The 72,089-nt window shown below is 37.6% G+C and overlaps 1 protein-coding gene across 1 annotated transcript; it reads left to right on the top strand.

Moving 5' to 3' along the window:
* The first annotated feature begins 13,639 nt into the window (after positions 1-13,639).
* Positions 13,640-34,959, top strand: ets2 (v-ets avian erythroblastosis virus E26 oncogene homolog 2). The gene is made up of 10 exons (XM_039744470.1): positions 13,640-13,826; positions 16,637-16,705; positions 22,127-22,244; positions 24,717-24,836; positions 27,933-28,133; positions 28,246-28,326; positions 30,434-30,640; positions 31,379-31,642; positions 31,777-31,895; positions 33,621-34,959. Exons 2-10 carry the CDS (start codon positions 16,643-16,645, stop codon positions 33,834-33,836), a joined length of 1,389 nt encoding a protein of 462 aa, XP_039600404.1. The 5' UTR covers positions 13,640-13,826; positions 16,637-16,642; the 3' UTR covers positions 33,837-34,959.
* Positions 34,960-72,089: the final 37,130 nt, after the last annotated feature.

A 72,089-nucleotide genomic window follows, 5' to 3' on the forward strand; every position in this document is an offset into this window, starting at 1 on the left:
AGATCCTGCCGTAAGTGGAGGAATTCAATATTATTCTCGGGGTCTTGTTCACGAGTGAGGGAAGAATGGAGCATGAGATCGACAGGCGGATCGGTGCAGCGTCCGCAGTGATGCGGCTCTGCATCGGTCTGTCGTGGTGAAAAAGGAGCTGAGCCGTAAGGCAAAGCTCTCAATTTACCAGTCGATCTATGTTCCTACCCTCACCTATGGTCATGAGCTATGGGTTGTGACCGAAAGAACGAGATCGCTAATACAAGCGGCTGAAATGAGTTTCCTCCACAGGGTGTCTGGGCTTTCCCTTAAAGATAGGGTGAGAAGCTCAGTCATCCGGGAGGGGCTTAGAGTAGAGCCACTGCTCCTCCACATTGAGAGGAGTCAGATGAGGTGATTTGGGCATCTGATCAGGATGCCTCCCTAGTGAGGTATTCCGGGCACGTCTAACCAGTAGGAGGCCCCGGGGAAGACCCATAACGTGCTGGTGGGAAGAAGTGGCTGGGGAGAGGGAAGTCTGGGTATCTCTGCTCAAGCTGCTGCCCGCGACCTGACCACGGATAAGCAGAAGAGGATGGATGGATGTTTGACTGGTGATATGTGGAATGATGTATTTGGTTTCTGACAAACATGATGTTAAGCCTAATATCCAAAATGTTCCACTTATGTCTCATCTGTCCATAGAACATTCACCCAAATAAGCTTAGGAAATCATCCAGGCTCTACCTGGCAAATGAGAGGCAAACATTTACTGTATCTTCTCCATGCTGAACAGTGGTTTCTGTCTTGCAACTCTCCAATGAAAGTCATTTTATTCAGTGTCTTTGTGATTGTGGACTCATGAACACTAACCTTTGCTGAGGCAAGAAGAGCCTGCAGGTTTGGAGATGTTTTTTAGCGATGCATTGTGAATTACTGGATGTTTATGGCAGGGTGGCCACTCCCTGGAAGATTTACTAACTGTTCTAAGTGTTTTTTATTTGGAGATTATGGTTCTTCTTGTAGTTAAGAGCTGTAACATCGTTTTAGGAATGGTATTGAATCTCTTTTCAGAATGATAGATCTCAGCAATTTAAATATTAACCAATTATTTACAAAAATGAGACTAACACATGATTTAGTAGCCCCAGAGGTCCCTTCTTTCTTCTTAGACCTTGTGCTTGACCTCCATCTCCATCATTTTCTGTAGTTTGTCTCTTGATGTTTATAATTGAAGGGGGCATTGTTTCACAGATTTAAAATGACAAGCTAAATTACCTCATATGCGTGTACACACCCAATCTAAAGCTATATGTACATGTGTAATTAGAGCAAATAATTACATAGATTCTATATAACTGAAGATATAAAGCAGCAGCAGTAACAACTCCATCATCCAGCTTACTCAATTTACTCAGAAAGGATTAGTCTACAAACAGTTTTGGTGTTTAACTAATATGTGATTGAATCCATGTGCATCTACCGATGAATCTCAAGCAATAGGAAGAAAATTTAACACACTTCTGTATTAGTATAAAGTAGCAACCTCCTTAGTGATATTTAAGAACAGGATATGAGTGTCCCTACAGTAAGAATAGAAATCAAAAAAATACAAAGAAACAACACAACTGAATTTAACAGCATGCTTACAATGTTAAGACATTTTGAAACACCATGTTTTATTTCTGAAAAGCAGTTAAAGCAAATAAATTGACACAAACTGGAAGCAATATGAGATAACATTCTCAAACCCATCCAATTCAGACTTGAGCAGGAGCCCATCTCAAAATCACTAGTTAGGGTATCTCTTCAATGTGGGCCCAATCACTCACACACTCACACTTACACAGGGCTAATCTGGAACCACCAACTTAATGCACAACCTTCTAGATGTGGGAGAAGAACTGTAGTACTCAGAGGAAAACCAGTGGAGACACTAGAAAAATATACACCCTCCATACTTCCAATGACAAGGAACAGGATTTGAACCCAGCTGGTGAACCGGAATCCAGCAGCTGTGCAGAGATGGTTTCTTGGACAATGCAGTTCATGAAACACTTGTCTTCCCTAAAATCTTCCTATACCAACCAGAGAGAGCCCAGGCAAGATTACAGGAAAAGGACCAAGTGGCCACATCAACTTCTCCAGAAGTTCAAATACAACACCTTCAAAAGTAAGAGAAGGCCTAGACAAAAGGCAAAGGTTTTCCAAGTGAGACAACAATGGCAGCGAGTGAAAGTGTTGCCATCTCCATTTGGGTCAGGACACTTTCATTGTCACTACATGGAAGATATTCTGACAGAGGTTGAGGAACATAAAGTTTGTTAGGACATATCTACAGTATTTATTCTGAGAATTGCCTGCCAGACAGAGGAAGCAATTTTCACATTTGGATGAACATCCAAACCTAACTGGGAGCTTTCCTCTCCAATAATGACCTCTGTCAAGGCCAAAAGTGTAAAGAAGCACCAATAAATATGTTATTATTTAAGTTTGCATCTTCACATCAGTGCTCAATTTTGGACGATTCTCTTTGATCAGTCTCTAGCATTTAATTCCATTGTAGCATCTTCTGCCTGCTGTGCTATTGACATCTCCATGACCTTTCAGTATAGAAAAGGGGTTCAGAAAATGGATAGGGGAGCTATATTAAACAATGTTTCAGAAATCACTGCAGAACTGAATCATTTTCAGAAGAAGCCCTACTGCTTTAAAAATGATACAAAATATAACATGTACTTTTGAGTATGGCATTTTATATATTCATCCAGATAGGAAAATTATTTGCAAATTATTTTCTTTAAATATTAAAATAAAACAAGTATAAATATATTAAGAGTATCCCCTATTTTATTTACCGTAACAGCTAAAGGTTTTGTAATCAATGAAATAAAGAAAATATTTTCTCAATCTATGCAGCTTTGGTTATTTTATTTATGAGTCTTTGTCTTGTTAATTTGAAAACTGCTTTTAAAGGGTCAGCTTTTAATCCACATTGAAAATTAAGTATAAGTATACATGTAAAACCATTACAAGTTGTGCATAAAACCAATAGAGTGCATACATACTGAACATAACACCAATGCCACATTCAAGAAAATCTAAAAGTGTATGCAAACAAACCAATAATTTATATGAAAACCAAAAGAATGTATGCAAAAACCAATAATATACACTTTCAAACAAACTTATTTTATACACAAACCAACAGCATTCAAACACAAACCAGTCTGGTTCATGTACAAAGAAATATATGCGCATACAACCCTATACAGCACATACTGTATACAGTATAAGAAACCAGTAATACATGTGCACAATTCATTATGTAATTTGAAGGAAAATAAAATGCTAACCAATAATAACTGCACATAGGCCAAATGAATGAACATAATAAAAAAAACATATAGTTTAGGATTGAATTAGCAAGATGTACAAAAATGGTGACAGTGATGTTTCTTGCTTAGACTGAATTGGACGTTGGTGAGTCCAATCAAATGAGATTTATTCTAAGCATCTTTCTTAAGGGAGAAAGCAAAAGCATATTCAAAAGCTAAAGCTAGACACAGTTACACAAGTTTCTTTTGGGATTTTACCAAAACCAAAATGCTAACCAAAAAATCCATAGTTGAGAACCATAAACCAAAAAGATCTTCCTATAATACAATGCTATCTTCTTAATTTGATTTAGTCCCTTGCAAGCCTTCCCTAAGATGTTCCCTCAATGTTTAGATGAGTTCCAGTGAATATTTGTCATCTTCCAGCATGACTATCATGATCACAGGGGTCATGTGGACTTGCTTCAACCACCTAACAACCAGACACACCAAATGGCGGCACCCACAAAATCCAAGGACACAAAATGTCACAGCGTAACAAATTTACAAAATTGAGGTGCTACCATGACAATAACAAAATATATTGAAAGAGTAGTACCAAATAATAATGTTAAAAATGTTAACTTAAAAAACAAATTCCTAACATTACTAATATTGTAATGGAATGTATCAATAGTCTTATGATTGTAACAGTTTACTCCACCTTTCTGAAAGACCTTCTGTGGAAGAAAAAAGTGCAGTGTCAAAGATGAAGACCCTTTCTAAAGAGCTTGTGTTCTGGTTACATGGATATCTAACAGAGACCGTCTCTATGGATTAGCCAGGACAGTCTTCCTCAAGCAACCTGATGTTGATAATCATCAAATAAAGGACATGCTTTAGATGGCTTGGGAAAGACACACGATAATTTTAAATTAGTGAAAATAGCCGTTGTGCCACAGTATCAATAGAAATGTCTGGCTTTATCAAATAAACAACTTGTTGTTTATGCCTGCGCTGGAAGATTGATTGAATGTACTGGTGTGACTGGATGTGTCTCATCCTGTGAGTAACCCAGTCTGCTTTGGCAGTTAGCTTTAAAACTGTTTTCCATTTGTTCCTGGATCTTTGTGAATAGCATGGTGATATGCACAACCAAAACTCCCTATATACAGTAGGCAAGCCTCATCAAGGGACTACTGTCATATGTGCCCGCTCCCAGATCATTTGAGAGATATAATCCTCCCAGCGGGTCCTGGGTCTTCGAGGGGGTTTCCTCCCAGCTGGCCATGCCTGAAAATACATCTGCAGGGAGGCATCTGTATCAGCCACCTGAACCACCTCAATTGGCTCCTCTTGATGCAGACAGCCAGTGCTCTACTCCAAGCCTCTCATGGATAATGGTGCTTTTCACCCTATCTCTAAAGAAAAGCACAACCATTCTGTGAAGAAAGCACATTTTGGCCGCTGGTACTCACAAAGTCATGCTTTCGTTATTATCCAAAGCTCATGATCATAGGTGAATAAGGGGATGTAGATTGACTTGTAAATCGAGAGTTGTGCCTTCTAACTCAGCTCATTCTTTACCACTATAGATCAGTATAGCAAATGCATAACTGTACTCAATGCCCTGATCTGTCTGTCAATCTCATCAACCCTTTTCCCAGCAGTGATACAGTTCCAAGGCCACTGAACTTGACACCCTCTATTCCCTATCCATGGAAATCATGAACAGTATAGAAGACAAACCATAGCCTTGGCAGAGTCCCACACCTAATGAGAATGGTGCTGATGTTTTTCTGAGTATGCGGACACAACTCTCACTGCAATTACACAGAGACCGAATAGCCCTTATTAGGGGCCCTGGAGCCCTGTATTATTCAAGTACTCCCCACAGAATTCCTCAAGGAACCTGGTCATATACCTTCTCTAAGTCCACAAAACACATGTAGACAGATTGGACATATTCCTGTACACCCTCCAGGATCCGCATGATGGTAAAGAGCTTCATGAGTGGGTAGAGTCTCATTTCCAGTACTCTGGCATAAGCTTTCCCAGGAAGTCTGAGGACTATGATCCGCTGATAGTTATAGCTTACCCTCAGGTCCACCTTTTTAAAATGGGAACCAGCACCATGGTCTGCCACTCCAGGTGTACTGCTCCCGATGACTACATAACATTGAAAAGGCATGACAGTCCAACAATGTCCAGAGCCTCCAGCATTTCTGGGCAGATCTCATCCACCCTGGGGCCTTGCCACTGCAGAGTTGGTTAACTACCTCAGTGATCTTACTCAGGTAAATGGGCATTCATCTCCCATCAGTTTCTGGCTCTGCCTCCTCCACAGAGGGTGTGTCTGTTTGGTTCAGTAGCTCCTCAAAGTGTTCCTTCCACTGCCAGGGTACATACTCAGTCCCAGTCAGCTCCTATCCACTCTTGCTGAAAACAGCCTAGGTGAAGCCCTGCCTTCCCTTTCTGAGTCACCTGTTGGTTTTTCAGAACCTCTTTGAGCCTGATTGATAGTTCCTTTCCATGGTCACACCAAACTTCCCACAACAACCTGGTTTTTGCTTCCCTGACCGCCAAGGCCGAAACCTATTTGGTTTGTTGGTACACCTCTTCTGCTTCAGCAGTTTTCTGTGCTAACCATACATAGAAGGCTACCTTTTCAGCCTGATGACATCCCTCACCTCCAGTGTCCACCATTAGGTCCTTGGGTTGCCACCTTGAGAAACACCTATGACCTTCTGGCCACAGCTCTTAGCAGCCATTTCCACAATGGAGGCTTTGAACAAGCCTCCCCTGGAATGCAGGAAAGGCTTTTTCAGAGATGTCATTTTATTGTACTAATGTATTATGTGTTTGATTGTCTCAATGTGGGCAGTCACTGTTAGAATCCTGTTCTCCTCATAACCAACTAACAAATACATCAAATAATCGGGCTACTGTTCAACCCAAGCAAAATATATTACCAGGCTAATCCCAAAAGTATTAAAATCACATCTTTGCTTAAAATTTGACAAGAAAAGCAAAGAAGATTTCTTGCCACATATGCAGTTTTCTCCATTTGATACAATCTTGGCATTTTAATCTTAAAAGCAGATGGAAACTCGGGTTTTTAATCTTAAAAGCAGATGTTTTCCTTTTAGGTTATCATAATGAAAGGACAAGACTCTAACCTGTGTTGGCTTATTTTTATGCAGGATGATTTCCAGCCATAACTGTTTAATAAACCCAATATTAAAAATAAGTGCTTCCAAAATGATAAACAAGAATTTATACCTGGAACAGATTCATTTTACCAAGAAAACTATAGTGAGGTATTAATGTGAGTTAAATTGATGAGCAAATCTTAATTGGCTCTATATGAGTAAATGTAAGAGTGTGCTTGAGTGAGCTCTACAATGAACTGCTGCCCTGCAAATGCTGTAGTTATTTACTGACTTTTTAAGTCTTCTCTACTCTAGTTACTCGCTTTCTTGCACATGATAGGGATGGGAATAATTCAGGTAACCCCTGACTACATCTGCATTACACAAGCTTATACAAATTGATAAATGTTTGACAAACTGAATGCAAGATAGAAAAAATGAATTGGAAAGTTTTTACAATAATACATCAAGAGAAATCAGGTAAGATGTGAAAAACGCTTTTATCAAATGCAACATTGTATAAAATAGATCTATTTCAAATTGTAAATATTTTAACTAATTTCCATGGATTGCTGAATCAGTAATTTGATAGCGAACAAAACACATATAATTGAAATCAAAACCATGTCAAGTATACACCACAGGCAAACTACAAGTGTTAGAATTCCAGGGAACACATGAAGTGGTACAGACTGCCCCTTTAAATTCACCAGTAGTGATAAAGCAGTAGTGATAAACAAGAGCGGCGTTTGGGGGTGGCAAGTGGGGCGACTGCTCCAGGCCCTGCACCTAAGGGGGCCCTGCTTTTGAGGTCTGCATGTCCTGTTCAAGCGGATTTGTCAAGTTATATTCTACAGTTATATTTTGATAAAGTCCATGTGTTATCTTGTAAAAATTTAGCTGAATACTGTAATGAGAAAATCCAGTGTATGTTAACATTATTTTTATTAAATTTGCACACAAGTTCATATAGTCCACACATACCAGTAATAGCGTTTGATGTAACTGGCCCCACGTGGTGTTGGTCAGGCTTGGCCCCGCACACCCCTAAGGCCGCCTCTGGTGATAAAGCCCTGAAAGACTTCTGATTGGTGGAATCTGAAGGACCAACCACCATCTGAACGGATATAAAGCAGGAAGTAAAACAATAAAGCCAACATGTGATTGATACAATTAGGAATTCTTGTGGGAAGGAGTCTATGGTATCCAAGAACTGTGCATTAACTTCTTTAAGAAATGAGTGATCTGCATCAGGAATGGAGCAGACAGTGTATTTAGTAATGTGAAGCAGGCCATAGAAACTCTGTTGGCCATGGTAAGTGAGCGTGTGTGTTCTGGTATAGTCTTATAAACAGCACCACATAGGCCTCATGGGCCGTTATAGTGCCAGTCACTGTTTTGTAGGAGTTTAACAGACTACATTTTACTCTCTTATTTATTTTGAAAGGATATTGCTTGCTTGTGGTACAACAGGAGGAGCGGAACTGGGGTGGCTGCTTATCTTTAGCTTTCTGCGCCTACTCTTTCTTTCTAGTCATTATTAATATAATTAATGTGCAAAAAGGGAACTGATAAGATAAAATTAAATGAAAAGATTAGCATTATCATGTCTAGAGAGAATGTAGAATGGTCATGTGTCAACCTAAACTTATGTTAAATAAAACTTTTTTGGCTCTCAAACATTTTTTTCCAACTATCTGATTTTTTTGTCCACAAGGAATAAACATAATTCCTCCTTTCATCATCATAGTAAAACACTAAGCATTTTGTATTGACTATCTGCTCAGAAATATGTACAACCAACACTAGGATCAATGTTGAATGGCTGAAATATACTTGATACTACCTTACAAGGTGTTTGTAGATTGTACCACGTTAAAGGGCTTTAGAGATGTTCAAAGTTGTTAAAACAAACAGGAATGCATGTTTAAAGAAATCTGCAGAAAATGTCTAAGCAGCCAGCAAGCGATCTGCTTTTATTTTGAATGAGCAGGGTTTTACTTTAAATTTGTCTTGCTGATATTAACACTGTGGCCCATTAAACAAATCCATATGTTCTGGCAAACAAGACTGTTTTTTATACAAATTTTCTTTTACTTCTTTTAATGTAATTTAGAATATCTCAATTATACAGTAAATACAAATATGTAATTCTCTGTAATGGAATCTAAGATGTGTTTATTCTGAATCTATACACAGAGAAGCCATCAAGGTTTAGGGACTACATATTATATGATTTTTAAGTAGCAATTAGCTTTCAACAACTTAATAATACATATCAATCTATTTGTAAGTATACAAATAGTAAATGTTCATTTTACAATTTTAATACTCCATTTATTTTCTGGTTTGCATTGAGTTATACTTTGTCTAGTACTAATGCAACCAAGTAAAACCATCAGATATACTGACATAAAACACATGTAAAGGAATCCATCAGGGTATTTCTGTAGACGAATTCATACTGTTTGCTTTCACTTATATTTTCATTTTGATGCACACATAAATTATAATACTAGCAGGTAGGAATATTGTATGTTATTGTAAAAACCTATTAACAATGTATCTAAATGTTATTCATTAAATTGTACAGTTCATCTATTTTATTTTAAATGTACTTGCACCAGTTCTGTAAGGGATGGTTTTAGTCTTTAGAAAATGGATGGATAATAATTATGATGTGATCTCTGGCTGAGTATTTGAATTTTATTATCTGTTTGTTCTTTCCTTAAATTGAGAACATTGGCTGGTATTTTTCTGTACATATAAAATGTGCTGCACCATCTAGAGTTGCTGTCAGAATAGACACCAGCACCATGGTACCCTGCAATGGATAAGTGGATTAGAAAACAAATGGACAGATAGGTAGCTAAAGTGTATGGTACTCTCCAGGTCAACAATGCACCTCCAGAATTATTTTCATTGTAGTATTATGTATCATTTTTTTTTTTTAATTAAAGATGTCTCTTTAATGTTAGGAGTATATACTTTCTGAGAAGGTTGGCATCCTTCAACATCTGCAGTAAGATGCTGCAGATGTTCTACCAGACGGTTGTGGCGAGTGCCCTCTTCTCAGCGGTGGTGTGCTGGGGTGGCAGCATAAAGATGAAAGACGCCTCACGCCTGGACAAACTTGTTAAGAAGGCAGGCTCCATTGTAGGATTAAAGTTGGACAGTTTAACATCTGTGGCAGAGCGACGGTCACTAAGCAAACTCCTGACAATCATGAAGAATCCACTGCATCCACTTAACAGTGTCATCTCCAGACAGAGGAGTAGCTTCAGTGACAGACTTTTGTCACTGTCCTGCTCCACTGACAGACTGAGGAGATCGTTCCTCCCCCACACTATGCGACTCTTCAATTCCACCCGGGGGAGTAAATGTGAACATTAATTTTATTTTAATTCTTTTCATTTTTATTACTATTTAATTTAATATTGTTTCTTTGTATCAGTATACTGCTGCTGGATTATGTAAATTTCCCCTTGGGATTAATAAAGTATCTATCTATCTATCTATCTATCTATCTATCTATCTATCTATCTATCTATCTATCTATCTATCTATCTATCTATCTATCTATCTATCTATCTATTAATAAGAGACAGATGTTTAGAACAGCTTGTAATAAAGCTGCTCTACCCCAGTTCCTTCTATAGCACATCAGCCCTCTAAAACACACTTTTTTTTTTAAACCCAGTCTGTTTCATTTGAATGTTAAACTTATGTGTATTAACACATTTATCAAGCAGACATGGACGTCACAGTCATGTAGTGATAGTATTGCTGCCTTGCAACAAGAAGATGGGGCTGTTTGCATGTTCTCTTCCTGTGTCTGCATGGGTTTTCTCCCACAGTCTTAATACCTGCAGGACAAATGGACTGGTGATGCTAAATTGGCCCAGGCGTTTGTGTGTTGTATGTGAGTGTTTACCCTGCAATGGACTGGTGCCCTGTCCAGTGATAGATCCTGCCTTGTTCCCTTATGCTTGCTGGGATAGTCTCCAGTTTCCCTGTGACCCAGTTTTGGAAATGAGTGAATGAAATCAAAATGACACATTTTTCTTTACTTTTATCATAAAGTAAAGCTGTGCAATGGCTAACAGCCCATATGTCAAAAATCTGAGGTTTAATTCCCAGCCCAGTCATTATCTCAGTGGCATCCCTGTGCCTGCGTGGACTTTTCTCCCCAAAGACATACCGGTTGAGCTAACTCCTAACTCTAAAATGGCCCTGTGTGGTGTGTTCGTGATTAAATCTTAAGATAGGCTGGCATCTCATCCAGGGTTGACTGCTGCTCAGAAAAGATTATCAGCATGTTACTCTGAACTATACAAAGCATTAGTGGATTAGGCAAAGTGAATGGCTGTACATATGTTTTGGCACTCTGATTGTACTTTGTGTGTGCCATGTTTAATGTTGCTGGGGAGTATGCACTGGTACAGCGATTTGCCACATCCAGTGCAGACATAAGGTCCAGTCCCCCACCAAGGAAATGACCATCTATCTGCTGCAGCCAGGTGTTATGTGGGCAGCCTCTTGGACTGGGTCAGCCACTCAGGTCCTCAAAGAGCCAGATCACCCTTGGGGAACTACGCCATAACTGACACTCCCTTACAATGCAGACAATGTGTCTCATTTGACACAAAGTCAAACCAGCAGTATCCAAGGATTCTCCAAAAAGACACAGAACTGAAGGAGTCCAGTCTTTATCTCCAGTCACTGGATAGCAGCCATGTCTTGCAAATCAGTAATCACCAGGACTCTTAATACTTGGACCTTCATCATTTGGAACAGATATCAAGAGCGCCACACACCCCTTTCCAGCAACCTCATGAATGCCCATGCTTGCCCAATCCATCTACTGACTTCATAGGAAGAGTCACAAGAAACACGAATGTCACTGCTGAGATAAGTAAACCTCTCGACGAGGTTGACACTCTCTCTGCAGACAGACAAACTGCTGATGGCTGCGCCCAAGAAGTCATTAAAGGCCTGGATCTTGTCCTTTATTGAAGCTTTAAAATCTTTGTGCTAAATAAGTATCTGTTGGATTTTCCCACAATGTTTTATTATGTCATAGAATCTGTGGTTTATAGATCTGTGTAATATCTCCCATGGCCAGGTATGGGGTGCCAACCAGGTTGTCCTGTTTTTGTCCACCAACAGAAAAGGCAAACAGAGCTCCTTCAAGCCTTTCTGGCGGCTGAACCGGAAGTCGCAGGGTCAGTTGACCTCACTGGGAGGCATCTTGGTACTTTGGAAAAAGAAGGAGTTGACAGTGTTAGTGATAGCGCCCCTCTCGTTCTGGAGGGCTATTACATACGTTGACTGAGCCCGTCAGGAAGTCCTCTGACACCATGTGTGACACTCCCTCTTTTAATCTCCATTTTTCTCAAATTGATATTTGCCTGGTAGAGTCCCTGCAGGGAGCGCCCATGAGTATGTTATTTCAGTTTCACTGATAAAATTGTGTAGGAACTTGTACTTTTAATAATGGCCTGCTTAATATATAAGCCTGGTCAATAAATAATACTTGTATAGTTTCAAATTGTGTGCAGTACCTGGTAAGGCACAACAAATTCTAGCATGCAGTCTTGAGGCTGGCTTAGGTTCAAGAAGACATTTATGGTATTTGACTTTTATTTATACAACCATTTATTTTTTATCAGGATATTGTCTTCATTTATATGTTTTACAAAATACTCTACTGATTTATGCTACTAATGTACCAAGCATAATATATTTTTAAAAATTGTCTTCACAGAAAAGTTATTAAAGTTATAAATATCTAATAGCACCATTTAGATGGATTTTTTATTCAACCTCAGTGATACTGTCCTGATTACAGAATGGTCCAAATACCTTTTACATGATTGTCACTTCTCTTGCCAAATGCTTGATTACCCAATGAGTCACTACAGAGTACTCTATAGCCTTTTGAACAAAGAACAGCCATTGTTTGCTTGGCCTCTTTAACCTGTGGGACTGTCTGCCCGTCTGTCTTTTTATCTACCTGCCTATTCATCAGAACCAAATGCCTTCAAGGGTCATATTTTGTCATGAACGTGATCACCCAATCAGAGCCTGAGTAAGTGAATATTCAGGTTCCCCTCAGCAGACTGGAATTTGTGCCACTCCTTGCTAATTATGACGTCAGTTTTTAACACCCTTATTTCTTTAAGAGTTCAAAAGTGGTGTGATGTGAAAAGTACTTTACAAGCTATTCTGCACATTTTCATTTAGGTACAACTTACAACGGCTCAGTAGTTAGAGTTTTTGCCTCACAACCCCAAAATCTTGAGTCCAAATCCAAACTTTGTATCTCACTTATATTTTTCATATTCTTATCTATTTGTTTTTCTCTTTGGCATTTTGTAAAGCATTTCTTACTTCTTGTAATGCTACATTCATTATATGGAAATACTGCTGTAAAAGTAAATGTTTTTGGTCACTCTGTGTGTGGCTTTTGCATGTTCTCCTTGTCTTCATGTAAGTGGATTTTTCACCAGTTCCCAACCCACATGTTAGACAGTCACCTTATGTCCGTAAGCTGGACAAAAAGCAGTTCTGCTAATGTACAGTTCAATAAGTATTCTATCTATCTATCTATCTATCTATCTATCTATCTATCTATCTATCTATCTATCTATCTATCTATCTATCTATCTAATACGGTATTATAATATGGTATGTCTCCAGGAGACACTTCTGTTGTAAGCCTCGATGAAGTGCTCATATCACAAACGTATTAATAGGGATTCTGTCTGGAATGTGTCATCCTGAAATATTTCACTTGGGAGTGATGGCATATTCAGACTACGATGTTTCAGAGGTGAACAGATTAGGAGGAGTTGTTCTGAGGCGCGAATCCAATGACCCTGGCTGTGTACGTGCGAGCGTGTATTTTAAATGGGTTTGTAAATAAAATCCTCAGGTCCATTTAGACATTATTTATAGTGTGTGACGTTTTTTCCAGTTTGTCGGATGAGTCACCACGTATCTGTAAACTGGTAAGCCATAGCCCATGCAGTTAACACTGGATGTGCTGTAAGGAAGAGTCCTGCTGACGAAACACCTACGGTACAGGCGCTTACTAGTGGCGAATAATTAACTGAAGCCCCACCCTGGCGCGATGTGTGCAGCTACTACGACAGAAGTGGGAGGACCGAAGCCTTAGGAAAGGTAAAAAAAACAAAAAAAAAACAAAACCAAACCACAACAGTGTGTGTCAGTAGTGAAGCGAAAACCTAAGTGTGGATTTCTAATTTGTTGGAGTGTTACAGTCAAGATCTGCGCCTCTCTCTAATCGGGACGTTTTATCTCGTCTTTTCTGGCTTGGGATTTATTGAGTAGCTCGGAAGTACAACTTTCATTCATTCATCAGGTAGGCAAGTTTCACATTTAAAAAAATATAGGTCGTCTGTGTTACTTTATTACAATATTAAACCGTTCGTTGATTTGTTGTGTTGGGGTAGAAAGCAATTGTTACAGATTGCGTGTTTCGCTTTATGTAGTAACCGCGTGATACTAATGAAAAAGTGAATGATAGTTTTCGGTTGTCTTGAATTTTTAGATGTTCGTATTTCCATCCAGATAATTGCAGTTTTTTAATTTGTATAAGCGATTTCTTGGCGATGTCGGGTATCTTGAAAGTTTCCGTATGTATTAGTCCACATATGCACAGTTTTCCCTTTACTTGTATATAGGTGGTTTTCATGTATTTAGAGCTTTCAATTTAAATATAGAAAATTTATAAGGAGTACCATTTATTTTGCATATTTGTCGCACCTGAACTGTTTCAGTTATATCGCAATCAAAAAAAAAAAAACATTACAATCGGTAGCGGCATTTGACAATCCTGCACTAATGTCTTTAATCCTTTTCCGTGAGCTCTTTCTGGTGTCTCGGCTCATTCTGTAAATCCTATCAGATAGCAAGCTTTGTTGAGTAGCAGAAAAGGATAATGTAATTTAGCCGACAACGTGCGTCTAACTTACTGTTGTCCAAATGCTCTGCGTTATACCTCAGTGTACTTTGCTTAATGTTTTCTCATTCCAGCGAATGATTGGTAAAAATCAATTTGTATGTGACCTTCCCCGTCGATATTGACAGTTGGCAATCAATGAAATTATTATCATTGCTTTTAGGAAACTAGCACTTAGCCGTGGTTGGCGCCCGACCATCCCCGATACTGCCAGCCTCCGGCCCTAATGACCCTGAACTGGGTGGATGGATGGAATGGTGGGGTTGCTTGGTCTTTTCAATCATAGTTTTAAAGTCCACCATTATATCGCGCTTAACAAAGCTCAAGGTTAAAAGAAGAAATGTAGTTGAGAAAATAAAGAGACCGAGAGCAGAGCTTATAAATGCCCAAACATTAACTGAGATTATAAATAGATATATGTCAATATGTTAAATTGTCGAAAGCTCTTGACAGATAAAAACAATGTCTCAGACATATTTGCATTACAAAATACTTCTACAGAGCACTACAGTATTACAGAAATAATTGCAAGCGGTGCTTTGATTTTAATTTTACCCTCCATTAGTAATACATTCCATATACTGTACTCCTATTGTTTGCTCCAATTTATTTTTATCCTGTCGCTAATGCTTTCAAAGCGTTTTAATTCCCCATGATTCCAGGATTTGGAAAATAAATGGATGGTGAAAAGTTGATGAATTTACATTGTATTTCAAATACAGTATTTGCTGTCTGTTTTAAAGTCCATCCTTTTCCTAAATCCATTCAGGGGAGCTGGAGCCTGTTTTGGCAGTATCATGTGCAAAGCAGGAGCCAACTTTAGACATTACGTATTGCTATTTCCAGTTTATGGTTAAGTACAATGTGACACTCAAAGACACTTTTTTAAAAATCATTAATTCTTTAGAATGACTTGTGGAGTCGGATGTTAATATAGTAGTAAAGTTGCCTGTGTGATAGGACTGTACTTTAGTTCACATTTAACACTTCATAGTCAGTGTGTTATATGTAATATGGTAGCTTTGTATTAAAATGGTTTTCAGCATAAATTTTAAGGTCAATCAGAAGAAAGCAAATAGTATGCTATGACTCTGTATAATTTTGTTTTAATAATAAAATATTTTTAATAAACATGCTTTATGGTATATCAGTGGTGATGGTCTGTGATAAAAGTACAGCATACTGTTCCATTAATTATGAGGTGTATTTTTAAGTCCAAGCATAAATTGTGGCTTATTGATGTCGTTTCTTTGAGAAATCTTACTTTTTAAAATATTGCATTCTTGTTTACTTTATTAAAGATGTGTGTTCTGTTTAGTTTAGATCACCTTTAATAGCATTGTGAGCCAAAATGAGTTGAGCTCTACATTTTAAACCAAACACTCACTAGCTGACACTCCCTGAAAGCATTTTGTTTTCTCAAGATATGTCCTCCGAAATACACCATCACATCACATCACATCACGTTTTTCCTTTATAATTTGTTACCAGATCAATTAGTGGTAGATTTTTGAATGGAAAAAGAGAGACTGTTGTTCTATACTAAAGAGAAGAGTGTGGGCCACATAAATTGTTATCTTTCCTTAATGTTCATTGTACTTTGAAGTAAGAGTCTGTTGAATTAGAGGTGTGTTTAAAGTGTCTACAAAGCCAGATATACGTTTAATCTTGGGTATGTACACTTTGACTTACTGTAAGTGAGGGAATATTCAATCTAGTAAAATACCCACAGATAACCATATAGCAGAACCACAGGCAGTGTTGATATGAGGTGAATGTTTTGGAAGGGAACATTCTAAAATGTGTCCCTTACTCATTGACTGGTCCCTTAATTTCTATACACACATATAATTTAATTTCAGGTTATGTCGCTATTTAGTTACACATATGTGTGGTATTGTATTTATCAGCATTTTCTAGACATTATATTTGTAAATCTACACTTACACTCTGAACTTGACATCAGAAATGAACGTGACACAGGAATAACTTGTACTGAATTTTTTTTATCACGTTTAGGAAACACACCGGTAAGCCGTTCACTCTAAAGGACAGTGCCTTATTAAAATAATTGTGAGAAAGCAAGTTTTTTATTTGGTTTAAAACTCGTAATACTGAATACGATAAATGGATGATGACATTACAGATTAAAACACGTGCACATTTCCTTCTTTTTTGTAATTTACTGTTTTTTTTTGTTTTTTACATAGATTAAGATGTCTGACTTTCAAATGGATCAAGTTGCCCCCTTGTCCAGTAGCTGCCGCGGAAGTCTGAAGGTAAGTTTCATTGTGTCAGAGGGAACATTTTGTTAAATAAAAAAGAACAAGTGTTGTTGGAAACCCTTCTTGGGCATTTCGAGCTGTACAGTTGCTAGCACTGTTCCTGCATGTTTCACATGGCCTGGGTTTAACTCCTAGGCCTTGTCACTATCTGGGTGGATGAACTTTGTCTGAGATCATTTCCCAAATAGTTCTTGTTAAGTGAACTGTATAGGAAGCTAACTGGGTGTAAATGAGTGTTTGTGAGCTCTGCCACAGATCAACGTTCAGAACAGACTTAGTTTCTGTTGTATGCCATATTGCCTTTCTCTTAAATATTAGAAACGTTGGGGTAATGATTACTCAAGGACCACTGTGGCGGGGGGCGGGGGTCGAAGTCTGGAACAAAAAAATTGTTTTCGAGAGGAAGGGACCCACAGAGACTGCTTATATATAGGGCCCAGAGTTCTGTGCTACAAGCCGGACTATTAAAATGTAGTTTTCAAAGGGCAGGTTTCAACCCCACTTGTAGTTTTCAGATAATGTTCTATACTACTAGGGTGTTGTACCGTGTTAGCCATTATGAATGTAGAGAAAAGCCAAGCAAAATGACACCTTTTATTGGCTAACTAAAAAGATTACAATATGCAAGCTTTTGAGGCAACTCAGGCCCCTTCTTTAGGCAAGATGTAATCCTCAATTACATCAAATACAATTACATCTTGCCTGAAGAAGGGGCCGGAGTTGCCTCGAAAGCTTAGATAATGTTCTATTAAATTGTGCTGCTGTTGTATTTGCAGTATTAAACATCAACAAACCTAATGCGTGTCTTCAGAGAACATTGTCAACAGAAGATATAATTGACACACCTTATGAATGTACCTTTCAAAAGCTTTAGAATAAGTGTGATCTTTTTGCCATGATTTACTGATTAAATTTGACCATACTGCCTATTAAACCTGGACTCCTAAAAACCTTCAGTGCTCAGCGGACCTTTAGTTTTAATATTTATCCAAAAGAGAACAAAATATACTTTCAAAATAAAAACATAAATAACTCTAGTCTCTGTTCCCCTTTCAAAGCCTGTTCCTTTAAAAATAAAAAGGAAAGAGCAAGCAGCTGTAATTACCACCCAGACTACACAGAATGATGAACAATGAAAAAGACCTTGAAGTGGGTTTCCAAGAGGGATTTTTCCATTGTTATAAAAGGAAACAGTGGGTGGAGGTTTAAGAGCTGGAAATGAATTAAAGATGGAGGGGGTAGTGACTTGTGTGTTTAAAATGTGAAACTTGCTCTTCTTTGAAGCAAAAGCAAATATCTGGAATAGGTTAAGACCAAACAAATTGCTACAAGTTATATAATGTGACTGTATATATAAAATCACATACACAGTATATAATAAATCCATACATGTGTATAAAATATATAATGATAAAAAGGAGCAATCAGATTTACATATTTACTTGTTTTTTCTCCTTTAGGATGCATTTCATGCAATTTTTATATGATCTGTTTCTTACAAAATAAAAAATAACAAGCCATAAAGCAATTACATATATTTTTGAATTAGAAAAAACACATTGAACTTTCCATATTGATTTAATGCCTAGGATTGTAATTATCTGTTATACAAATTACACTGTATCCTGGTACTTGAGTGAATAACGATGGTGAGAAGTTGTTCAAAAAAGCTTTTCATGGATATGAAAAATCTGGAGAATGTATTATGTATTGACTGTAAATGAAGGATATGTGACATGAAATAATGTAAATAAATATAAATGAGTAATGGTGCCTTGATCTCAGTCAGAGACAGCTTGAGTCACTAGAGTCAGTTAGAGCAGTGTGCCCATTGGTAATTTATTACTGTGGGCGTAACATACTCCTAATGCAACCAGCAGAACGGAATGAGGAACTGCAGTCTACAACTGGTGGCAACAAATGGTGGCCTCAGTAGGTTACTGGAAAGCTCAAAGCCATGAGCTCAGACATGAAGCCTTCATGCTCATTTGAGAGAGCAAATAGTACATAAATGTGTGTTATGTGGGATAAAATGTAACTGGGGAAAGTAATAAGTATATAAATCTAGCTGTAAATTAATTATATTGGTCTTGAAAAGGGGCTATTTTCGAATACTTGCAGAAAAGAGAAAAAGAAGTCTCCCCCCCTACAGATCTGTGCTTCAGGGCATCCTACTTAACTATCCCAAGTATATTGAGTTGTGTGGTCGATTTCCTAGGTGGGAAGTATTCTCTTTTTCCAGTATGAGTTTTATGTCTATTCGCCTACCACTGCTATAGTACCTCTTTTGTTAGTCATTCACTACCTAGTTACATGTTATACAGTTAGCTTTCTGTCCCCAGTTTAAACTAGCTTACTGGAAATGTTGGGAAACATGATCCCCATCTCTCTGATTTAATAATGTACAGTTGAGGCCATAGGTTTACAAACACCTTGGCTAAAAACTTTCTTACTTAAAATTGCCCAACTTCACATATGTCACAATACAAAACAATTCATGTGTTAAGCCCATTAGTCTAGCTAATTCAAAAACCTCGAAGGTTTGGTTTTTGTTATTCAAGGGACAAACAGACAGATTTATGTCAACTTTTAATCACTGTGTCAGATTTCCAGTGGATCGGATGTTTGAGTACACCAAGTTAGTATTTGATGGTATTTCCTTTAAATTGCTTAACCTGAACCAAATTCTTAAGATAGCCTTCCACAAATTTCTCACAATATTTGGCCAGAATTTTGTCCCATTCCTCAAGTTTGTGGGCCTTCTTGCTCTGATAAGTTTCTTCAGTTCAGTTCACAGATTTTCTATAGGATTCAGGTCAAGGCTTTGTGATGCCTGTTTTGTTGCAACTTTGGAAGTATGCCTGGGATCATTGTCTTGTTGGAAGACCCATTTGTGACCAAGCTTTAGCTTTCTGGCTGATGTGTTGAGGTGCTGCTTTGGAATTTCCAGATAATGTTCCTTCTTTATGATCCCATCTATTTTATGAAGTCCACCAGTCCCTGACAGCAAAAGACCCCTAAAGCATGATGCTACCTCTCCCGTACTTCACTGCTAGGATGGTGTTCCTTGGATTAAGAGCCTCACCATTTATTCTCCATACATATTACTGATCATTATGGCAAAATAATTCAAGTTTTGTTTCATCTGACCAGAGAGCACTCCTCCAAAAAGCTGTGTGTGTCCTGGTGAGTAACTGCAAACTGTACTCTAGCTTTGTACTGATTTTGGGAGTAATGGTTTCTTTCTTGGTTGGCAACCTTTCAGGGCAGGACATAGAAGTGCTCTGTTAATGGTGGATCTTGACACTATTTCCTGGTGCCTCTAAGTCCTTCATTAGTTCTTTTGTTATCTTGGGGTTCTGTTGAACCTTTCAGAACAAACATTTATCATCATTTAACAATGTAAAGTCTGTATGGTGCCAAGCTTTTTATATTTTCATATACTTGATTGTACAGTTGCTAATGGCACATTGAACCCTTTGGAGATGGCTGCTAAGAAGGAATATGAGTCAAAAAGATACACAATTCTTCTGTTATGGTCTTGACTTGATTTCCCCATTGTCTTAACCATAAGAAGGCACTAGCTCTACAGGTAGACCCTAATATACAGGCATAGGTGTCCCAATTATCCACTAATTATGACAATCAGCATTTTATAAGCTGCTAAAAGTAATTACATCAATTCGCGGAGTCATCCATGCTGTTTAAAGAGACAAACAACTTGGAGTATGTAAACTTTTGACCAACTTAAAATATGACATAGTGGTTAAAAGCTGAAATATATCTGTCACATAATCTTTGTTTTGGAGAAAAACCCCTATGGAAATTGAGTTGGTAATATGTGAGAAGTTGGGGAATTTTGAGTTTGAAGGCGTTTAGACAAGGTGTATGTAAACTTATGGCCTCAACTGTAGTTGTTTGTCAGGCTTTGCACAACCATCCATCCATTTCCCAACCCGCTGAATCCGAACACAGGGTCACGGGGGTCTGCTGGAGCCAATCCCAGCCAACACAGGGCACAAGGCAGGAACCAATCCTGGGCAGGGTGCCAACCCACCGCATGAACACACACGAAGACACCCACACACCAAGCTCACACTAGGGCCTATTCGTTAATTTAAACATTTTACTGGTGTATTTTATTTCTTGGAATGTATTTCGTCATCTGTAACAATTTATCCAATGATCACATACTTGTGGCTTTTTGTTCTTTATTGATGCTAGCTGAGATGAGGTCATATAGGTGAAAAAAACTATAGTGACCATTGTTTTGTTTTTTTTAGTATCTAAGAAATGTGTTATATGGAGACGGCTCTTCAATTTGCATCCAGACCAATATATTTTTGTTTAATGTTTTTTATTAAACTGCCAGGTGGTCAGTTAACTGAGCCTTTCACTTTTCTGAAGCTGTTATGTAAAGATTGAGTCTAAGTCCAAAGGATGCCTAAGACCTTGGAGGGTGAAGGAAAAATATTTGGGGTGGCAACTGAGTAACCTGGATAAAGTCATAAAAGTGATGATGATAATGTGGATGATAGTAAAAAGCGATTTTTTTGCTTATTAGTTACTTAGCATTTGAATATGTGAATGATTAAACTTAGCACTACAGAGAACACCAGGTGTGTGGTCAATGGAATGAATTTCCTTTTCTGGAAGGAGACACTGGTTGTCACAATTTACCACTGTTCGTGTGGAGTTAGAACATTATCTCCATGACTTATGGGCTTTTCCCTAGTAATCCTGTTTCCTCGTACTTCTAAAATGTGTGGAGTTTAGATTAAGTGATGAATACAAGCTGTTGTGGTATAAGTGAGTATGAGCTGTAGTAGACTGGTGCGCCATGCAGAGCTGGTTTCTGCCATGTGCCAGAATATGAGCTTCGGCACCCCCAAAACCTTACACTGGATTACACAGTTTAGGAAATGAATGATTATTTTTCATTATTTTATTCTTATAAAGTAAAGTACTCCAGTGACAAAAATATATAAAATGGCTTTTGCATAGTTTTGCAATCCATAAAATGTAAGATTTGCCTGGTTTTAAATTCCAGCTTGTTTACAGTTATAGATGGTTCCTTTAGTAGGCCCTGGAAGCCTGCATTTTAGATTTCCGAAACAGATATACACTTGCACTTTTACAGCCTGAATATATTTTAAGGTTGCAGCACGTCACACATAAATATACACTAATGGAGTTAATTATATGAAGCTGTTACGAAAACATGGTTATTGCCACACATTTTGCATCTCAGGGTCACATCAGGCTAAGAGGCCTTCGTTCTGTTGGTAAAAGTTCTATCTTTGTAAGCCTGAGCTAAAGCTTTCCTTTTTGTTTTTAGTCTTAATATTTTATAACTCGTTAAAAAAGTAGTGCATTTAACTTGTGTGTGTGTGTTTTTTTTATTTTATTTCACAGCGTCAGGCTGCTTTTGATATTATTGAAGACAATGCAGTGTTCCTCCGGCATTATCTGTCTTCTGATGATGACCAGTCAGTCCAGGAAGTCCCATCAGCTCTTGATTATGTGTCACATGGTAAGTTTAATTGCAATAATCCATTTGAAATATTGAAAAATATTTAGGGAAAATTGCCAGTTTTTATTTTAAGTTAATATGCTACAAAATCATATCCACTTAAAACATTTGTGTTTTGCCTTCCCAATTACTGACCATGTTTTTTGTTCAGTTACAGTCTGTTATGTTGTGCTGTTTTCTAAAAAGATTGTAATTGTGTAAAAGTAATTATAGTTGCTGTCAAAGATACCATATGTCCTGATATTGACTGGTGGCTTATCATGTTCCCATTGCTGTCAGGACAGGCTTCAAAACCAATGACCCTGAGATAGATTTAGCACAACTGATCATGGGTGGCTGTTTCTGCTATTATATTTTATAGGACATATGCTTAAAAATAAAACTACTGCCTCTAACCTTCTTTTGTAACTGGCTAATTGAGCTATGAATCTAAAATATAGTCTCCTTTTGAGGTGTGGTCAGTGGATTCTATTATCATACTCTCCATTCATTCAAACATTGGACATCTCTGTGTTACTGAATGCAGACGGGGTATCCAAAACAAAGACAAAAAAATAAAAAGACATCTTTTTATCAGTCTAGGCCTGTCAGGAAAAGAATGCTACAATTCTGTACTAGACAGTGTAATGTGACACAGCATTCTCATAATCCACTTTATTTATAGTTGCAATGAGGTCAGACTCTATCCAGGAAGCATTGACTCCAGCCAGTAACTAGTCGTAGACAGGGCACCATCTACATTCAGGGTGGAATTTATTCTTTTCTCTAGGATCAGATTCTGGACAAGGCTGATTAAACTGTCTTGAGGCACATATAACCCTTGTGTGGTTGGAGCTGTCAAAAGTGGGCACTGGACTTGTCCCTAAATTTATAGAGCCTGTAAAGATAGACTGCAGTGGGGAGTGGTGGAGTGTGCAGTGCACATCCACCTTTCTTGGGGTCAGTTTTTAGCCAGTGTTCTGGATATGCTCTCAAACAGAGACTGCAGGAAAATGAGGTAACCAGTGACAAGGACCACCAGATGTCTGCTCCTACAAAAAGGAGAAAGACAGACCCAGCCTTTATTTTACTAGTCTGCTAATGAAGAAAATTTTGACTTGAAGACTGGTCCATCCTTTTCCAGTGTATAGATACAGAAAACGGACTGGGCTGCAAAACTAGTGGTGGGAGTTCAGGGTTAGCAATTGCAACCTATTTTAAGCATAAGAAAAAGGACAAAACAAAAATTATTCAGTCCATCAAGATCATTATGATGATCTCCTCACCAGCCAGCAGTGCCTGATTTTCATAAGGAACTTTGAAAGAAATAGTAACCTCGGGACACTGCATTTCCAGCTTTACTTTTTCTCTATTAGACAGTGTTGCAAAGGCTACATTAAAGATGTGATTACTTTGGTAATACAATTCCAAATTTGTCTCCTCACGAAAATGTTTCGTTGGCAACCTACTGTACTGCATTACCTAGTGTTTGTAGGAGATTAACTCCATGAAACTCGGTGGCAGAGAAAAAGTGCACCAGACCTTGGAGGAGAGAGCGACTGCAAATAGACCGTAAGCTGTACCACCAGGACTGGTGGAAACAGACACTGTAATAAGTACTACAAGTATATTTACACCAAGAACTGGCAGGAGAGGCGATTCTCTACAATTACAACCTGTCTTGAGAGTTCCTCCTGAGAGAGTTATTGTATAGGAGTTTGAAAGCCATTTATTTTGGACCAGTTAAAAGAACAGTAGCTAGTGTTACACCAGCCATTCATAGTGTTGATCTGTTTCAGCCTGTACACTGTTCTAAAATTCAAGAAGAAGGAGATTACAAAACCAGGGCATCCCAAGACTCATATTTAAACTTTGGATAAAATACTATGTGTGCGAGGAGGAGAGCTTTTGCACTTTAGTTGCCATATGCTTGTTGACAATATTGATTTATGATACTGTGCACTTCTTTTCTTTTGTAGTGATTAGTTGTCTTCTTGGTAAAGTAAATTTAAAAGCATTTGCCATGTGATTCAGCATTTTCTTTAAGGACAGTAATTTTAATTATGAAATCAAGCGCTAAAACTATTAGTTTCTCAATGGCAGAAAAAGGCCCACTTAATAAATAGTGTGTTGTAACAAGTGAATGTTGAACCAAAGATCACACAGGATGTAATTGCAACATCACTGGGAGAACTTTTGGTGACAGCATGTTATTTCAAAGAAAAGGAGAACTTACTATGGATGTACACAATGTCACTAGTGGCTTTGTGGATTTCCATCGGTTGCAGAATCTCTCACTGTGTTTGAGGCATTTCCTTTCAATTGACCACACATTGCAACAAAATATGCTTTTTTTTGTGTAGTAAATGATAGCGTTTCTCAAATTGACAAAAATAACTTTTACTTCCAGTACTTGATTCCAGTAAGCTGACTCTCATGACCCTTGGCAGATATCAGCTATAATTTTGTTTTTTGTGTCTCCGTCTTCTCTAGACCTCAACACCTATGGAGTACCCCTTCTGACTCCATGCAGTAAGGCTGTCGTGAGCCAGGCTTTGAATGACAGTTTTAGTGGCTTTCTGAAAGAGCGAGGCCGTCTTGGAATTCCCAGTGGTAAGTGACTATTGTGTCTTGTGGCTCTGTGCCCACCATTTACTGTGGACTGAGAGACTCTTAACATAAAAGTAAAGAATGTTGTACAGTACATAAGTAATCCACTTAGATGTTATGTTTTTATTAATTCTTTAAATATCAGTATTCACAAAGCAGCAAAATAGATCTGAAATATAACATTTATCCAGTTCAACAAGTGCTGCATTTGTGATGGATGAGCAAAGCAGGATTCCTTAATGAGCAAGTTCTGTTTCACCAACAGTTCTTTATGATTCTAAGTAATACAATTTCCTTGACTGTTAGTGTTTAGCTTAATTCCTTTGCATGTTATTAAAGAAAAAAGTCCTTGAGGGTACACAGAGTAGGGGTCTCAGATGATAAACCCCTAGTAATGAATGAGTGTGGTAAGGGAAAGTGAAAAAATGCCTTTGAGTCTGCACAGGTACAGCCATCCACTTGTCTTGTTCAACACAGTTATCTGATTATGAGAAAGCACACTGAACATCCATGGATATTATATAATGCACGGGCACACTATGGGCAGAGTTCACTTGGAGTCACAGATCTTCCTCTAAGTTGGCTATTTAAATGAGGAAAAGAACCAGATAAGAGACTTCTGGAGCAACCTTGTACATTGCCCTCTTGTGTCCCCATTAAACTGACCCTCATAATAGTAATAGTAATACATCGTAGGCAGTGTACATTATCTATATATATAATTCACTAAGGGCACGCAAGACACTGAGGGCACGCAAGACAGTGAGCGCAAGCAAGACAGAGCCCTGCCCGCCAACTGTAAGACCATTGGATACGCTTGACAGAGCCCCGCCCGCCAACTCTAACCCTCCTACTGTGTCATGGGATATGCACGACAGAGCCACGCACGCCAGCTGTGACCATCATCCCAAGTCCAGCACTGCTCTTGAGGCACGCAACAACTCACCAAACACAGCCTCAGTCACTTTTGTCTGTGCAAAAGTCCACATGCACCTCTGAGCCACGTTGACTTTACACCACACGCAAGACAGAGAGACATGATCGCCAACTCACAGAGCCCCGCCCGCCAACTCTAGGGCAAGCAAGACAGAGAGCGCACACAAGACAGAGAGCCACGCCCGCCAAAGCCCGCCTGCCAACTCTAACTAAGGGCAAGCAAGACAGAGAGCACACGCAAGACAGAGAGCCACACCCGCCAACTCACAGAGCCCCATCCACCAACTCTAAGACCATGGGATACGCACGCATGTAGTGTATAAAAGGATATAAATAATTGCATGTAAACGATTCGCCAAAATCTGTTGTATGTAAACGATACTGTTGAAAATGTTATTGTTTTTTCATCAGAAAACCCGGTTTCCACGTCTACCTGTATTAGTTTAAATTGCACTTTTACCACTTGCAATAGGGCAGACGCGCTGACTTATCGTGTCGACTAGGCAACACAATGAATGCGGCGTCTATATATTTCTATGTTTTCTGTAGCCTGCTACAGGAAGGTACTCTCTCGAGCATTGGCATTGGTTTCGCTCCTTGCTATTTTCATTATACTGCGACGGTGGTTTCCTAAGCCTTTGTTATATTGAATTCCTTTCTCACCATTTTCCGTTCCTATTCTTACTCCGCCGTATGCTGCGGCGGGCTTCGGCTAGTACTGTATATACACTTAAAAGTTCGCAATCAATACTAATAAACATTACAAAATTTTTTTGCGCGGAGTAGTGCACAGAAGTGTTTTTTCTCCACTGTTATCTAAATGTAGGCTAAACAGATTAGCAGAATTGTGATCAGAGGTTTGGTAGGAAAAGGGCAATTGTGGACATCATCCCTGGCCCATGCATTTCTCATGTCATTAATAACTCTCTCCATAAACCTTAGTGGAAAAAACAAGAAAGATGATAATTCACATATTTCAGTCCCAGCTTGCTGGTTGTTCATCTAGAAACTGAACCGGCATTGTTGGTACTCTGCCAACCATTCTGGCACACTAAAAACAGATGGTTATTCAATGTATGCCAAAGTGCTGGAAGCCTTCCTTGTAGGGAAATTTTTTTTCTTTACCTGTGCTCATTATCTGTTTAGTCAAATTTTATTTATAGGTATCCATTATAAAGCAGCTATTAGCAGTCTATTTTTATTAACTGTGGTATTAGCAGTAATAAATTCTTATATTTTTGAACCCCATAAAAAATGGAAATAGCTGTGGAAGAAGAAGACTCTCTTACACATTGTTTCACATGTTATATGTTTTTAACATGCAAACTGCCAATAGGTGTTTATGATGAATACGTTAACTAAAGTGTTAGTTACCCTAAATTCTTGAGACACCAACACATTCCCTGAACTTATGCACATGACCACACTCTGAAGACGTGGATCAGATGAAAGAATGCTTTTCTAAAGAAGCGAAATAATTAGGGTCATTAACAACACAGGAGAAAGAAGCACATTAAAAATACTTGTCAAAAAAGATTTACTGGAATTCAGATTAAAAAAACAATCATAACACTGCGACATGGGTAAGAGCAGTAATGAAGGATAACATTTTTCACATGGCAGTATTAGAAATGAAATTAGATAAAGGTCAACAAATACAATGGGCACATTCAGTATAGTTTCAGAAGTTTGTTTTTCCTTATGATGGCAGTTCCTTTACACACTGCACGTCTGAGTACCTGTCGAACCTTTCAAACAAATAAAGCTATTTAACAAGTTGGATCTGCATTAAATTTAGGTCCAAAATATGTGAAGAATGTGGTCTTTTTTTCAGTTATCAGCTACATTAAAAACAATGCATTGCAGAGGTCATAGATTTATTTGAGCCTGAGGAACAGTTTTCATTTAAGGGCACCTTTTAACTTTTTTAATTAATAATCAATACATTTCCAGCTTCACATAAAGATTGCATTGAGGGCAATCTGTTTGTTTTTGTAAAAAAAAAGTACTGTGTACTGTGTGTGAAGACTAGAATTAAGTTAACTTGGACATGTTCCCAGATCCACAACCCACATCAGAAAAAGCAGATTGAAACTGAATAAGCGAGGATGTCCCCAGTTGCTTAAATAATTGAGCTTGTTTTTTTGTTTTTCTCTTTCTCAGATCCACACCAGTGGAGTGAACTGCAAGTTTTCCAGTGGCTCCGTTGGGCATCCAATGAGTTCAGTTTGGCAAATGTGAACTTTCAGAAGTTCAACATTACTGGGCAGATGCTCTGTGACATGGGCAAAGAGCGTTTTCTAGACTTGGCACCTGACTTTGTGGGGGACATCCTCTGGGAGCACCTGGAACAGATGATGAAAGGTAAAATACTTTGTGGGCATTGTAGTAATTGTATTAATTAATGGCAAAAAACAACAAATAAAATGCATTCATGTGGATAACATTTGTTTATTACACAATCCTTAATTTGCAGATTGTCAAGAAAGTGAACAGTCCCAGTTCAGTAATGTTACCCCTGATGTAATTTCCAGTTGGATCAACAACAACTTAATTGGTAAATCCATTCAAAAGTGTTGTAATTTCTTGGCTTTTATTTTAAATTTTTGACAATGGGATAATCACAATGTTTACTGCTGCTGTCTCATTACTGGGTTCAAATCCTGGACCTATCACTAGTTAGGAGGAGTTTGCATAGTCAGCCCTTTCCCCTTGGCGTTTACCGTTCTTGAATGACAGAGTATCGTTGTGGCCTGTGATAGTCTGGCACCTCATCTGCTGTTACTTTCTGCCTTGCACCTGATGTTGCTGAGCTGGTTTTGGCATCTCACAGATTTGGAAAATTAATGGTTCATACAATTATATTCCCAATGATGAGGAAGCAGTGGCAAAGAGCATCTTTTGTGCTTGGACTGAGAGGTTGTGTGAATGTGTCATGCTTATTTTAATGTGTTCCCTCATGAAGTATTAAGAAACCATAAGCCATGAAATAGATATAAACCCCAGTGTAATCATTTATTTCAGGCAGGTAATAAAAAGCCAATATCCCAATAGTTATTTTACTTGTGTATCTATTTAGTCATATGGTAAATTAGAACAGTGCAGTGTTTTAGCTGTTAATTTATTTTTTTCCTAAAATTGGAGCTCATGTTAGGCAAATGATTTGTTTGGGGTATTTGAGCCCCAAATTATCAGCTTTGTAATCATACATAATGGATACTAGCCTTCCTTCCTACAAACCTCTCTTATGCTGTTTTTTTTTAACATAGATACTGTAAATGTTGCATAAGTGGAAAATATTTAGCAAGCTATGGATGGGGACCTGAAATATGCAATCATGTAGTTATGTATTTCTTTTAAATATAGATATGACAATCTGCTGCATTTTAATTTTCCAGGAAAAAGATTACTTCAACATTTTCCTCTGGATATATATATTTAAGTTTATGTTGAATTATTGTCGAAAAGTCAAATGTAGCAGGTTGTACTTTGAATTGTTCACTGCTTTCTCCCAGAACATACTGTAGGGTTCACTGGTTTTGCTCCAAAGAGCAAAAATTCCTGGGAAAACAACCTGAAATCAGATGGACTCCACTAATACAATGATTAACAGGCATTGCCTCATAGTGATCACCTTCTGTAGCAATAACTTATTTGTAGGAGTGTGCTTGCAGTTCAAGATCTCATGCTGCTGAATGAGTTTAAGTATAGCAAAACACACAATTTTTTTCCTTCCCACATTTTACTCTCCTTTAATATAAACCCAATTTTGTTCAACTTAATCTACTTATGGTTTCCCATAACCCATTCTGGGCCTTCAGTAGGATCACTTCCATATACTAGGCATTACCAGTGGCAGAGGAAAATGAATACAATAACCTTGCTAATCTGTAGTTAAGATATACTTGCCTCAATCAACTAGGTCTCATTGAGCTGCCTCAATTTATAAGAAAAGCCAAATAATTAATCAGAAGTATGAACTGTGACAAAATTGAAAGCGACAAAATTACCTCTGTCCATACCCACCCGCAAGCTAAGGGATGGTGTTGCAGAATTTTTGAAACTTCCATAACAAAGGCAGCAATACAGATTTAGTGAGAAGCCATAGCAAAGTCCAAACAGATGCAAGGCATATTCTTAATAAGTCAGATAAGACGTCAATACTGTAATAAAGGTGAACACCAGGTGAAACGATAAATATTAAGGCTAAGTATATGTTCTGGTTTTTCTGATCATAAATAATGAGTTAGCTTTGAGATCCACCAAGAAAAGTATGGAACACCTAACAACATAGCAATTCGCTGTTTTGGCAATTTTGGGGAGGTGATCATGTTATTGGTATAGTGTTTATATAGGTTATGGGGATATGGATATTCTATATTGGCTTTGTGGGCACTTTCATGAGAAACTTCTGTGAAGGACTTGAACCCCATCCAAGGCTGACTCCTAATATTGCTAGGATTGGCTACAGCCCTCAGTGAATTGGATTAAACAGCTTTAAAATCATTAGGTAATGTTAGGTCACCTCAATAAAACAGACAAGGTCATCCGATATGAGGTGTTAAAACATCTGATATTACCAAGGATTTCTTTTTGTATGATATGTTTCACTAACTTTAAAAAGAGGAAAGCTTTCTGTTAACGTCACTTGTGTCTTTTTTCAGATTTCAGTTTTGATCAAACTCAGATGAAGAACTTACTAGATGAGCTGTTGGACAATTCAGAAAAAACGTCAGTCAAAAGTCTTTCTGGCACTGATCAGGACTACCAGATGTTTTCAAAACCACAGCTACACACCATCAGTATGAACTATTACACCATGAACCAGGACCTAGCATTTAACAGTCTGAATCTTGAAAACCGCAGAGCATGTAAGTCTCTACTGCATTGCAATGTTTAAATCTTAATGTGGTGGGGGTAATAAAAAGGCAATAGAAAGTTTATCAAAATACTGTGTATCCACTATGTGTTGATCAGGTAAGTAACACAGTGGCGGAGAAGTCAGCACCTCTGCCTTTCAAGTCCAGTGTCTTTTGAATCCTGTGGATAGCTACAGTCTCTGTGGAATTTAGATTTCCTCCCCACATCTGTGTGGGTTTTTCTCCTGGTACTCCAGTTTTCTTTCCCACAACCCAAAGATGATTGTTAAGTTAATTGGCAACTCCAAATGTGGGTGTGATGCGATCTTGAATAGCATTAAGCAGGTTTTAGAAAATGAATTACGATGAAAGCCTGGTTCCTCTTTGAATACAGTAATAAATGGAAAGACAATGCCACATTTGAGCTATCAACATGTTTAGTAATATGTGGTGTTTTGAGCTTTTTATTTTCATCGACATTGACACTTTGACAAAGTGATTAAAGCATTGGTTCGATAGCTGGTTCAATCCCTGCCTTCAGCACCCTCGGTGATCCTAAGATAGTCCTCATAATCTTTATGAGTTTCAGTCAGAAAAAATGCAAATTCAGTCAACTGTATTATAGCTCTGCAAATATTAAGAACTTTGAGGGTAATACTAAAAGATGAAACAAGTAAACAAGTTTTATTTTTATATAGCAATTGTGCTATTTAACTTGAGATGCAAATTGGATCCTTTAATGTTTTTTAGATAACACCAAAGATCAGGATTCTGTGGAAAGCGTTGACAGCTATGACAGCAAGGACACTGCAATGCATTCATGGAATAGCCAGTCCTCGCTGTCTGATGTGCAGAGAGTACCATCCCATGACAGCTTTGATGAAGACTTTAATGTCGGAACCTTATGCCTTAACAAGGAAGGTCTGTCTTTCAAAGACTACGTACAGGAAAGGAACAATCCTCTGGAACAGGGAAAACCCGTCATACCTGCTGCTGTTCTGGCAGGATTCACAGGTAAAATGATAAGGATGTCTAGTCCTAGTGTGGCTTTGATTTTTTGTTTTGTTCATGGCACAATACTCTGGTTCTAAAGGAGAGCTAATTGTTAAAAACCTTAATTTGACATTGTTTTTTTATATGACGTACAGGAAGTGGCCCTATTCAGCTCTGGCAATTTCTGCTTGAGTTGCTCACTGATAAATCCTGTCAGTCGTTCATCAGCTGGACTGGAGATGGATGGGAGTTTAAACTTACAGATCCCGACGAGGTAAACAAATTGCCCAGTTGTAATTTCTTTGATTGTATGATTTCTATTTATTTTTGTATGTTTCTTATATGAGATATTTAGTGTTTTGGGTGCTACCATCTTTTAATTTTAACACCCTTAGAATGGCTAACGTGAAAACTGAATTTGGTGTTTGCATCTTGGAATGTGTTAAGTCAGAGGACCTCAACTGCAACATGAGAGTTTCAAGTGTCATATGATTTCAGTTAGGCAATTATACATTTTAAAAAGAAGGGACATAATGGCATAGTGGGTAGTGCTTGTACCCCCACTATTCCAGCAACATGAGTTTGAATCCCAGCCAGGTTACGCTTTATGTGGAGGGTTCAGTTTTCTCCCCTGATCTATAAGGGTTTTCTCCCACATTCCAGAGCTGCAGTTAGGGTGCTTGACAGCTCGAAATTAGCCCTATATGGGTGTATAACTGAATGTGTGCAGCTGTGGGCTGGTGCTCTATACCAGTATTGCAGTAAAACATCTGGGATATGCTGTGATATCCTGAAAGCCTATATTGGAAGAGGCAGAACATTTTAGAAATCATATTTGGCAGTGCAATGTAATAACACTGTGCACTTGTGAAGACACTGGATTAAAAGAACCTAAAACTCACCCCAGTAGACACAATTAGCAGTGTTGCCTCACCCCACCAGATGACTGGACAAAGCCACTCTGTGTAGAGTTAGTACTTTGTTCCCATGTCTAATTTGTTTTGCCTTCACACCCCAAAGGTCTATAGTTTTAGATGTATTGGTGACTAAATTCACCAGTTTAGGGTGCCCTACCATAGACTGATGCCCCATCTAAAACTCACTGCCCAGCTCCTGTGACTCTGAGTTTGATTAATTGCAATGGAAGATGGGTTTATGAAAGTATAATGCGACTTGGACTAAAAATCCAAAGATTTTGAAAAGCAGTGGCATCAGAGCCAAATGGGTTGTGGCATTAAATCAATGAACTAATAAGGCAGTTTAAAATAAAAACAAATCTGAGGTAAAGTTAGGTTGTGTCTGTTTTTTTTTTTGTTTTAACTCTTAAGTCCATTCTGCACAAAGCAAACAGAACTAAATGTTACAGCACTCTTACCTCTCTACAAACAATGAACAGTTAGGTTTTTGAAAAAAATGAAACCTCAGATCTCCTCTGCTAAAACCAAAAAACTTGAAATCCTAACACAGCTAGAAAATTCAATTAGGTCTGTGGACATAGTTGCTGCGTGGTTTGTAAAATATGACCTGGTTTATAAAGTGTGCTTTCAACAGAATAAACACGACTCAGTATTCTTATCAGAAAATACTCTCAAGTGTCTTTTGGAGAGCATCGCTCTTTACTCATAGACTTTGATCATTATTTTGTGATATATATTGACAGAGGCTTCTATTCCCATTATTTTTTGAAGGTTGCTCTCTGTTTTGTGTTTTTTAATACCTTTTTTTTGAGTGCATGGGTTCTTAATCCTGGGTTTGGTGACTTCATACATGGCTTACATAATCAAAGCAAAGTTTTTTGCTTCTTATCAGTCTGCTATGATAAGTTTATTAACAAAAAAGAAAAACTGGAGAAAATCCTCGCATGCAAACATCACACTAACATTGGTGCTGTCTTGGATTTCCATCTAATGCTTTTGGCTACATTTTGGATTTTGCTAATTTGATTATAGTGAAATATAACCTACAAAACTATACACTTTTTTTTTTTTTTTTCTCCTAGGTTGCTCGTCGATGGGGTCGGAGAAAAAATAAGCCCAAAATGAATTATGAAAAATTAAGCCGTGGTCTCCGTTACTACTACGATAAGAATATCATCCATAAGACTTCTGGCAAGCGCTATGTCTACCGATTTGTCTGTGATCTGCAAAATTTGTTGGGTTATTCTGCAGAGGAGCTACATGCCATGTTGGGTGTTCAACCAGATACTGAAGACTGAACTTCAGCTCCAGAGAAGTGGAATGCTTTGAAAATGTGCAAAGTTGTTAACACCGCTCTGAAGCTTCTTGAGTGCTCTTTATGTTGGTGAAGAGATGTTCTCTTTGATAGACCATCGTAACGGCACAACATAGTTGAGGGGAAATGGAGGCTGTGCTTCACCACTGAGAGGAATAACTTGCCTGTTTTTGTGTTTCTAAGAGCTGTCACAATTTTCCGTTTCTGTTTATACACGTACACTGTATTCTGTGTATTGATTTATGATGAACCTTGCCTGATGTGAGCTGAGGTTGCAAAAGAGCCGTTTTCTTTTTTGCTTTTTACTTGAAATTCCAAGCTTTAAAGGCATGGTATTTGTTTTTGTTCTGGGTCATAGATTCTAGGTAAAGTGATCCGTGAAAAGCTCTTTCAAAGCAGCATTCATTTATTCATTCAGCCTGGTTTATAAGACATGAATGTTGTTGGTTAGGTTGCAATTTGTTTTTATTTATTTATAAGGTTGTATTCAGTAAGGGAAGTTGCATACAATGAAACTGTAGTTAAATTAGTCAGTGTGGTTTCAACGTGAATTACACAGGCGCACACTATGTCATAGCCAAGGGAGGTTTAAAGAACCTGGGAATTCACAAAAGATACGTCAACAGTAAAGCATATGGAATCAGTGGTGATATTTTTTCCCAGTGAAGCAAGACATTTCTGACTATTTTAATAATCTTCATTTAATATTTGTATTTATGTACGTGTTTATGTATATAAAATATATATATAATATTTTAAGTGTTTCTTAAAATTGAAATATTTTGTGAACACCAAATATGGTCGTATGTTTGCAGTTGGTTGAGCAGTGCTTAAACCTTTTTTTTTCTCTTTTCCCAAAAGAGCGATACCCATGTAAATAAATGGTTTTTATATTTTGTTGTATGTTGTATTTTGCATGTCCGTATGAGATTTGTTTTTTCAGAAACTGTAGACAAATGAATGCAGAAATTTTGTATATTTTTGAGACATTTAGGTGCATTTATCCTTCAGGAGGAAATAGAAGGATGTTTTGTAGCAGCTATTCTAACTGCACTTAACCTAACAGGTTATCAGATTCAATAAACCTTTATTTTTTTGTAATTCAAGATAATTGTCTGTTTCATTACCCTCTCTGTGATTTAGAAATGAAAAAGAGTTGATGAGTGATTCTTTGTTAAAGTTGAATTAGGGCTGCACGATTACACCTTATTTAGCATCACTGCTTTACAGCTGAAGGTGTTACTATACATTGTGGATACTTTGAGAGAATGATCCATGTCTAATATACAGTGGAACCTCGGTTTACAAGTGTTTTGCAAGGCAAGCTAAAAGTTTTAATAAATTTTGACTTGATAAATGAGCAAGGTCTTGCAATACAAGTAGTATGGATACACTTTGTCTGCTAAGCGTCATGTGATCACAACTGAGCTGATGGTTCTACTCGCACACGCGTGTGTTTGGGTGTCTCTCTCTCTCGCGTGTGTGTGTCTCTCTCTCTCTCTCTCTGTCTTGTGGGCAATCGTCTCCTATTCTCAGTCTGAGTCAGCGTGCCTCACTCATATAGTCAACATCCGTACGAGCGTATACTGTTTACTACAGCATTGTGACTGTGTGTGTGTGTGCGCGTGCGCTTGTGTGTGCTGTGAAGTGCGAGTCCCCATCTTGTGCCCCAAAACACGAAGCTGAGTCTCAGTACTTTAACAACACCAGCTTTATTCAGCTTGAAACAGCAACAGCGCGGTTATTTATTGTAGCGGGATCTGCCACTCTCCTATACACAGACACAGCAGTCAGGCAGGGTCTTGGCCAAGCAGTGCCCTGTGTATTTATAATGTTCCTTGTTCCTTGTATCACCCATCGACGGCAGGCGCTTATAGCATGTCAGCGATCTTTTCGGATTCGCTTTTATGACGAACTGCTACAGTGCTGGGAGACTGCGATTGCTTTGGGATGCTGTTCCGCGTGTTGTCCCGTTGGGTGGAATTCCACAAGAGTTTAGAAACTCACTCACACCAGCCATGATTCTTTTCAAAGGTAAAGTGCAGGTTAATTGGTTTTATGTATTTTTACTTTATATTATGTATTAATATCATATCATTTATATGAATAGTTTTGGGTTGTGGAACGAATCATCTGAGTTTCCATTATTTCTTATGGGGAAATTCACTTTGATACACGAGTGCTTTGGACTGCCAAACCAAGGTTCCACTGTACTCAACAATGTAGCCAACAACAGAAGTTGTGCAAGAGGTCTCTAATCTTTACTGAACTAATTTACATCACTGAACACGCTGCAGCAGTGACTCCCAAGTTCAGTCCTGGGAAACTATTTTGATTGTGGGTTTTTATTCCAGCCAGTTTCACAATTTGTAAATAATTGCTTCTAGCTGATCACATTGTTTTTAAATTCTCTTATTCTAAATAATTCTGAAATGTTTGGCTTTTACAGTTATTTCAAAGAATACAAATACTTTCAAATAATTTCATGGGAATCATGTTTTGGCCAGATGAGATCATTAGTAGTAAGAATGACACACTGAATGTGAAATTGGTTATTGTCTTTGTATACTTCTCTGTTGTTTGTTACATTTCTTCATGACACATGGGTTGTGGACCCTGGCACCCTCGACACTAGTTCAGTCACACCATGTTGAACTTAACACTTTTCAGCCCCATAATGTTTGGGACATAGCACTGGTAGGTATATTAAAGCAGTCATCTTCAGTATTTTGTTGCAGATCCCTTGCATGCAATAGCTGGTTGAAGCCTGGGATTCATAGACATCACTGTGTGCTGAGTACCTTCTCTGGTGATGATCTGTCAAGCCTCTAATGTAGAAATCTTCAGCTTCTGCTTGTTTTGGGGGCTTTTCCTCATAGGTTTTCTCGTTAGCATATGGAAGGCATGCTCAATTGGTTTTAAATTTGGATGCTGGCTTGACCATTCAAGAATTTTTCCACCTTTTAGCTTTGGAAAAAAAACTCATGTGTTGCCTTAGCAGTATGTCTGAGATCGTTACCATCTTGTAGGATGAAGTGTCGTCCATTGAGTTTAGATACCTTTACTGGAAATTGAGCAGATCAGAATTCATTGTGCAACTGCTGTCAGCAATTACAATCTTTAGTGAAGACAAGTGTACCAAAACCTATGGCAACCATACACATCTAAGCCATAACACATCCACCATCATGTTTAACAGATGAGGTAGTATCCTTTAGATCTTGGGCGGTTCCTTTTCTTCTCCATACTTTGTCCTTGCCATCACTCTGATACAGGTTCATCTTTGTCTCATCAGTCCACAAGACCTTTATTCAGAATTCTGAAGGCTCTTTAAAGTACTTTTTTTGCCAACTGTAATCTGACCATCTTTGTTTGTGGCTAGCTAGTGGTTCTCATTTTGCAGTGCAACCTCTGTATTTCTGTTCATGAATTGTTCTGCATATAGTAGTCTCTGACACATACACACATACACTGAATACTGTCTCTGATCTGTTGGACGGGCATTTGTGACTTTTTCTTTACCATAGTGAGGATTCTTCTGTCATCAGCAGTGGAGGTGTTCCTTGGTCTACCAGTCCCTTTATGACTTCTGAGCTCACCAATGCATTCTTTCTGCTTAATGTTATTCCAGACAGTTGATTTAGGTAATACTAAGACCGGGTTTATACTTCACGTGACTCGACGTATGCTCCAGTATGTTTTACTGTTTATACTTGCATATATAGTTTATGGAAATCTGGAGGAATCCACCAAGTGGCAGTGCGAGATATTATCACGGTGAGAACAGGTTCCGCTTCACTGTGTTGTAAATTTCCTAGGACACCTGTTAAATTCCGATGACATCTTACCGCAATATCTCTAAAAAGGATGTTTAATGATTAAATCCATCAATCCAGGGATGTGCCCATTCCAGCTAGCATTGGGCACGAGGCAGAAACAATCCCTGGACGGGGCCTCAGCTCATCGCAAGGTGAATACAAGCACTCGCATACATTGGCATCATTTTAGTGTCACCAAATCTGCATATCTTTGGAAGCAAACCGGAGCACACTGTGGAAACCCAGCAGGAAATCATGCGAACTCCAGGCAGGGAATATCAACGACGTGACTCCCTGCGAGACAGCAGCGCTCCGCCACCATGTCACCCCCATGTGTGTAATTATTAACAGTGTTCATTATTTAAATGAAATGAACGATTTATCTGTAAAATGTAACATACATACTTTAATGCATTTCATCATGAAAATGATATCAAGTATAAATGTAAGGATTCTAAATGTGCAGAGAGTTGGAATATCATACATTTAATGTGTTCAGTGTGGCAATCTATTGCTGTTTGCCGCTGCTGTCAGGTCAGGAGGAAGCCCCAGAAAAAAAAGATGGCACAAAAGATGGTATGTGAGACTTTTAAAATGTATTGTGTCATTACGATCAGGAATATGTGACGTTTGAATATAAAAGCACCACGAATGCATCTGTATCTCGGCATTTTGTTTCACCACAAACATCGAAGCGTGCACATCAAACCTACTAGGATCCACATAGTAGCTTTGTATCACATGTAGATAGTAAACAGAGACTCTGACGTCATGTTCTATCTATCACACCACACCCCGACTTTTGCTGGTATTGTAACTCGCCCAAGAGTCACGTTAATTTCTGAGGACCTGCTCAAAGGATGCGTTAAATGAATGCTGGGAACACATGGCAGCCATGATGCGTGCGCGTACTCATTCTGAGCGTGAAGCATAAACGAGCCCTAAGGTGTTACTGATGCCTCTAATGGTCTTAGTTTTCAGCCTCATAATGGATTCTTTGACTTTTGTTGGCCGAGCTGTTGTCCTCATGTTGAAGAACAGCACTACAGACTCCAGAGGGTAGAAACAAGCCTAGGTATCTTATGCCTGCACTAATAAAGCAATGAACCCCAGCACAGTAATCAAAAACATTTGTGACACCAATTGTCCCAAACATTATGGTACCCTGAAATGTGGGAAAGATGTAGAAAAAGTGTTCTCATTTGTACATGGTGTGACTGAAATATATGCAGATACCTTACATAAAAGTCTGCCGTATGCACTTGAATTATGTCTGAAGTGTTTAATTTGTAATTTTAAACTGTGGATCAGAGGGGTAAATCAAGGAAAAATGTGTCCTTGCCCCAAACATTATGTAGGGCACTGTATATTTAGTAAATTAGAAAGTTTCAATCAATCTAGTGGAGATTTGTACGAATACCCTTCTATGATGGGCAACTTGTATTGCCTCTTTTCATTTCACCTACTGCTGTTAGGGTAGGGTGTGTCTCCCCACAATCCTGTAAGAGAAATTGGGCTCCAACAATTAACAAATGGATGAAAAAAATGAACTAATACAGGTTTACAGGGTCCTTATTGCATCATTGATAAAAATACTACATTTTAAAGGAAGGGTAAAGAAAATTGAATAATGCATGTGAAACCAAACAGACTTGTCTGAACACACTTGAGCATTAAGCTATCTACTTGGTGATTATTTGAAAAATAAATTACATTAAAATGTACTTAGCGGGTGAAAATATGTAATATGTCAGCAAAAGAAAATTGTGCAATGTGACAAATTGATGCAGTACAGCTTCTATTCCCATAAATAAAGTTGCTGATTATTTTTAAGCAGATAGTAATTTACATGTACTCTTCCTTGGGAAGTTATAGTATATATCATAAAACTGCCAAATTCTATGACGTTCTTAAGCCAAGTTTATTAAATTCTCAGAGTTCAATGTAATGGAAAAACACATTTTTCCATATAAAAATGCATTTCTGATAACTGATCCAAAATGATCACAGATATGGTCTTGTTCTTTATGTAATGAAGCCATTAGGGAAAACACATGTAAGTTCTCAAGTTGACATGTTTGTTTACTGAGAAAGGAACCAGAGAATGCTGTTAAACTAGTCAAAGTGGAAGAGATATAGCAAAAGAGAGTAAGTGTGCACATTTTGACATTTTTCTTTTCACTAAATTTCCTGTTCCAAGGTTTCCTTTGAAACTCTCAACAATGACACATTGTAACATAATATACTTAAAGCATATTCTGGCAGCATTAGGCTTCCTGGACAAGATTATTTTATTGATTGATTGTATTTCTTTTAGTAGTAGGAGTAGTAGTAATAGTAGTAGTAAGAGAAGTACTGTCATGTATACGTACCACAGAAAAATTAGTACTCGCCTGTCCGACCAACATTTAACACTTCCCCACATATCACTGCCATGATGTACTTCTTATCCCTACTGAGCCATGCCTCCACTTCCTGAAACCTTGAGATAAGGACCTTGAGAAAAACTTCACAGATTTTATTTTCAGTCCAGCCCCAAATTCAGTTTTGGAGTCATTGGGGGGTGGGAGTTCTACAATATGCTAGAGCTCCCACCATTGGCTCCCAACGCTGTTGATAGGCCTTAAAGGGCAATGCCATTACACTTGTTAGACCTGGATATTGCATAGACCCTGCATATCCTGCTAATAATTAAAAGAATAATCAACAGGAATTGTTCACTTAGAATGAACTACAAAATGAATTCATGTGCCTCAAAATATTTTACCATGTTTTTACACGGGATGAAACAAGATTACACTACCAATGAAAAGTCTGCAGACACCCAGAGACGTTCATGTTTTTGATAGAAACTGATACTTTGTTTGTTTTGTTTATTGATGTAACAGGCACACTTTTGTCCTTTTATGTTCCTTGATAACTTTATACTTATCGCTAACTTAATGCAGTTCAATGCTTCAAATTGCCTCTCTACAATCATACTTATAGTGCAATATTACTTTTTTCTGAAAGGATTAGATCCCTTTCACATTTTACTGTTATATGGTTGTATCGTCTATTTATGGTTTGTTTCTGTTGGACCTTGCACCCTGTTGTATGTTGCTATAGGTTGCAGCGGGTTTCATGGGGAGATGTTGCCTTATCTTGTAACGGCCGCCCCTTACCCGGCCAGCAGCTACACCTCCAAGACCTGTGGCCTGGATTAATTGCTGAGGTTGAATCTAATCAAGCAGTACCTTTAACAAATTAAACCTTTTCCCCGCAATCGACGGTGGAAATAAGCACAAAAGCAAAACAGATATGTAAACTTAAACTGATAAAATGTATTAAATGAAACAGAAAAGCTAAATAAATTATAAATATCCCTCCACCAAAGCAACACCGTGACAAATCCCTAGATGAATATAACTACCCCTCCCTTGCCCTTGTAACATATAACAAACAACACAAATACCAAAAAGAATGAATGAAATACGGAAATGAACGGTCGTGAACTTGAGTCCGAGTAACAATTGTCCTGAATGCAGATGACTGGTTAACCGATATATGGAGTGTTTGTAATTCCTGGAAACAAAAATGGAACAGCCTCACCATATCCTCGGCGGTGGTGGAAAATGATCCGACCCCGGGGTCTCTCAATGATGAGGGTGTTGGAGTGAGTCCGGCGGAATGAAAAACAAACTGGATGGAAATGCGCGATGTGAAATACAGCAGGTACAGGTGGTTCGTGGTCGTATATCGAAAATCTCCTTCTCTCCTTCTCCTTCCTCTTCTCTCGATTGTTTTTATAGTCCTGTGACGAATGTAATTGATTAATTGAAAACCAGTGTTTTCCAGGTTTGGGGCTGCGATCTCCTTCCATCATCCGTCCCCCTTTACGGGGACGGCATTCACTGACACACACAAACAGTAAGGGGACGATGGAAACAAGACGCACGTGGTACGAACACAAACACTATTACTACTATGTAGCCCCGCTACAATCTTACTATGTATGTTGTCACACATGTGCGAGTAGGAGACATCTAAAAGGCCAGAATAGTGGTAATTCCACATCCAACCGGGGGTGGGATGCACTGGCTGTCTTTGTCAATCTTTTGCAGACCTTAGTTGACGTCACTTCCGGCTCTGGCACATCCGATGACATCACTTCCGGTGCTGGCATATAAAGACGCCATTTTTGCTGACAAGAATCCGTTCAGTTGTGGACTCTGATCTGTAAAGATCTGTGATTTATTTTCAACCTTTTGCAGCCAGGACATAATATACGGGTGGCTGCCCCAAACCTTCTTGATATCTCTGTGTGATTTTTTTGAGTTGTTGATGATAATAAAGTAACTTTGGACTTTTTTATCAATATGCCATTAAATTGATTTAAAAATATAACCAAGACATTAATAATGTTTTTAATGTCTATCACTGCTTGAAAAAAAATATTTTAAATGTATAATTCACATATGACTGCAAAGCTCCAACTTCAGTAGCCGTTCCTTCAGTGTCCTAATTGTCAACTCTGTTTGTTATCCTTAATCAGTCATGTATAAATACTAATTGATTATTAGAGAAACCTTTCTAACTGCATTAGCACCATTGAAACCTTCTATTCTGTTCACTTTGGTTGCAAGGTATTAGCATTCCTGAAGTTCAGTTTAGGGTTCAAAAAAGGCCAAAATGAAACAGTTTTCTCCAAAAATATGTCAGTCTACTGTTTTATTGCAAAATGAAGGTAATTCCACATGACACATTGCCAAGAAATTGGAGATTTCATACAAAGGTGCCTGTTACTGTCTTGAGAGAAAAGGGCAAACTGGATCTAACCAGAAGAGAAAAAGAGGGGGAAGGCCCAGATGGCCAACTGCATAAGAGGATAAGAAAATCAGAGTGTGTAGTTTGAGAAAGAAACACCTTACGGGTCTTTGGTTAGCTTCTTCCTCAAATACATGCCAAACAACAGTGTCATCTACCCATCTGAGCCTCTTCTTCATTTTCATGCCTATTTAGATCCAGTTTGCCCTCTTCTCTCAAGACAGTAACAGACACACAATCTTCCGTTTCTTGGCAATCTGTCATGCGGAATTACTTTCATTTTGCAAAAGACAAATAGACCAACATGTTTCCTGAGAAAGATGTTTCACTGTGGCCAGAACTGAACTTTAGGAATGCCCACACCTTGTAATACAAGAGAACAGGATAACAGACTTAAGTGGCGCTAATGAAATTAGAAAGGTTTCTCTAATAACCAATTAGCATTAACACATGGCTAAGGATAAGCTAAGGTCCATTAGGACCCTAAAGCAAGGGCTGCTGAAAATGGTGCTTTGCAGTCATATGTGAATAATAAATTAAAAATCAGCCAAGTCAAGGAGTGATAGCCATAAGAAGCACTAGTAATGTCTTGGTTGCATTTTTAAATTTAATGGTATCTTGATAAAAAAGGTATCCATTTCTATTAGAAACCAGAATATTTTTTGGGTGTGTCTGGGCTTTTGACATTCGACTAGTATGTGAAAGAAAACACTTCCTGCAACTGAAAGTATTTTTGTGAAACATATTCTGAATTGTACTTTTTATTTTTCTAAAATTTATATCCAGATGTTTGTAAATTCAGTTTGAAATTAGTGCTTAGTCATTTACCTAAGGCTGTGCCTTTCATGAAAAATGGTATAAAAGTATTAAGGAAGGTTTTATACTACATCTTAGGGAAAAAAGAAGAAGAACATCATGACTCAGAGCTGACTAAATTCATGTAATGACCATTTTAGTACCCACACACAAATTCTGCACAGGTCAGTATCGCAGTGCCTATCTTAACAGCACCAGGTGCAAGGCATAAACTAGTCCGGTATGGAGCTCAGATTCATCATAGGGCATACTTGTGTACACATTCTGGTCCGATTTAGGTTGACTTAGCCCTGCTTCTCAATTTTTGGGATGTGGGAAAAAAAAAACAGAATAACTGAAGTGAAACTTTCACTGACAAGGAGAGCAGGCACAATCTTTATATTCCACTCACTAGTCTTAAGGTATGAGGAAACAGCACCTAACCACTCTGCTGCCTCACTTGTCATATTTTATAAAACAATATTTTTATTTAACAGAAGTATTACATTTTAATACAGCAGGGCTTAAGAGCTTGCAAGGCTCTGAACCCTTGAAGGCAGGTAAACTGCAGTCTTCTGGCTCTTTGCCCAGATTTCATAAATATGAGTTCTTTTTTATGTCTGTCTTTGGTAATAGTATGCTTTTGCTTACTGTTATTACCTGTAGAAATGTTTCCAAATATCTATGGCATCTCTAGGTGGGCTGTAGGGTTGTTAAAATAACGTCAGTCTAATTAAATCTTTTCATTATGCAATATCAGCACAGGTGTATCATTTTTGTAGTAGACACGTGGAAACATTCAATCAACTTTTGTATTGTAAAGGAACAAAATATTTTATAAAACGTTCATAAATCCAGCAGAATTTGACCTTGTAGGACACCAAAGGAGGTTAATGCGAGGATTTTTAAAGCTATCAAAGAAACCAAATTAAGTCTGTTTACAGTTTGAAACAAACACATAAAAAAAGTTTACTAAACACCATTAAATAGTTTCCATTTACTCCCCTAGTTTTGAAACAGCCGCACATTAACTAAAAATAATGATATTTTTCCTGCTACCCAGCTGATTAAAGTCTATTCCAGTTTTCTAAATGGTTGTCATATCAAACTGCTCTTGTATATTGAACCCATATAACTAACCTTCTAGACCTTATACTGTAGCAGTAAGTTAAATTGGACGACAAATATGTAAACACTCTGTAGGACTGGAGGAAAAATAATATTTTTGAATATGTTTCTATTAATAACATAGCAAGGTTATTATAGTTTACGAAAACTAAAATCAAAACTGAAACTATTAATAAAAAGACATTTTCATAAACCGAAATGAAAAACTAAATAAAACTATTAAAGTAGTTAAAAAGACTAAGTAAAATAAAATAATAATAATTTATTAAAAATATTTTATATAGTAACAACTGGAGTTACGCAAGGGTTAACCTGCACTGCAGGGCTCCCAAAATTCATCAAAATATATAATAAGAATGTCATATTTGTTTTTTGAATAAACATTCCTACTGTTAGTCTTTTTTCCCTTTAACTGTAAATTCTAAAACAGAAAGTCATCCACTACGAGCCATCCACATGTATTTATCCAGTGAAAAGTGAAGGAGGGCAGGTGTTCAGACTGCATTTGCGGTGACAAAGCAAGATGAATATGAGCGCATGAAGTGCGTGACGAAGAAAGCGATTTACTATGTGATAATAGTGATAGTTCTTCAGAAGCTGATAGTGATAGCATGATAGATATTGGTTCAGGTATTAGTGAAGCAAACCAAGGTGATGGTGTTGGTTTGAAATTGCTTGGTAGCTTTCAAAGCTGATGTTTACTGGTTGTCTGGGGTTCAAAAGAGAAGTATTAGATACAGATAGTCCTTTACAGAATTTCAGTCTGTTCATAAATAGTAGCATGTTAGCTGTAATTCTGACTGAGCCCAAGATACAGTATGTAAGCAACAATTAATACAGCAGTATACACTAAGCTAAATTCCAGGCTGCATATGAGTCTGATGTCCGTTATGATGAGCTGCCACATTTCTTTTGCCTTCGCGTATTTCAAGATGTAATTCAAATGCCTGGGGTCAGCATGTGCTGGTCAACAAAACCTTTACAGGATGTACAGGAAAATCACGACTGAGTAACGTTTCAATTTATTTCTCAGGTGTCTGCGTTTTGTTGACAATAATTCACCAGGCACTTCTCACAGGAGAAATTCCTTTTGAAAATAAAACAGAACAGGTAGAGAGACTGAAGGTCAGCATGCAAGATCAGCATATTGTTGCTGACCAATCATTTTTGCTTTTTAAAAAGGTTGTTTAACAATGAACAGATACAAACCTTGGCAATGTCTCTACTGAACTACAGGTAGGTATGTGAAGATAGTCTGCCAACTGGTGAAAAACTAATCCTACTAATGTGTTTTTGTGTTTTTTCTGTATTTATTAATTCATCTTTTTATTAGTTTTACATTCATAGCTCAAAATATCTGATATTGTGAAAATAAACTGGTGGCAGAATTAGGTTTTTAAAATATCTCTCCCTCTTTTCAATCTTTTTCTCTCACACAAAATAGACAGTTGAAATATCATAAACTTTTTGTTCTTAACATCATCCATACCATACATATTGCATACCAGGGATTTTTTCCTGCCTTGCATCCAAAGCTGCTGGGATAAGTTCCAGATTTCCTGTGATCCTGCTCTGGATAAGCAGGTTTAGAAAATGTATATTTTGCACCTAATCTCAGATGCTATTTCTTTCATTTTGTGGCTGTCCATACTCCTATTACCTGCTCTTACTCTGCTCATTACGGGTTTACTGTTCTTATGCATGGGCTATTAAAGTCTCAATGTCCCTAACCTTAACACTAACTGCTTGTTTTTCTTTGTCCCCCTCAATACAGCTAAGTGGAGTCTGCACACTAATTCATGTCAGAGCCCTGTTCTTCCTAAGCCCCCATGATATTTATTTGACACCTGTCAGAACACAGTAGAACCTATATCCTGATTTTTTGATATCTTTTCAGGCCTGCAAGTGGTGAATTTCTGTGTATAAATTGTATGTGCCTGAGATGGAATCAGAGATGAATATAGCTGGTAGAAAATAAAGCCCAGCATGGGAGATTTTTGACTACAATATTGAAGACATTAATTGTAAACACATTATCTTGGAGCAGGATATGTTGTATGCTGTAGACATTTAGAGTAAAAAACCCTGAAACTTCAAAATTAATTTAAATTTCATCATAAATTGGCCCATTCTGGGCAAGAAAAGGGAAAGATGAAACATACCAACAATCAGTGCACATTTGTTCAGCACAAATAACATATAAAATATTTTTTTTAATTAAAAAATTGTATAACATTGTTCACATTCAGTATCTGGTTTTGATTATGTTTTCTTTTAAGAGGCACAAACAAAACCAGATAGTAAACTATGTAGTGTAGTAAGCTTCCATTAACATTAAACTTATATCCAAACCCATTAAGCATACAGTTCTGCCTGATTGTGACACAAAAAACTAAACTCCATAGTAACTCCTTAACCAAGTCATAATAACTAAAACTAAAACTGAAACTAAAAGATATAAAAATAAAAAAGGAATGTCTTTGTGAATAAAAAACTAAAAATGCACGATGAAGGACAACTAAAACTAAACTGAATTTCCAAGTAAGATCAGAAATAATATAAAAATTAAAGCTAATATAAAAAGGCAAAACTATAATAACCCTGGGTAGCACGGTGGCACAGTGGTAGCGCTGCTGCTTCACAGTAAGGAGACCTGGGTTCGAGTTTACATGTTCTCCCCGTGTCTGCATGGGTTTCCTCTGGGTGCTCCACTTTCCGCCCACAGTCCAAAGACATGCAGGTTAGGTGCATTGGTGATCCTAAATTGTCCCTAGTGTGTGCTTGGTGTGTGGGTGTGTATGTGTGCGCACCCTGCGGTGGGCTGGCACCCTGCCTGGGATTTGTTCCTGCCTTGCACCTTGTGTTGGCTGGGATTGGCTCCAGCAGACCCCTGTGACCCTGTGTTAGGATATAGCAGGTTGGAAATGACTGACTGACTATAATAACCTTGAACCACAGGGTGTTTGACAAATGGAAAGTGACCAGTCCATGAAGCTCAGTTGATAAAATATATGAAAAAAATGTTTTTTAGCTTTGTGTAAGCTATCAACATTCCTGTGAATTGCTTGAAAGTAAATACGTCAGGAATACCATGGTGGAATAGTGGTTGTTGCTGTGGCCTCACAGCTCCTGTGACCTGGGTTTAATTTTCAGTATGATCTCCAGATTTTCCATACACATCACAAAGATGTACACATTAGCTTAATCAACAATTGTAAACTTGTCCTGTGTAGACATGTTTGAGGATTTACAAGGGATTATCAACTCCAAGGCTGACTCCTGTGTTGACCTCAGAACTAGAGATGATAGGCTGTAGTTATTCATGACTCTGTCAGAACATAGGCTCAAAAAGGAATGAATGGTTAAAAAAGCCAGCAGAAGGAATGAATCAGTTTTGTCTACTCCTACAGCTAGAGCAGAAATAGGAAGCAATGTTATATAATCTATCCAATTCAATGCTGACCATTAATGTACAATATATTTGAAACTGATAGCAATAAACATAATGATTTTTTGCTTGGACAAAAAAATAAAAAAAAACCTAGACGACATGTAGCAATATAAATGTAAAATAGTTGCTATATGACTGTTTATCTTGTGTTTATGCTGAATGATTCAATATCTTAAAATAAAAGAAATCTATAATTATGAATCTATAATATGTTATAAATTATTATATTATCTATAATACCTTTGCTTCCACAGTAGACTGACATTATTAAATCACTTTAAGATAAGTTTGTGTGTCTCTCTGTCTGTGTTTGTGCACAAGCAGGAGGGTATCTCATTAGAATAACTTTCATCAATAAGCCAAGAACAAACATTACATAATGCTTAACAGATTATTAGTTAAATTACATGGCAATAGTTATTAAAGTCATTAAGTGATAATTAATGTACGAGGGAAGTGCAAAAGATTTCTGCACTTTTTTTAACTCCATTTATTAAGAATTTCAAAAACAAATAACACCACTTTTCTACAAAGTCACCTTTGTTTGCAATGCAATTTTCTTAGCGTCATACCAACTTTTTAATGCCCAATTAATACTCCTCCCGCCTTCACCGTTTCCAATGAAAATGTAAAACTTTTTGAACGTCCCTCTTATAATGTCATCTGTTTGTAAACATTAATAAATAACTTAACAAATGGCCAACCAAGTATTTTTACCAGCAATTACAGATTATTCATGTTGAGAAATTATTAACCAATGTCTAGCTGATAAGCGACAAATATTTTTAAACAACAATTACACCCATTGTATTCATTATGAGCAAATTTGTCGGCCATGAACTGTGGCACTGTTTGTAAAACTTTCCATTTAATGTTTTGCAACACTGAAAGAATTTATACAAGCTTTTACACTCTATATTGTGACAAATCAAATATTCTAAAAATTGTTGATATTTTTGAAAATGAATGGGTAAATAATAAAGCATTTTTCAATATGGTAACAATTTAAAAGCATTACTGACATAAAAATACTAAATTTAGTCATCATTTTGAATACTCAACAAACATGTAAAACAGGGGTGCCAACACTTTTTCGGCTTGCGAGCTACTTTTAAAATGACCAGGCCAAAATGATCTACCTACAATTAAAATTATATATATATATATAGTGGTAGATAGGGGGCGCTCTCGCTCCCTTGAACCCCTGTCCACGACTCCAGACACCAGGTAAAAATCCCAATATCGACTTTATTAAATCGCCCCAGTGCACAAAACACCCTCTCCTCCACAATACTCATAAACAAACACAATAATCACTAATAAACAAACCTCCAGCTCCCAGACGCGTTGCCACCCTTCCACCCAGCTCAGCTCGCCATCTGGGAGCTCCCACAGTCCTTTTATATTCCCTGACCCGGAAGTGTTCCCAATCCCCAGTCCATGTGATCCTCAATCACTTCCGGGTCAGGTAAAAGTTCTTTTCTTCAACCCGGAAGCCCGTTGCTCTTCCCTTGACGAACTTCCGGGTCATAGAGCACAAATAAGTCCTTGGTCCTCCCTGCAGCTCCCTCTTGCGGCCCCTGAGGTATCCAGCAGGGCTGAGGATAAAAACTACAGCGTCCATGATTCCCTGCTGGTCTTCAGGGCACCTCCGTACTGCAGGGAGGGCTCCATCTGGTGGCCTGGGGGTATTGGCCAGGATGATAAGCCAGCCAAATATCACAATATATATACTGGGTATCAGAGGTGGGTAGTAAGGAGTTACATTTACTCCGTTACATTTACTTGAGTAACTTTTTAAAAAAAATTGTACTTCTAAGAGTAGTTTCACTGCACCATAATTTTTACTTTTACTTGAGTACATTTGTGAAGAAGAAATGCTACTCTTACTCCACTACATTGGGCAACACTCGAATCGTTACTTTTTTTCCATTAGATAAAGTCTGACAGACAATTTTCAATCTGCTCTGTGTAGCGTATGCTGTCAAGTTGCGCACACGCCTTCCATTGCGTCTCCAGCTCTGACGCGAGGTTTTGGATGTTCCCCAAATCAAGGTGCTGCAGCTTTGAGGACAGATGTTACATTTTTCGTTTGAAAGCATTAACTGGGCTAATCATATTGACCATGGAGTTCTCTTTTCCTTGCAGCTGTAAATTAAGCTCATTCAACATGTTGGTCAGATCGGAAAAAAAATGCCAAGTCTAGCGGTCATTGATCATTATTAAGTTGCTTGTATTCTGCATGTTAATGACTAGGAGAAACTCCTTTTTCTCTAGCCAGGGGTCTTGAAATATCAGCAGGAATTTCTTCCTAGCCATCTGTCTCAACAAAGGCCTCTTTTGTCATTTCTCCATCTTGGAAGGACTTCTTATGCTTAATGATCGAATAAATCACCCGGAACAATGCTTCGGTGTGTCTGCCTTTAGTTTTGAATTCAGCCGAGTGAAAAATGACAGCTGTCTAATTAACTGCAATTTTAGTTCCCTCTCCTTTCTCTTTCTCAGATCGCTTTTCGGAAGGAAGTCAGTTTCATAGTTTTTATGAACAGTTCGAAAGTGCCTTTCCACATTTTTCTTCTTTGGAATAGCAATGATAGATTGACAGATCAGACAAACGCACTTCGATTGTGACATTGTGAGAAAAAAAATCTTCTTCCAATTCCACATCCAGCCCATACCCTCCCCAAACAAATTTTTTTAAAATCCCATCTTTAGTCGATATAAATTGGAAGGCTAACTAGATCACAGCCGGAGTTTTGCAGTAGCTCGCACATTTGATCGTGCACGCGGGATGACCAGTGTGTTAGAAGAAAAGAGATCTCAGACTGGTTGCCCTGTATGTCAATCAAGTGGCAAATGCCATAGAGAAGACATATAACAGACTAACATTTAAAAAAAAATTTTTTGAATGCAACGCAATCTACCTGCACTACCTCTGCGATCTACTGGTCGATCGTGATCGACGCATTGGGCACCCCTGATGTAAAACATTTTCTTGAGTTATTCGAAGCAGCCAAAGATGAGGTGCTTAGGTCAGACTGCGACATTGTCCCAGCTCAGACCAAAATGGCAATGGCAATATTTGAAATATGATAGGGGCTGTGATGTCATAAAGTCCCAAAAATCCAACAAATGACAGTATAGTTAAAACCATAACTGAGCTAAATGGTCCCCTAGAGCCGGACCTGCTGCGACATTACACGGTACTTTTTGCAAAACACTTTGAGGATGAGAAAGGTGCTACATAAACCAAATGTATTATTATTATTAAATTGAAGGACACCAGGAGTTTCCTTTCATTTTACATGTTTTTCTTTCCTTTCCTGGGTTTAGGTTGTCATTAAATATTTCACATAAAGCATATATCAGATACAGAAATATTATAAACCATGTCACATTTGATTCTTTCATTAATAAAAAAAAAACATATAAGATTTATACTGCATATGGAAATAAGAGTAGCACTGTAAACCATTCTAGAACATTACTGTAGAAAGATTTAGACAAGAATAGACCATTCAGCCCAACAGCGATTGCCAGTCCTATACATTTAATTCCTCCAAAATAACAAGTCAAGTTCTGAAGGTACCTAAAGTTGTATTGTCTACAACACTACTTGACAACTGACTGTATCTATCGCTTTCTATACGAAGAAAAACATCTTAATGTTTCCGCAAAATTTATTCTTAACATATTTACAACCATGTTCGCGTGTTCTTGATGAACTCATTTTAAAATAAAGGTCTTGATTCACTCTACTAATTCCCTTCATAATTTTAAACACTCTTAATCTTCTTCTAAACTGAAAAGGCTCAGCCCTTTTAATCTTTTCTCATAACTCATCCCCTGTTGTCCTGGAATCAGCCTAGTCGCTGTTCTCTAGACTTTTTCTAGCTCTGCTATGTCCTTTTTGTAGCCTGGAAACCAAAACTTGAGCATAACCACCTTGAGCTTGTACTCTGCACATTGTGCTATATAACCTTACATTGTGATAAGCCATTCTTAATGGTTTTTGAACACTGTCTGACAGTTGATAGTGTCCTTCTCATAAGGCCTACTTTCTATTTTTGGACCTCCCATTGTGTATTCAAACCTATCATTTTTACTTCCTATGTGTAATACTTTACATTTACTGACGTTAAATTTCATCTGCCACAAGTCTGCTTAAGCCTGTGTGCTGTCCAAGTCTCTCTTACATTATGTGTAAAACATTTTTAAACCTACTCCATTGCTCCTTGACTGTTTCTACACTTAAAAGCTTATCCTAGTTTATCCCGTTTAGACTTTGCCACATCTGTTGAAATGTAGTCCTACCAAAGTTTAAGTTAACAGCTTGAGCCTTTCATTCACATTCTTACATTTAAATTATGTTTTATATAAATCACAAACCCACCCCCCTCTTATTCTGTTCCACCTATCCTTCCTAAATATATGTACCCATCTATATTACACTCATTGCCATCTTTATTATTTAGCTATGTTTCTGTTATTTCAATAATATCATAATTATGTTTAACTACTCACAACTTATTTTATTTTTGATACCTCAAGGATTAAGACAAGCTATTTTTTAATGTGTGACTTTATTTTTGTACTTAAACTTTGGGTTAGAATTTGCCTTAGTATGTATATTTATGTTTACACTATTGTTCATCCCCTCTTATACATTTCTAAAGCTGGCTTACATAAATTCCCTGCACACCCCATTCCCTAGTTTAAACAATTCTTGACTAACTATACATACGCCTCCCCAACACAATAGTGCCCCTTCATTTCAGATGTTACCTGTTGCACCAGAACAGGTCCCAATTGTTCCAAAAGGAGTCCAAATTCAGCTATTAGGAGTCCCTAATGAATCTATACCTTTCTGTCCTACATCAAAATTTGAGTCACGCATTAAGACTTCTAATCTCCTCAATCTTCCCTGTACTGGCGCATGGCACAGGCAGAATTTGATGGGTAGATGGTAAATGAAATATAAAATTCACAGAACTGAAACTAACTAACTTAAACTAAAATAATTGACAGTACTGTTTAAAGTTGGCAATTTGTCTACTTTGCCTTTTTTTTCAGTAAACGGTGGGTTGAACAGTGAATTCTGTATAATGCTAGTACAGCACACCAAACAGAGTACCGAGTCTTGAGTGAGACCCCTGCTTGTATGGGTGCTGTTTTGGATAATGGGTGAATTGTTAAGAAAGTTTTAACAGAATACTCACTCACTTTAAAATTTAGCCCTTATTAAGAAGTACACAGAATTCAAAAGTCATGTCATCCTTGGTCATTAAGACATACAGAGACTGCTAAACTGTACTATAGTAGATTATTCAATCACTGACTAATTTTTTCAACTATCAAAGCTAGTACAGCAAATTCCTGAAAGAACTGTAAAATAGTCAATTACTAATGTAATCAAGTAAATTTGGAAAAAGAACTTGAAAAGAAAACGGGACTTGCTTCTGATCTCTCTTTCATAATGTCATAGATTCATATCTGTACATCTTTTTGGGAACTGCCACATACTTTCTAAACTGCACTATGGTACTCCTTATACTGTCTCCCCAGTTTAAAAATGTATGGTTTTCCCAAATCCACTTTTTTTGCAAACGAGTCTTTTAATGGGCAGCAAAATCCTTTTAGTTTTATTAAAGAACTCTTCTGAAATAGCATATCTGTACAATCATATTTGATTTTTTTTATAGTATAACTTGAGGTACATGAAGCTATCCACCTCACTGGTAAAACAAAGAGATCTTAATCTCTGGCCTAAAACATCTACAGTGTAGCAATACAAAGCCTTATTAGCAGTTCATATTGGATTATCTTTCCTACTGATTCCTTATTTCTGTTCCTCATTCCAAGACCATGCAGATTCATTTAAGTACATTATCTCTGGTGGAGTACAGATGGAGAATCGGCTTAGACTTAATGGTGGCCATAATTGGCTTAAATGCCATATGCAATGGGCACATGGGGCTAATTAAGGTGACATTACAGATAGGTGGATAAGCTGCTCCTTTCCAAAGAACCTGAGAAGACAAAAGTAGAGAAGCAACAGAAGTCAGTGTAAACTGCAGAATACTTGTAGATGGTTGTGAGTGATTCACCAGCCAGGACAAAAAACAATATCAGCTGAATTACTGGTAAGGTTAATCATTCAATGAAAGAATTAAATGAGGACAAATTAGGAAACTCAAGTAGACCCATCATGATAAGTTCTTTAAGTTTTTATGGGGTAGCGTAAGGTATATTTTTGCTACTTTGTGAGTTATTGATTCTAGGTGTTATGATTTTTAACACTTTTCATTTATATATTGTTCTACTCCACACGTTTTCTTTATTTTATTCTCCCAATAAAAACTTTAATTTATTTTATTATCTTGTTCATTCATTCAGTGGCTCTTAAACTTCATTTTGGCATGCTACCAGCATGTGTTTCACGGGAGTCATCATTTTGGTTATTTTCTGTGTGCTGTTGCTAACATTTTTGGTTTTTTTATATACATTTCAGAAGCATTATGACAGACACTACTCAGTATTATTAACATAAATGATTGTACCTCTTATTTCAAAATGAGTGCAGATAAACCAAAAGAAAAGCAAACATACAAATCAACGAACAAAGAAAACATATATATGTGACAACCAGAAGCTGTGGTACATGACGTCTCTGTTGTAAAGGTAAAAAGGTCAGCATGCATGGTGCACTTCCTGGTTATCTAAGATTATGAGTAAAAACAACTGTTAGCAGTGTTAGTGTTGTGAATTTAAAGTGTCAAGGTACAAAGATTTACAGTAGTTAAATAGAAACTGGGAAATGAAGTGTAATCAAAAACCGAATGAAAGTCTGTAACCAAACATCAGTCCTATCTTTTGTGAAAACCTAAATAAGAAACGAAAAGTCAAAAACAATCAAAACAAGAAGCGTTTATAATAGATTATAAAGCAAAGTAGATTGTACACTAAAGTAAATCAATTTATTGGGAATGCAAGATGGTGACCTTTTAAACTGACGTACAAAGATGATGCATACCTGCGTACTCCTGGTCAGTAACCATGCTAACATGCACTATATGCAATCCAAAAAAAAAAGCATCTAAAGCATGTTTTAAATAATTATTTAGCATGTAGAATTAGATCCAACAATAGTCAAAACCTTTAAGACAAAAGCAAAGTTTAAAAAAAGACCAGGAAATTTTTTAAAAAGGGACCAAAGCACAACAGTTAGTGGTGTGTGTTTGGATTAACAGGTTTATGAAATAATACTCTGCTTGCTTCACTTAAGTTTTTGTATTGCACATGGGCTCAGTTTTCTCCAGATTCTGCATGGCAAAATTGTCAGTGAACTGTTATGGTATTAACGTAACTCTTTAAAAAATGTATATGGAATCGGAGAACCAATGTATACACTTAAATAGTTAATCTAACACTTTATATTTTGCTGTGTGGTAATGACCTCCCACTAGTTATTTTGACTTCAAATTTTTGAATCATCCACATCCTGCTCTACGTTTACATTCAGTTCTTTTTCTTTTTCCATTTCAAACAGAACACTAGGAATCTGTACATGACTGCTTTTTGGTTTTGTGCAGAACTATCCATCTATTTTCTGAACCAGTATTTGTATTACAGAATTTCAAAGAATCAATGCTCCAGGTGTGGTCTCACTACTGTACTATAAAACTTAAGTTGAACCTCCTTGGACCAGAACTTTACACATTATGCTATATAACCCAACATTGTGTTAGCCTTCTTAATGGCTTCTGAACACTGTGTGGAATTTGATAGTAACGTGTCTGCTACGACTCCTAGGCCCTTCATATAAGGAGTAGTTTCAGGTTTCAGACCTCTCATTGTATATTCTGACCTAACATTTTACTTCTTATGTTTAATACTTTACATTTACTTAAATTAAATTTCATCTGCCACAAATCTGCTCAAGCTTGCATGCTGTCCAAGTCCCGCTGTAATGATTTAATGGACTCTAGATTTAATGCCAATCCACCTGACTTGGCATTATCTGCATCATCTTAACCAACTTTTTATTAAAATTTCTAACTAGATCATTTATGGCAGCGTTTCGCAACCTTTAGTATTTGTGACCTGAGTTTTCATAACAGTTTTAATCGCACCCCCCTAACATTTTTTTGAAACCCTAATAAATTTATTCCTATATTTTGTGCTGCCGATACACCGCTACAAGTTTTATTATACCTACTTAACTTTTATTGAGATTTATCTAGCTCTATATTTATTTTTCTAGTATCAGAATGTAGTTTAAGTTAATTTGTTTTGGTTTCAACAGATGTATTTTTCATATTTTCGATTCTTGTTTTCTTTTTTTCACATCTTCACGCCCCCTTTTTTATTACTTCAGCGCACCCCACAGATTGAAAGCCACCGACTTATGGATATTAAAAATAGTAGCAGTCCTACCACAGACCCTTGAGGGACACCATTCTTAACTTCACCCAATTCTAATAAGGTTCCTCTCTCCATCACTCTCTGCTTCCTGAGTTTAAGCCAGTTTTCGACCCATCTACACACTATACCCTGAACTTCCACTTCTTGTAGTTTGATACCCAACCCCTTGTGTGGAACCTTATTAAATGCTTTCTGAAAGGTAAGATAAATAATATCATATGCACTACTCTGATCATATTCTTTTGTTACATTCTCTCAGAATTCCAGCATGTTAGTAAAACATGAAGTACCCTGTTGGAACCCATGCTGTGTGTTCCCCAAAACTCCTGTTCTTACAATGTACTGCTCAATGTTTCTTTAATAATTCCTTCCATTAATTTATCTGTAATACATGTCAAGCTTTCTGGCTTATAAGTTACTTGGATCACACTTTTTATATAATGGGAAAATATTTGCCATTATCCAGTCCTTAGGAATTTCTCCAGCGCACATGGATTTTCCCAAAATATATGTCAATGGTTTATGTATGTACTCACTAGATAAATGTTATCTGGTCCATGTGATTTGTTAGGCTTCAAGAGAAAATGTTTAGTAAATAGCTTTGTTTATACCACACTATGTTTTGTTAAATTGAATTTACTATGTGGAAAGGATTTGTCAGGTGCTGAATTAAAATAAAAGGTAAAAAAGTGATATTTTGGAGAACAAAATGATCTGCAATGTTCTCTGATGGACTGACTTTCTTTATTTTCATCCTGTGCTACTGGGAGTGGCAACCCTATAATCCAAAAACAAACAAACAAACCAGAAAACAACAGCTGGATGGAGGCTGCATTAGAAGGTAGAAATGTCCAATGACATTTTGGTGCTTTATTACCCTAAGCTATGACTGGGTGTAAAATGATATTGGCAAAGGATTAAATAGTTTTTGGAATCTAGTCACTGATGTCTTTGTCTAAGGTAATGGTGGACACAGCCATAGTTTTTGCTGGGTTTTGCGCATAGTAATTATGCAAGAATAGCTAAAACAATAATTAATGGTATAAATAAGTCTTGCAAGCAAAGAACATTCTAGGGGAAAAATGGATTAAAGTAATTTCTGCCCTGATTAGACAGGAGATAAAACATTTTTGCTAATGTTGCATCAAGGGTAAAGGGGGCACCACAAAAGTTTTTCATGGCCGAATTTATCACATAAATTATTAAATTAATTAAATTTATAGCCATTTTCAAAATTTAATGAAAAATGAATAATGCCTCCCTGTACCTCCCTATGCTGTCACTGTTCGTAGATGGCACCTTACACAGTGCGTTCTGCATACTGGTGGGCAATTCCCATTTCATGGTGATTCCCTTAAACGTCACGTTATGTCAAAATATTGTGAAAATAATTTGATTCAAAACAATATGTTTATATATTTTTAAATAATAATTAATAGTTGATTAAAAATGATTACATAATTGTTGTGTTTTGTGAATTATCTGTTATTTAACTTAAAATAAATTTCTAGTGCATAGAAAGAGCTTTTTTCTGTTTTAAGCAAAAACAAAAAATCGTCCCAGTTTGAGGAAAAAATATGCTTACCCAGAGGACTTCAACAGTAATTTCTCAGCTGAACTTCAGCAATTTTATTTATATGTGCGCCATAAGTTCAGTGCACCAGAAAATGTAAAAACAAGATTCAGTTATGCAGAACTTTATAAAATAATTTTAGAAGACAATATTGAGTGTGCTTTTCCAAATGTAGACATTGCCTTTCATATATTTTTATCAACAACAACAACAACATTTATTTATATAGCACATTTTCATACAAAAAAATGTAGCTCAAAGTGCTTTACATAATGAAGAATAGAAAAATAAGAGACACAGTAAGAAAATAAAATAAGTCAACATTAATTAACATAGAATAAGAGTAAGGTCCAATGGCCAGGGGACAGAAAAACAAAAAAAACTCAGACGGCTGGAGAAAAAAATAAAATCTGCAGGGATTCCAGGCCATGAGACCGCCCAGTCCCCTCTGGGCAATCTACCTAACATAAATGAAACAGTCCTCTTTGTATTTAGGGTTTTCACGGAAGGATTTGATGATGATGATCACGTGGACTTCTGGCTTTTAGTCCATCAATGCTGGGGCATCATGGTGCTTTGTGTAGGTTGGTGGTGGCGCAGGCCACCACCACAGAGAAACCGGAAAAAGAAACAGAAGAGAGAGTTGGGGTCAGTAGGGATTTTAGAGCCACCATGAATAGTTATTATGATGAATTGAACATATAGAGTATCAGGATTAAGATAAAGTGAAGTTATAAAAAGGCCATGTTAAAGTAATGTGTTTTCAGCAGTGTTTTAAAGTGCTCTACTGTATTAGCCTGGCGAATTCCTATTGGCAGGCTATTCCAGATTTTAGGTGCATAGCAGCAGAAGGCCGCCTCACCACTTCTTTTAAGTTTAGCTTTTGGAATTCTAAGGAGACACTCATTTGATGATCTAAGGTTACGATTTGGAATATAAGGTGTCAGACATTCCGATATATAAGATGGAGCGAGATTATTTAAGGCTTTATAAACTATAAGCAGAATTTTAAAGTCAATTCTGAATGACACAGGTAACCAGTGTAGTGACATCAAAACTGGAGAAATGTGTTCGGATTTTCTTTTCCTAGTTAGGATTCTAGCAGCTGCATTCTGCACCCGTTGCAAATGATTTATGTCTTTTTTGGGTAGTCCTGAGAGGAGTGCGTTACAGTAATCTAGTCGACTGAAAACAAAAGCGTGAATTAATTTCTCAGCATCTTTCAATGATATAAGAGGTCTAACTTTTGCTATATTTCTTAAGTGAAAAAATGCTGTCCTAGTGGTCTGATGAATATGTGATTTAAAATTCAGGTTACAGTCAACGGTTACCCCTAAGTTTTTTACTTCCGTCTTAACTTCTAATCCTAATGCATCAAGTTTATTTCTGATAACCTCACTGAATCCGTTTTTGCCAATCAATACAATTTCAGTTTTCTCTTTATTTAGTTGAGAAAATTACTATTCATCCATTCAGAAATACCAGTAAGACATTGTGTTAGTGATTCGAGAGAGTCGGTGTCATCAGGTGCTATTGATAAGTACAGCTGTGTGTCATCAGCATAGCTGTGGTAGCTCACGTTGTAACCTGAGATAATCTGACCTAACGGAAGCATATAGATTGAGAAAAGAAGCGGACCCAGGATAGAGCCTTGTGGAACACCATATCGGATATCATGTGTCTTTGAGTTGTGATTACCACAACTAACAAAGAATTTTCTCCCTGCCAGGTAGGATTCAAACCAATTTAAGACACTGCCAGAGAGGCCCACCCATTGACTAAGGCGATTTCTAAGAATATTGTGATCAATGGTATCAAATGCAGCACTCAGATCTAAGAGGATGAGAACAGATAAATGGCCTCTGTCTGCATTTAAACGCAAGTTATTTACTACTTTAACGAGTGCAGTTTCTGTACTGTGATTTGTTCTAAAACCTGACTGAAATTTATCAAGAATAGCATGTTTATTAGGTGGTCGTTTAACTGCATAATGACTGCCTTCTCTAGAATTTTACTTAAGAAGGGCAGGTTAGAGATGGGTCTAAAATTTTCAAAAGCAGAGGGGTCAAGATTATTTTTCTTGAGTAGGGGTTTAACTACAGCAGTCTTAAGACAGTCTGGGAAAACCCCCGTATCTAATGACGAGTTTACTATGTCAAGAATATTATCAATTAGCGCCTGATACTTCTTTGAAAAACCTTGTTGGTATTGGGTCAAGGACGCAGGTGGAGGGTTTCATTTGAGAGATTATTCTATGTAAATCAGGTAAATCTATCCTGGTGAAAGAATTGAATTTGTTTATAACGGAGTACTGGGGCTTAGGAGGTTCCACAGTGTTGGGGAGATATACTATATTATTTCTAATATCATTAATTTTTTGATTGAAAAATATAGCAATGTTCTCACAGGTTTCACTGGAAGTATTATGGGGCATTCCTTTGTGTTACCTGGGTTTAGCAGACGATCAATTGTAGAAAATAAGACTCTGGGATTACTAGCATTGTTATTTATAATCTGAGAGAAATAGCAGCCTCTCAAGACGGACTGTGTTATTGTATTCTGTTATTTTAACCTTCAATATCTCATAATGGATAGTTAGTTTAGTTTTCCTCCATTTACGCTCAGCTCTACGACATGTTCTTTTAAATCAGACACTCTTTGGGTCTTCCATGGTATAACAATGCTAGAAGATTTTTAACTGTCTTTTCAGGTGCAACTATGTCAACAGCAGCTCTTACTTTAGAATTAAAGTTTTCCACTTTACTATTTACATCATCCTTGCTATTGTAGCTGGCACTATAACCGGACTGATTGCTTAGAATGCTTGTAAGTTTTAAAGCTGCTGATGAGTCAAAGAAGCGTTTTTAACAATATGCTTCTCATGAATGTTTTCTATCATTATTTCTATATTAAATAGTAGAAGAAAGTGGTCTGATAGACCAATATCAACAATCTGCTTCACATCAACTGTTAGTCCTTTGGTGATAATTAAGTCTAACGTATGACCTGCTTTATGTGTAGGCTGATTAACGAGCTGTCTCAAATCAAAAGAGTCTAGGAGGTTCATAAATTCCTTTACTTTTAGGTCACACTGATTATCGATATGAAAGTTAAAGTCGCCTACAATTAAGAGTGTGTCATAATTCGTAATTAAAATTGACATTAGGTCTGAGAATTCCTCAATGAAAGACGCGTTAAATTTAGGAGGTCTATACACGGATAAAACGAGAACGTGAGAAACTCCATGAATAACAATGGCGAGATACTCAAAGGACTTGTATTTACCAAAACTAACATCTTTACATTTTAACCGCTCGAGTAAATGTTTGCCAATCCGCCCCCCTTTTTTCCCTGGCGGTCTGCACGAGTAAAACTGTAATCCGGAGGCGCAGATTCGATTAAAACAGCTGCGCCATCTGAACTGAGCCATGTTTCATTTAGTGCAATAAAATCAATGTTTCTATCACTAATAAGATCATTGATAAAAAACGTCTTGTTAGTTAAAGCTCTAACATTTAATAGCGCCATATTTAATGTTTCAGAGGGCAGAGCTGAATTCTATGCGCGTTATTAGTTATTGGAACAGAAACTAAATTATTTTTGTTAGCGCCGCTCTGAGTGTATTTTTTATGTAATCTACAATCTGTTTTTATAGTTTTAATGCATTGTTGATCTAAAGTAGTAATTGCAACTAAATTATTGGTGTTTATGCCGCACTGCCTAGACGTTTTACGTGCATTAAGACTGGTTATTAAAGTATTAATGTTGTGCACTTTTACAGAAGACTTTATTGAGCCATTATGTCCTAGCAAAGCAGTAGTATTACGGAGGGAGTTTAAAGTAGAAACAGACAGTCAATATAGACGAATTACCTTAGCGATGTTTTCGGAGAGGACCCGGGCGCCGAATCTATTCGGGTGCAAGCCATCCCGCTTGAAGAAACGCGGTCTTTCCCAAAAAAGGTCCCAATTATCGATGAACCCGATGTCTTGAGTCTCACAGAAGCCTCTCAGCCAGTTGTTTAATCCCAGCAGACGACTATAGTATTCATTTGATCGTCTGACAAGAGGTAGTGGACCCGAGATGAAAATTTTTGCCGATGGGGTCCTCTCCTTTGTGTCTTTAATTAGTGCTGCGAAGTCAGCTTTCAGAATCTCAGACTGTCGGTGCATTATGTCATTTACGCCGGCGTGTAAAATGATGGATCCAACTGCCCTCTTGTGTTTCTCGAAGATGGTCGGTGCCCGTCTCATCACGTCTCGGACTCGAGCACCGGGAAAACAAGAAACAAAAGATTTTTGACTAGGGCATGTGATATTAAGGTTTCGTACTATCGAATCACCTACCACGATTATATCACCAGGGGTTGAAGGCAAACTGGGGACGCAGAGAGGGTCGAACCGGTTCTGGACTGGGATGCTCGCCTGTGCCGATGGAGGTGTTCTAGCCTTGAACCCCCGCCTGCATGTCTGAAATACGCCAAGCCCTTCATCGGCGTCGTCGTCGCTCCTTCGAGGCGCGGGGGTGAAGCTTACTTGTCCTTGAAATTGGGCGGCACGAGGTGGGGTTAATGTTGCGTTGACATCAGATGTCGAGGATGGTTTATCCTGCAGCCGAGCCTTCAAACCTCTGAGGTACCTTCTTCTGGACAGGACTTTCTGGATCTGCTTGTCGAGTGCCTGGAGTTCTTCGACGATGACGGCAATACGATTCGTCTCACTATCAGCCATTGTGTGCTTGTACTTCTGCTTCTGCTTCGTGACCTAGGAAAGAAAGAGAGAGTTATCAAAGTTATTAACCTTAATGGTTGCAAACTGCTCAGCTGAGCCCTCATTTTCTCGGTTGAAATATATTAAAAACTAGCAAAATACCCGCGCTTCGCAGCAGAGAAGTAGTGTGTTAAAGAAGTAATGAAAAAGAAAACAAAACATTGTAATAATAACGTAACATGATTGACATTGTCATTGTTTTGAGTGTTGCTGTCATATATACATATATATACATATATATATACACACAAACATAAACATATATATGCATATACACACATATATACAGTATATATACATCCACATATACAGTATACATATATACATATATATATATATGTGCACAAAACCACGCTTTTATCAAGGCTTCCGTTGGGTAGTCTTTTGAAATGAAATTTTCCTCCAATCAGTCGTAGCAACGCTTTCTTCCGACTGTTACATTTTTGTAGCTCTGATGTGTGAATCAATGTAATCAGTGTACCAGGGAATCATGCATTGACAGAAGTTCCCCTTTGCTTGGAATGCAAAGTGTGATTAAATCGCGTATTTTTAATCGCTTATGGAGCACATGCATCGAAGCTTCTCAGCTGTGCTTGTGCTAAGAAAAGGAAACATTTTAAAAATAACGTAACACGATTGTCAATGTAACCTTTTGTAAGTAGTGCCTGGAGGATTCAGAGTGTGGAGAAACTCTAGAGACAGCGTGTGTATTAACTTGTGGATTTTTCTGTGAGTATTTGGTGGCAGCGTCACAAAGTTGGTTCAGCAAGACTGCGTTAGCTGCGGAGCTCAGTTCAGAGCGAAATGAGGTGAATGGGAGGGGAGATGATGACGTTACTCCCCCACCCACCTCAACTGTCAATCGCCCCACAAAGACAGTCTCTCGGAATTTGCATAAGCACAGCCCTTTACCAGCAATTTTAACTTAGTTACAAAGTGATCAAAACTCTCGTTTATATCCTGCGTCCTCTCATTAAACTTGTATCCCGCATTAGCTGTGGGCATGACAAACGGCAGCAGCAGCCTGTCTATGAACTTAATTTAAATTTTAGGTTTACACCGTGCTTTGTTTCCGAAGTAGCTGCACTCATGAATATGGTTGTATGTGTCAGTTGCTCGCTTCTTATTGTTTCGCTGCCTTCTCAATTGTATAATGCATGTTTTCTTCAGCGCTTTTTGGAGCTCTTCCTGGTTTTCTACGTACTGTGTTGACAGTCAGTTCACGTGATTACGTGGGCGGCGTGATGATGTCACATGAAACTCCGCCTCCCACGGCCATCGAGCTCAACTCCATTACAGTATATGGAGAAAAATAGCTTCCAGTTATTACCATTACGCGTAGAATTTCAAAATGAAACCTGCCCAACTTTTGTAAGTAAGCTGTAAGGAATGAGCCTGCCAAATTTCAGCCTTCCGCCTACACGGAAAGTTGTAGAATTAGTGATGAGTGAGTCAGTGAGTGAGTCAGTGAGTCAGTGAGGGCTTTGCCTTTTATTAGTATAGATCCCCTCAGAACCACTATGCATCAAGGCAGGCTGGATGCCTTATCTCTATTATGTATAGAAGCAGATGTGTTACATAAGTTTGATTATGAAGATCTAATCAAAGAGTTTGCAAGTAAAAAAAGGAGGAGAAAATTGTTAAGATTAAAATAAAATGAAGCATACAAAAATAAATATTATTTTCCTTCTTACTATAAGTATGTTTTGTTTATTTTGAATTTTCGATAATAATATAAAATTTTATTGTCTAGTTTACTATTGTTTTAATATTTTGAATTACTAGTGTAAGGGGGCACCAAAATTACTTAGTGCTTAGGGCATCAAAGTGTCTTAATCCAGCCCTGGCCACTTGGGCTTCTTTCCTCTTCAGAACATACACAGAAACAGTCCATGAGCTTCTCTGCAATAAGCGCTGGTCAAACTGCTTCTTGTATTGCCTTTTTTGAGAGTTTACTCCCCTCTGCGACTTTCAGCTGCCCCTGACCAGGTTTGTAATTTTGATTGGTCCATTACCATTTGTAGCTCGGCTGCCTCATTAAACACAATCAACACCTTTTGACACAGCAGGAGCACCACTCCCCCCATCCTTGCTTTGCTCTGTGGTCCAGCTGGCCGATAGCCTCATAAAACGTTTTATTTTCTACTAGATTGTTAAAATACCAACACGTTCAGAATACTGTGGCCAGAGTCTTTACCTGAGCAAGTGATTTCATTAACTATTTGTTGGGTGATCTGTACTTGTTTCATCTTAGACAATGATTCACCTTCATTCTGGTGTGGACTTGTATGTGTGAGAGAATTGTTTTTTGAATAATCCAGTTGCACTTCTATTTTGCTCACAGATACAGTATGTTCTTCTCAGGCAACATTAGCATTCTCAACTTTGATACCACACCACCATGCCTGACAGTATGATGTTTTTATTGCAAAGATCCCCACGATTTTGTAGAATTTTTGTATGGCCATGTCTGTGTTGTTTATGGTTATTATTATTATTCTTCTTATTTAGCTCCCTAGTTTTGGTGTCTCAGTTTTGCTAACAGATTTTGGACCTGTTCTCTGACCTGACCATTATGTTTTCCACCAATGGTAGTTTCTATCGGCTGCAACAAGTCTTGAAAACTTCAAACCTTCCAATCTTTTCTAGTCATATATACTTAATGCCCAAAAGCATTTCATAACAAATTAGAATTTTATGTCTTCAGACCAAGACTTTGCTTTTAGGAACTGTTGAAGGTCATTCAGGTGCATTTAGGCAAACCAGGGGTGATCCCTCATGCTCTTAATTAGTGAAAAGTGTTTTTTCCTTGATATTTGTATGGCCGATTCTGGAGTTATGTACACTGAACTTTGGCAAGGTAAGAGAGGAATGCAGTATACTAGATGCTGTTTCTTGTGAAATTGATATGCCTTGCTCACAATTTGACAGAACTCCGATTCTTAGGAACATCAATTTCTTTTCCAGTCTGTCTCTCTTTCAAAATTATTGTTGACTGTAATTTACTTGCAACTTTGCATCTTCTTCCAATTACTTCTTTGGTTTAGGACAAAATAAGCTTTTAGAACATTTTTGATAACACCTTTACTTTTATTTATACTTGGCATTATCTCATCCTAATTTACACAGCTCATCGTAATTAATCTCTTTATAAGTAATACGTTTTCAACAACTGAAAGGTTGGATGCTTGAATGCCTTGCCTGCCAAACCAATGATAGAAACAACTTTGACTTCTTTTTTTCCCTTCTCATAATTTTCTCTGATATACTTCCATATCCCAGAAATAAACACACACATTTACATACATTATACATCAAGACATGTTTTTTTTTTATAGTATTATATGTTGTAACACATGTGAGGCAGCCTAATTGCTCTGGTGATGGTAGTAATCCACCGAACCAGTGGCCAGTACTGTGTGCTAATGCCTTCTCTCTTCCTCTCTTTATAGAACAGAAGATTAATGGCTGTTCCACCTCTAATATCACCTCCATTGTCTGCCCTGCTGGACCTGCCCCTTCCTGCCTGGAACCCATATGACCAGCAGTTCATCCATCCTTGTGTCAGTTCACTATCGGCTGCCTGTCTGAAAAGATGTCTGCTTTATCTTTGTAAAAGTATTAATTCCTGTTTGATTTATTTTCATTATATTGGGTCACAGACATGCCCCAAACCTTCTTCTGTTTCTGCTTCTTATTGTACAATATTTATATAGTTAATGTGCATCTACAGTAAGACATTTATAATCCTATAAAAGAATATCTGCCTTTCAAAATTACATACTGCCACACCTTTGGAGACCTGTCCATGAAATAAAATTATTTTATTGTGAGGGGCTGAGAGTATGCTGAAAAATGAAAAATTGTTGAAAAATATCTTTCATGATTATTAGGCCCTTTCCATAAGTTGAGAAAAGATGATCTTTTAGCTCAGAGCTCATCCTTAAATGGCCACCTTGATGTGACACTGACATGGCCAGCAAATATAGAAGCACCTCAAGCAATGGGAGCAATGAGTGACGATGACATTGACATGCGAAATTCAAAAAAGAACAAGAAAAGAATAATAAAAAATATTCTCTATAAAATGAAAAGCAAAAAGAAAAAATAACTCAAAACCTGATATTTGCAAATATATATTTTCTCTATTTTCAGTTGGCTGGTTTTCAACTAATAAGGACATTTCTTCTTTCACACAAAAAAATTCACATTGAAATGTATTTAATATATTAGTAACCCTTAATGAAAACAAGGACACAGTCTTTCAACACTTAAATAAATGCTTTGCTTTCAATCTATAACATGTTTAAAATAAATCATTGATTTTTTTTAACTCTAATGAAAGAAAACAGGACTCATTTTGACTTGGAATGCTAAGCTGGCAGAATCTGATGCCTAAACTTGTTTAAAAAGAAGTTTAAACTGCTGAGGCAGCAGATTGTTTTCACAAGTCTTGATCTGGAAAACAGATAAAGCAATATAATTCACATTTTTTTCCTTTACATACAAAAGTTTCTTTGGCACATTTACATTCTCAGATTTCCCTGTCCAAAAATATTCTGAAATAAAGGCTGTGTACATAGCTCCAAAGAACCTTTTTATCTTTTTTGCTTGCTTTTTCATTTTATATGATCCCTCAGATAATCTTTATGCTTTTGTTTTATGTGGTTTTTGCAAATGGATGGCTAATGTCTTTGAAAAGTCATATGGCAAGATAAGCAAATAGGGCAAGGCGCAGTATTCAGCTATAAAGTAAATCCTTTGGATGCCTTAGAACTTCTGAGGGCTGATATTCATCCTGTCCTCATCTGTTTCCAGCCTTTATATGCAGTACATGTAGAATTAGAGCAGCTTAGCATTGCTTTTTTAAGATCTGCTTTTATTTATTTTTTTCCACATTTATTTTTGCTGATTAATCCTATCCAGCTTTCTTTAAATATACTTTGCACATTTCTGTGCAAAATGAATTTGTTAGATCTTTTTTGATCTGATTATTGACTACTATCTTTCTTAATATTTTTTTGTTCTAATCATTCTACATTGTTTTTTAAATTTTATTGATTTTATTGAAATCACACAACATTCCATACAAATAGATCAGAATAGGACTAAAAACAAATCAACCCCCAACCCTATAATTATTCTACATTTTTTTAATTGTGCCAGAAGTATATGCACATATCTCTTTAGATAAAGCAAATGAAACTGAGATAGACATCCTTTTGTTTCCTAACCAAGCATATTCCATTGACAGTCAAAGACAGACCTTATACTGTGTCACACATGTGCGATTAGGAGGCAGTCAAAGAGCCTAAAGGTGAGTGAAACATCGCGAGATAGAGGGTTATCACGTGGTACTTACCCAAATCTCTTTTGGTCAACAGAACACCTGAAGAAAAATAGTTCCTCCACTTCCAGGTTCCAAAATGGCCACGACGACGTCACTTCCAGCCAACCACGATGACGTCACTTCCGGCTCCATCAATCCACCTCACTTCCGTCCAATCATGATGACGTTGTTTCCGGTTCCTGTTTCCAATATCACTTCCTGCCAACCATTTCCTGTACCATAATCCTGTTCTGTATAAAGTCGCCATTTTTGTCAAAGAAAGTTGTTCACTGTTTTACTTTTGGAAACTCTGAATCATTTACATTCTTTATTGTCTGGACGACAATATATGGGGACGGTCCCCAAAACTTTGTTTTTGTCTGTGCTGTCTTCTTTGAGGAAGAATAAACACCACAATTGGCGTAGTCGGCTAGGATTGTTTTTCGTCTGCTTCAAGATGTCGGAGGAACAGGACCTGAATACCGTTCTTAATACCATCATGGGCGATCTTCAAACCCTGAAATTACAGATGGGCGAAACAAGGACCCAAGTAGCAGAAGCCAACGCTCGTGCTGCTGCTGCAGGAGTACGGACGGAGGTCGCTCGGCCACCTCCTATTGCCATAACTACACTCACGGAGTCGGACGATATAGAAACATATTTTTTGATCTTCGAGCGTACCGCTAAGCGGAACGCATGGCGAGGTCGGAATGGGCGTACCTACTGGCTCCCTACCTGAAGGGAACGGCGCAGAGAGCCTATTATGATCTAACTGAGGAGCAGGCTGCTGATTATGACGCTCTAAAGAGGTGTTCATTCTTTATTGTCTGGACGACAATATATGGGGTCGGTCCCCAAAACTTTGTTTTTGTTTGTGCTGTCTTCTTTGGGGAAGAATAAACACCACAACTGGTAGGCAAGAACCAACTCTTACATGTCATGGGATGTCACTCACGCTAAAGACCACACTCACTCATTCCAGGCGGGGTATAGTCCTAAATCTAACATACACTGAGGTGCTGGAAGAAACAGAAGCACCTGGAGAAAACATGAACTGAATGTGGAAAGTTCACACAGCTAGTGAACATGACATTTTCAAGAAGTTGTTCATATTTTGTATTCAAGGCTGTTTTATTTCAGCAAGCCTCTTTACTGTAGTACTTTAGTCCCTAATAAGATAAATAAGCTAGGTGAAGTAGGTGATTACCAAGAGGGGGTACTTTAACCAGGGGTGACCAAGTTCCTTGCTGTAGAATGCGGAGGGACCTTCCCCTTCTCCATCCCACAGCTAAGCCTCTCTCTAAATGTGCCACTTTACACTATTATGCAGCCGATTAGGAAATTAGCACATCATTCTATCAAGAGCTCCCAATCATGTCCGAGGCACAAGGAAAATGTTTCTCTCAGTTTAGGAATATTAAAGAAATAATCCAACCAAAAATTATATGGTTTTCAAATCAAAAGTACTATCCCATGTGAATGGACTTCCTGTTTGTGGACTGCTTTTACTTTCCGGAGGTACTTATTAGCAATATTTTAACAAAAAAAATTTCAGACATCAATCGGCGTCAATAAGCTTTGCACCCTAGGAAAAAAGTTACTCAAACTACTCTATAATAGTTCAGTCATTATTTACTGCTCTGATTCTGATCTTTCTGATAATACAATAGGTCATTACAAAAGCAATTGATGAGAGGAATTCATAAGTAATTGCAGAATTACGGTATTTGAGGGGTCCTCTTTCTCTTGCATGATTTGGCTCAAAAATAATCAGCACATTGTCATCTCATAACAGGCTTAGGCTTAAGTTTTGTGTTTGGCATTTTTCCATCCAGCCATTTTAGCTCTAGACCGTCTTCAAGAAACAGTGACACACAGACACACACACACCCATCATAGAGATATTAATGTTTTCAGTATCAGGAAATCCAAAAATGTTGAGATCCATCAAAAACTGGAGATCGAAATTTTTGACGAATCTAAAGTCTTTGCTCCTCCCCCATAGATGATAGGTTATGGTGGGAGAGAGTGCAAAGCAAAAATGCATGCCTCTGATATGCTGATTACGTAACATGAGTAATCATAGTATTTTTTTCATGGACTTTTTCTCTATTATTTACTGTTGTTTATCATGGCCATCATATATTCCCATTCTTTTAGAAGCATTATTATCTCCATTCTCCATGAAAACGTTAGATTAAACATTTTTGTTGGCCATCACTACAAAACCACATGCGGTAAGTAACATATTTAAAAAAAAATACTTTAGAAGTGCAGGTACTGGAAAAGCACAAAGGTTTTTATTTTTTCTATAATAGTTTTCCTCAGACTCAGTTAGTAAGGTTGGTAATCCGCAGTCATCAAAATATCAATTCACTGATTGCAACAGAAACTTTGCTTTTCACTTTAGTCCAAAGGATACCGGTAACAGCTGTGTCTTGTCTTAAACAGATTGCTACTTTTCTAAGGATTAATATATTAGATATGTCCTAATCAAAACATAACTGCTAATAATTGACATTCTGTGCCAAATGCACCTCTCTCTCTAGTACTTGGAGGTTCTGAGTTGAGTAGGTGCTGTATCAAGAAATAATGCAGCCACTGAGCATGGGATCTTTTGTGCAGCTGTCGAAGTTAGTGAGTATATTGGAGAAATTGAGGCTTTCAGCAGATATATGAGAGGTGATAAAGACTTTACTTATCCTTCTTGATCACAGCCAAAATGTATTCTGCCCACTTGAGGTCATTAGTGATGGTGTTTCCAGAGGCTTAAAGCATTCCCACCAATGTAGCATGGAGTAGGTGGTTTGCTTTCTGTATTGTATTAACCAGTTTCAAGACTTTGCTGTTATTAACAGAGGGACTATAGTCCTGTCACCAATATGCCAAAAACAGATTTCCTCTTTGTAAGCTATTGAATAATTCAAGAAATTCAAGAGATTCAGTAGTTTCATTTGTCACACACACCGTTACACAGGCACAATGTGCAGCGAAATGAAAAAATGAATGAAATGCTAATTGCTACTTAATCAGTGATTAATCAATGATATAAATTATGAATTTGGAGTTGTATCTAATCACACCATCACATATGAACAAGGACTGCATATAGGGCTCAGCACACAACCTTGGGGAGATGACTGTATTGAGGATCAAAATTAAGAAAGGAATGTCTAGGAAAATAAATTGAGGAACATAGTGATCAGTATTGATGGAAGAGAAGTGTTCAATACTGAGAAACCCTCTCATTTAGTTTGTTTAGGCTGTTCTTTTTGCTATTTTTTGACCTCGCCTGTACATGTAGGTTTTGTACTAATTTAGTATCTTGGATACTCTATATGTCTGTTTGTGTTTGGCTTTCCTTTTCAAGCTTTGACCAGCTGTCTGTTTTTCATTCATCTTTGAGGATTTCAAATATTAAAGAAAAACATTCCAGGAGCCAAAATCATGGGCTATGCTGAACTTACAACTACTTCTTGGGATGTGGTCAAACAGAATAAGCCTGACAGATACCTAATTTACTAATTTTCCTTCTAAGTCAACAAAACTGCATGCACTTTACAGTACAACAGTAAAGCTGGAAAAAGTAAGAGGTCTGGGATACGGTCAAAACCCTATCAAGTACTCAGTGAGAGGCATTACATTTATCAAAAATGTAAGGTGAAGCTGTCTTCATTTTTGTTAATTTAAGTACAGTATGTCAAATGCATCCAAACCATAGACTATGACTACTAGATGTTACTGTATTTATTTTTTTAATAAAATGGTTGTATGATGTTATTTAGTGCTATAGTCACACAGCACCAGGGACAGAGTTTTACTTCATTTTCCTGTCATGCCTGTGTAGACTCTGACTGTGTATGCCATATGTATAGGTTTTCCTTTTGAGATTCCAGTATCTTGCCATATCCTTATGATTTACCTTTTAGGTCAATTAGGTAAACTCTTTGAAATTATGCCAGTTTGAGTAAGTGCAAGAGTTTGTAAAGGTGTAACAGAATTATGTCCTATCTGGGGCTTATTCTTGGCTTGCTTGTCACAAGCTATCTGTAATCCGGAAATGGAAGAAGATGATTTTTGTAAAAGATGTGAGCCATTAGGGGGAGTTGCAGCACCCCAAGCCCAAGACACAACTGCACAGAC

The sequence above is a fragment of the Polypterus senegalus genome, chromosome 2 (assembly GCF_016835505.1).
Source record: "Polypterus senegalus isolate Bchr_013 chromosome 2, ASM1683550v1, whole genome shotgun sequence".
NCBI lineage: Eukaryota > Metazoa > Chordata > Cladistia > Polypteriformes > Polypteridae > Polypterus > Polypterus senegalus.

Coding starts and splice junctions, on each gene's coding strand:
- ets2 (XM_039744470.1), top strand. CDS start 16,643: ATGTCTGACTTTCAAATGGATCAAGTTGCCCCCTTGTCCAGTAGCTGC. Junction 16,706..22,126: donor GCTGCCGCGGAAGTCTGAAG/GTAAGTTTCATT, acceptor TTTATTTCACAG/CGTCAGGCTGCTTTTGATAT. Junction 28,134..28,245: donor CCTGGAACAGATGATGAAAG/GTAAAATACTTT, acceptor CTTAATTTGCAG/ATTGTCAAGAAAGTGAACAG.